Genomic DNA, 72,089 nt, shown 5'->3' on the forward strand with positions numbered 1-72,089 from the left:
GATGCCATGAAGTGCAGTCTTACCTCATTCATTTGAAGTACGCTGCAAGATGTATCAGAATTGGCTTTTGCTATAACCGTTGTCATGATCATGATCATCATCATATTCATTACACTTTGAGAATTATCAATATCGAGCTTAGCATCATACTTGGAGGAGCTAGCTCATTATTCTAAATATTACGTTTATCAGCACTGCATAAAAAGATGAGCTTTAATATCCAAAGTGCAATGTGCTCAGAATACCAGGGGAGTCTAACAAGAAAGATTCCCGGAAAGTGAAACTGTTTCTTTGCGTTATGGTCTGAAGGTTTAGAAAGTTTTCTGAAGTAAAACTAAGCAAATACATACATTGATGGACCATTCACTATTGTGGACGGCACTCTGATGAAAAATTATGATCTTACAGACAAGGAAAAAGGGAAATGCTGAAGAAGAAGAAGAAGAAATAGAAGTTGTAAAGTAGTAGTAAAGTAGTAGTAGTAGTAGTAGTAGTAGTAGAAGTAGCAGTATTAGTAGCAGTAATTGTAGTATAAGTAGTAGCGATAGTAGTAGTTGTAGAGAAATCTATTTAATTTGAACAGGTTTCTAGATTAACAAAGAAGTTATAGCAGTCAGAATCAGAATTACATTTTTAACATAAATTGAACTAGACATCACTAATGTTCAAAAAATGTTCAAAAAATAAGAAAAAAAATGTTCGTTGAAAAGTATTTCATTGATTATGATTACACATGATGACAACCTTAAAGCATATCACAAGGTCCGTTTTGTTCCGATATTAACGTTAGATACTTTGAAGCCCACGGTTTGTGCAGGATTGTACCCTATTCACCGATGTCATTAAAGTGCAAGCTTTTGCAGCACATGCAGCTGAGTAGCATTGCCTATATTTTACAGATCAAAAGACCCCCTCCCCCAACCTTCCCCCCCCCCCCCCCCCCTGCACGAGCGGTTATAGACGGTAAGAGTGTAAGGACGGAACCTTTGGAAATTAACGGGTATTGTGATTTTTCCCCGATTTTGTTCCTTTTTTTGCCGAGAAAAAAATAGTTGGGGCTGCTGCCCCCCCCCCCCCCCCCCAATCCGTTCCCGGCCTCTGGATTATCTGCGGGAGCCGTGATAGAAATATCAAATATCAAATGATATCATTATGTATGTAGGCTAGTCATAATCATTCACTGCTGGTTAGGACATTCAAATGAAGACGTGAGTAAGTCACGGTTTCATAATAATGAGGCGGTTATTTCTTAGTTTTTGTCACACAATCATTAACAAATAATAATTAAAACAGTGAATGGTGATAATGATGATGGCTTTCATTAATATTGCTTTACCACAGCGCCTCTGATTATAACTTTATCAATACAAAGTTATACCATAAATTCACAACGCAACGTATTAAGGCAACGCATTTTGATCGGCATGGTAAAACAAGGCGTACACGCGCGCCATCGACCACCAACGATACCACAGGGTTTTCATGTTAACCACCCACCATCAGTTCTCTTTGAAGTACCCATACCCGTAATAGTCAAGAATCTTTGAAAACTCATGGATGCAGAAGGAAACCCGGATCAAGACCAAAATCTTATCAACAGTTTCTTGGCCCATTTCAGAGCTACAATGTACCCTGAACACTCATCCACGTCTGTTCACAACTGAAGACCTGAATATAAGAACGACCCAAGTCCAATTTTTGGCCAAATTCAGTTTGACATGGGAAATTGTAGCGTATGCATGGACACATCTTGTGTATAAATGATAAATCCTAATTACCCCCGGAAGTGCCTGAAATAAATGAGTTAAATCTTATATGAATGTAAGAATGAAGGACTTGGGTCATTCTTACATTCATATTGTAGCGCCCTCTCTCGTCCTTCTCTCATCTCTATAGCAGAATATCATGTATATGAATCAAAGAACGACCCAAGTCCATCACACAAAATGGCCTCTCCACAATTAATGTAAATTTTAATTGTTATGATAATATATGTTCTAATTTGTATATACAATGTAGCCTTCCTATCACAGATAAATAGAATATTATTGGACAAATAAAAAAGATATGAAGTTTTTTAAAGTTCACTCGAAATGGTGTTCCATGGACTTGGGTCGTTCTTATATTCAGATACTCAACTCTTTGCACGAAGTTGATAAAAAACAAATTAACAGATAGACAGACAAGCCAAACATAATCTCCCTGGCGGGGTCGTACTAATGTGACTGTTAGTAGCTTTTCATCCAACATAATAATGCTGATAATCAGATATGCTCATCTGAAAATTTTCCATTTTTGTTCGTTCAGGGGACAGGGTGATAATGGTAATCGAGAAGATGTCAGATGTGCCCGCGCGATATCAGAGAGGAACTAGTAAGTGGAACGTCTTTGACGCACGACGTGACATCACAACCCCACGTCCTGCTGCCTTCCCTTCACCAGCTAGCTACATGGTCATGGCGACTAATCAGCTTTACGTTTACCAGAGCCTTGGTAGAGTGCAGACGACAGAACTCCTCGTCTCCATCCGCCAGATACTGTCCGTGTGGAACGTGGTCGATCTCCCCACATTCATCAATCTATGGCGCCTCAAATCAACTGGCTTCTCCGCAGACGAGAATTCTCTTCGAGGATTCGTCAATGATTGCCTAACTGGAGTTTACTGTGAGTTCTCTGGCGGGAAACTGAAATTATATCAGGGCTTCGATGAAGAGGAAATTAGAATCGAAATGAAGTGGAGATTTGCTACCTGTAGGGAGCAGCAGCCACGAAAGCGCGGGATAATCGACAGCATTGTGGGCGCGCTTGTGGTAGAATCTCCAGCAGTCACGAACGCCATTTTGGATTCTTTCCTGAAGAAAGCTGCATCCAATCAGAAGGTTGTTGTTGGAGTGGATTGCGAGGGAGTTTATCTCGGTAAGTTTTCAGCCTGTATTCAAATTAAGAAATGAAAACGATAAATCAATGACAACCCTTGAAATATTTGTTCAACGAGAAATTTCATGGAATTCCCTTTGTTTTCAACAGCTCTGCAAAAAATTTGTCAGGTTTGATTGTCAGATATTGCGGTATACCTTCTCAATTTTTCATCAGGTCGTAACGGTTCCCTCACACTTCTCCAGCTGGCAACCATGGATGGTCACGTGTACATCTTTGACATCCAAAAAAATCCCGATCTTCTCAGATCAGGACAACTGAGACAGCTGCTAGAAGATCCCAAGATCATCAAGGTACATCGTAGCGCTTTACATTGTGAATTCATACGAATTTCTGTTAAGAAGCAAAAGACAAATATGATGCCACCTTGTCTTAAAGTGAGCACAATACACTAATGTCCTAGCAACCAGTTTGAAATGCGACACAATCCCACTCACTCTCCTCAATCCTAATCTTCAGTAGTTCCCTCCAATCTTGATATTACATTATTGTAATATGTGCTAATAGTACATGTACTAGAATCCAACGGTATTTTTATGACACTGATCAAAGGATAATGGACTAACAGTCACGATGTGATCTCAGCGTTCAATCTCCGTAAGATTTGATTGTTGAGTCTTTGTTTTCGTATTTTGAATTAAATTTCTAATTTTCTGTTTGGGAATGAATGAATTAGTAAATCATTATACCGTGGTAATATATTGTAGTGCCAGGAGTGGATCGATATATTAAATGACTTATCTACTACCCCTTTGCCCTGAATTCACCTCGAAGGTTATTCACGACTGTCGCAACGACTCGGCTGCTCTCAAAGCTAAATTCAACATCCAGCTTGCCGGAGTTTTCGACACATCGGTAAGATAATACAGTAAGCGTTGTTGTTGTGTTTCAGGCGCGTCATTCACATATGAATATTATTTTGCGCCTTCATCTGCCAAAGCAATATTAGCCTTTTGTCAAGGCCGTCTTGCTAACATCCGGCTTGCCGGAGCTTTCGACACATCGGTATAATAATACAGTACGGACCTAATTCACGAAGGTGGTACAATAGAAACCATGGTTTAAACCATTGATAATTAATGGAGCGCCAAGTGTCGCATGGCCTATTTCGTAACGAAATAGGCCATGTGGCACTTGACGCTCCATACATTTCGTAACGAAGTAGGTAATGCGACACTTGGCGTTCCATACAAATTGTCATGGTTTAAGCCATGGTTTCAATAACTTACCACCTGCATGAATTCGGGCCTAAGCGTTTTGCCAAAGAAATATTAGCCTTTGTCAAGGCTCTCTTGCTGTATGGTGCAGAGAGCCCAGCGCTGTCGCGCTCGGCTGGGCTCGCTTCGCTCGCCCGTTATAGCCATTATATATTATGCATGGCCTATTTCGTGACGAAATGAACATTTCGTCGACGAAATCGACGAAGTGACTGATTTCGTAATAAAATAGGCCATGCGACACTTCACGCCCATACAAAACTACGGTCTTTGTCCATCGTTTAAACCATTGTTTCAACTGTACCACCTTCGTGAAGTCGGGCCTTGAGGTCTGTAAATATAATATGTTTTCCCAAGCGGTCGCCATGGGAGATGCAATGGCAACTTGTTATCGTTAGCATTTTATCACGACCTCTTCATTTTGTCCAACTATTCGAATATCAAAACAACCACGCAGTTCTTTCTTGCAGTAAAATTTGTGAAATTTAGAATTGAAAAGGCAGGATAGCATCTTGGCTGACACAGCCGTCATTTTATTTCTCTTGACCCGAACAGGTTGCCTACTCGACGATCATGGAGCAGTGTAATAAGATTGGGAAACCCTATCGTATTGGACAAAAGGCGTTGTGTAGTGCCCTCGGGGAGGACACAACCTTCAAAGATGATGCCATTTTTGAGAGGATGACGAGCGACAAACAGCTTTGGGCACGGCGCCCTCTGACGGTTGACATGAAAAATTATGCGGCCGCTGATCCAGTCAGTCTTGTACCTCACGTGTATCAGGCCCTGGATGGGTAAGTACTGAAGATAGTCTTAGCGTTGTTGGAATTCCCAGGCGATGGCAGAGGAGGGAGATGAAATTTTGAACATCTGGAAACAGTAATCATTAGTGACCGAATATGGGCTACGTCGTTATTGAATTCCTTCCTAACACACACTTTGATAACAATAAGTAATGTAAAAGTTAATGGGAGAGTACGTATGCATATTACACTGCACTCTCTCAGGCATGACCTGGCGAATTAATGATAGAGTGGGAGAAAGAGAGAGAGAGAAAAAAAAAACGGTCAGACTACTAATGTCAAATGTCGCACGATGAGGTAAACATTTCATGCACCTCGATATTGTTAATTTCAATACATGAAATTATTAAGTAATAATGATAATCTTTATGGTATTATATCAAATATTTCCAACAAGAAACTATGAAAAGGATAAGTTAAAGTATGTTGGAATGCAAGGTTATTTCATATTCCTGTCACATGATATCGGTTTCACTTGCAGAATGATCAGTCCGTTTTGGCGGGATTACTTCGATGCCAAGTGCAAGGACGCCCTCAAGGAGCTGTAACTTGTCGACAGATTTACTTTCGATCGGACACAATACCTTCTCTGCGGATTCGAAGTCTGACGAAAGATCAGTGATGGCATATGACTGATCTACTTTGCTACCCAACTGCATAATTATATGACTCATACTAGCTTACACCATCACTGTTTTTAATGACATCACATCCGATCTAACAAAGAAGTGTGTATCTGTAAGGATGGATGGATGATAGATTGATGGTTAAACATTTAATAGTTACCTGCGCTTTCCAAACGCAGAACTGGATAGACTTATGTATTACCTGTCATGTAATACTTGTGCAGTTGTATCAGTTTACTTGCAGAAAGATCTTTCGTTTTTGTTTTTTTGTTTTTTTGTTTAGCAACTACCTCGACGCCACGTCTATCCCTGTTAACAATCCTTTTCGACAGTTACTCTAGACGAATGACAACGTACGTATATCAATATACAGTATGAGATAAGGACAATGCAAATTAGTCATAATATGGTTATACACATCATGCAGCCATGAGGTGAAACAATTGAGGTTAATTCAATGATGTAAAATTCCATTTTTCGAGATTTATGGTCGCAGTGACGAATTATTCAGGTAGTGTCTCACGTAGAAATTCCGTGATTCAACTTTCACCGTTTTTACGATACAATTTGTAACCAATATTACCATTAAACACAAATCACAAAATTTTTGCATCTATACTTTGTTTCTTTGGCACATTCGTAACGGTATCCAGCAGTTTATTTGCTGGGGTTTCAACATTAGAATTGACAATAGTAACATACGGGATGGAACCAGGGCACTATAACCACAATACTATCCATCAAACATCGCAACACAAAAGTGTAGTTAACGGATAAATCATTCCTCCAATAATAGTGTACACACGTATAGTCATATTCGATGTGCACATATATGACAATATCATTTCGTGACAAGATATCAAATGACAACTCCCGCCCTTGTATTCTAATAGGTACATGTATTTACGATAGACCTCAATTAGCCATGAGACGGGGTGATAATAGAATGTCTCCCACTCTGAGTCTTATCAGCGTCTAAAGATAGATAAATTGTATAAAATCATTGTAATTGATTTCCTGTTTGTTTCCGACTTCAATTCTGCAGGAGCCTCAAAAATGTTTTATCTAAATTGTGTTTGAAAGGATCTTCACTCTTCTCAACTCAATCTTCGATGTTTTATGAAAATGCTCCACGTATAAATTGTACTTTATAATTATGATTCAATCGATGTAATTAATTCAAACATGTACTCCTGAGTAGCAAAACATGATTTGGACTAGGAGAAGGCCTTCCGACACACCTGTTTCCTTCTTCATTTCTCCAGTGTGCTCTGACTTGTATGTAGGATTGAAAGATACAGGCATCTTACACCTCATGCACATTTTACCATGATTTACTTCCGTGTTTTCATAAAGTGATGATGTGACGTATTCTAGTAATTGTAGAGGGGACGATTATAGCGGTGAAAATATGATTACCGGGATTAAGATTATTATCTTCGTGTGTATTGTAATCACTATGATAATGTTGATTTACAAGTCTAGTGGAAGGAAAACAATAACGCTAGACATGATAGAATATTGACGATAACAACAGTGATAATCATGTACAAGAAGAATCGAGTGTTTATTCAAACTTGTGCATTGCAAAACTCATGATCACAGTATAATACAAATGTAGTTTCAGCCTATAATGTAAATGGTATTAAAAAAACTTGATTAGACTTTTACACAGAGAAATTAGAGCTATCAACCCCAGACATGTTTGGATTCAGTAAATTTAGTAATGTTCTTTAGAAGAACACTTCAATGAAGTTGATGTTTTGGATGGCTCATATTGACAGCGTTTGTCATACAATATCATGTAACATCGGTGTTATTAACAAAGTTAAATCTAATTTTCCCACCCCCATCCTCTTAATGTTATATACAGCTTTAAGCTTATCTTATCTTTATTATGGTATCATATCTTTTGGGAACACTAATTCAACTTACATGGTATTTTGATTATAGACTGTCACGTCTCCAGAAAAAAAACAAACCCGCATAATTTGCAACGTATCTTTGAGATCTCACACCGATGTTTTATTCTCTGAAAACAAGATTCTTAAAGAGAGCTGGTCTTATTATTATTTCTTGGTGAAACTATGTACAAACTCAGCAATAATTCATTACCTCCCATTTTCACTTACATATTTGCGAGAAATCACATCTTCCATAAGTACCCAACTCAGCACTCTTATGTATTCCATTTGCCCCTAACTATAATAGGACTATTTTCACACAATGTACATTTATATTTGCTGGACCCAAATTTTGGAATACAAATTTGTAGTCTCTTTGATAATTAAAAGCGGCTCCAGGTTTAAATTCCTTAAAAATTGATTTGAAGAAAAACAAATTATTTACAAAACTTCCTCTGAGTCTCATCATCAAACTGCAAAAGAACCGGAACTAACTGTATGTTCTTTCCAAACTGACCAATTGCTCAGTGACTCCGACCATCCATTAAAGGAGACCTCCGGATGATTTTCAGACTTTTACATTTGAACAACTGTAAATCAGTTATACTGAGTACAGAGGTTCAGAATTTATTGTGATTGGGATTAGGAATAAGAATGTTTTCAAAATTTATAACAAATTACAATGAACAAGGAGGGTGACATGGCAACCTCACCATAAGAATGCACGAGTTGGGGCTCAAGGAAGCAGAACAAAAGAAGGCATGCATAGATTTTACACAGTTGAACTTGCTAAGCAAGCGCTAATGCACTGCTACATTTCTTAAATATAAGGCTCTTATGTCATCAACTCTGTTCAGTGTAATTTGCTTAAGATTTTGGAGCATTGGTTTCTCTGCTCAAGGACCACAATAAATTCCACAATTCTGTACACAGAGTTGTTGATTACGTACACTGTACTACATGATGTGAAATTATGAAAATCGTCTGAAATGCCCGTTTAATTCTTGTCTTCTTATAGTCCTATGCCTTCGAACCACGTAGGCCTAAATATACTTTCTCTCATTCTCTCTGTTTCTCCTCCTCTAAGTATAGTACAGCTGTGGTAGATTTGTCTAGGATTTTTTGTTGTTGTTAGGGTTAGTTAGGTTTCCAAGCCTTAGTTTGCTTTGTAATTCCGCTCCTTATGCATACCAGTATATCAATCATTTGCAGTTGCATTACATGAGGGAGAACTGCACCCTACAAGCATTGCTTTTTAGCATTCCACCCCATTTTCAGCATTTCCGTATACTTTGAATATTTTGCAAACTCAATCGTTTATTGTACATTGTAATGTAATTTGCGCATTCAACTTCTGTAAACAAATATATATGTTTCTGTTGAAAATATTTAAAAAATAATTAATGAAAATGAATGAATGAGAGTTTGGAGAAAATATGACAATCCGTTCAAAAGTAATGAATTTCCAAAGATTCCAATTTGCTTAAATCAATGTGCTGCCATGGCTGGACAGGGAAGGCTACAACAGTAGGTGGTGTCTTAATTGTGCAGTGTATGAGGAAATACAAAGAAAATTCCATAAGAATTATTTCTTTTTAAATTAAAATCACACATTCCCTTGACTTTTAACTGACATGTTATGCAGGGGTAACATCATTTGTCTCCTTGGAATAAATTGCAAGTCAAGAACTCTTTCATTATGCCAGAAAATTGGAAATGTGCAGAATTTTCTTTATAATTCTTTTCAGAACAGAAAGAGAGAACTTCAGGATAAGCAAGTTTCAGCCATAATCATTATGATAAGGAAGTAAACAAAAAAATGAGATGAGTCTTTTCCCATATACAGAATAGCCTCGTAAATATTTGGATGTCTTAGATTAATGTAACAAAGTGATGTCGATATTCATAAAGCTTTTGATCTCTACAAAATGACACAACTATACTTTATAATGCCAGACTAAGGTGTGTCAACGAAAATACTAAAATTACATCAATTATATTTGCTTTCAATTTCGTACCGCAGCATTGTTCTCATGAAAAGCAAGATACAAGACAATAAATGGAAAATACATACTCAATATGCATGATTTTGTGGTTTTAAACACATTGAATTCTATGATCTATGTTATCAATTTACGTTGGTGTATATGTGTGTGTGTTATCATTATGTATATCGTCAGAACCCCAAGCTATGCAAGTATTGCATTGCGCATGTGTAGTGTTGTAAGTCATGATAATTAGAGTCAGTTGCATTTTTTTTTTTTTTTTTGGTACTTGGGCGGGTATGTTGGTCATGGCATAAATGACGTAAATGTAGTTTGTCGTACGTTGTATATCAGACTGCGCAGACACATTATTATTTTCTACAATAGGTGCAGCTGGTTTTCCCCGGAGAATTCACTGTACAAAAAATGAATAAGTGCGATGCCTAGACGAGTATAGATACAATGATGATACACATGTACCAATACAATACAAAGATACAAAGAGAAATGATTTATGACTGATGTTGCATGATGACAGCAATTCGTATTGAACAAAATCTGGGTACCCCACAAGTAGATTTATTGTACTCTCTCTCTCTCTCTCTCTCCCTCTCTGTCACACATACAATGGTATGCTCATTTAGGCCTTCTCAATTCGAGGCATAACACTATAACATCATATAATACACAATGGATTCTTCTTTCTTTCTTTTTTTAATCTAAGGCAGTCCCAACACTGTTGCATTCGGATGTAGCTGACAGAGTGTATTTTTCTAATTGCAATTATTTGTCATTTTCTCCTTATCATTACTAGTATTCTAAACAATCAACCCACGCATCATTCTTTTGTAGTACACACAGCAAACGTGTTCCAAACTTTTTGTTTATCCATGATATAGTTTTATGATACCATGAAATCATTTTTGTAAACAAATTGCGCAACTTTTACATAATGCCTCTTGTTAAATTTCATCATTGCCACGATTGCTACCTGTAGAATGATTTTATCACAAACCTATAATTTCTGCAATATAAATTTCTTTTAAATATGGGAAATACACTTAAGATTTGTTGGTATGCCAGTGAGAAACTTATTAGGTGATGACATTATTCCTTAAATAAAGTTAATTATGTGATTATGTTGTTTTTTACGAGAATTGTGTTGCCATTTAATTCAATTGATTGCATGTGTAGCCTGTTCTTGATTTCATTGTCACAGTGACCGGGTATTATGATGCCTAATCGAGTGTGACACATGCAGTGGTTAAATATGGACACAAACAGACTTGTTTTGTACTGAAAAGCACTATGATTGAATTTGATGACTGTAATACACACTGTATAAAATGTGCGCAGCATACCAACTAGTGTGTTATACATTTGCAGACCCATAACACATTCAGTGAATTCTACCAAAATAGGCATCACCAATTCACAATAATAGCACTATTTTTTCCTCTTTTATCTTTAGGGAAAGCAGTCACATCGCTCATGTGTTTGGGAAATTTGGTTGTATATCATTACAAAAGCAATCATTTGCATTTTGTTTCTTATTCTAAAACCATGAATCTCAGTACATTTCATTCGCACTACACACAGAAAGAAAGGTGTCAAAATTCTTCTTATCAATCATACCGTAAGATTATTTCTTTTCTATAAGAGATCAGGTAACTGTAACAACCTCCCCTTGTTGGTGCTATCATTGCTGAACTATAACTACACTGTAGTATGATTTCATCCGAAACATTATTTTTCCTGTTCCACTCTGCATTTGATACTGCATTTAATCATGCCATCAGAGACTTGCAAGAGGCCGATGACACCTTACTGCACCTCGATAATATAATTTACACGTTTGTTTGTTATTCAGCTATACGCGAAGCTGGTCTTCCATGGGGTCCAGTTGGATGTTATTGTGAATGATACCGATATCATAAATATGTTGTTAATGTACCAAATTTGACAGTCCAGAACTCTTCCACAGTTGGCAGATGAGATAAAGATGATCAAAGTTGTGTTTCTTTGATTTTCATTCATTCATTCATTCATTCATTCATTCATTTGTTTTTCATTTCCAACAAAAACATATAAATATATTACAAAACTTGAATACAGTGCATAAATTTCATCATACAAAGTAAAGGATAAATTTACAGAAAACTTGTAGGTACTTTTACTCTAGTCATAACTGTCAAAATAAAACAAATTAGGGTTTTTCAATGCAGTCTGTCTTTGTAACTTTATAATCCTTCGATCACCTACAAAACAACCTACAAATTTACAAAGTTGATGATAACATTTAGATTCTGTTTTTTTTTTAATCGTAAAATTGAAAGCTTAATTCTCATCGAAGAATCTTAATTCTTTAAAAGCCAGTTTAAGAGTAGGTAGAGGTATTTGCTGTCCTCCCCCCAAATGTTTAACTTTGTTTTACTGAGAATAAGGGGTTACAGTTCTATAAGGGTCGTTAATCCAAAAATGAAATAAGGGTCGTTATTTCGAAAATGAAAATAGAAAAATAACGAACTTTATTTCATTTTTCAGTGGTCGTTGGCTCAACGTTGGGCCACTGTCGTACGCTTGTCACTGACGCACGGTGGATACAATTGGTTGGCTGTCTTACGTTGGGTCAACGTTGACAAAAGTCGAAACGTAGAAACGCTGGCTCAACGATGGGCTACTGTCAACGACTGTCTTGGACCCCGTTTACAGTGCGAGGCTCGGCCGCGGCTCGGCCGCGGCCGTGCCCAGCCCCGCTTCAGTGTAAACGCGCAAAAGGCCAAATGCGAGGCCAAAATTGGCCTCGCATTTGGCCTCGCTCTGGAGGTGGTCTCGGCCGCGGCCGAGCCGCGGCCGAGCCCGGCCTTTTCTTGGTGTAAACGCAAACTGGGCCAAATGCGCGGCCAATTGCGCGGCCAATTTTAGTCTGGCTTCCAAACCCTCTGCCTGTATCTTTCGCTATTCAGGATATTAACCCCCTCAACGTCGAAAACTAGTATAGTTTAAGGTGGTTTTGTCCTGCAAAGGATTCTTTCCTTCGGCAAAGGCCTTTGCCCGAACGGCGACTTCGTCGCCACGGAATTCATTTGGCAAAGAGTCTGAAAACCAGACAATACCAAATTGCATTTGTTTACAAGCAGAGCGCCACTACGACAAAATATTGAAAGGTTTGAATCAAAAGCGCGGCCGAGCCCGGCAGTGTAAACGGACAAAATTGCGGGGCCCAGCCTCGCAATTGAGGCTGGGCTCGGCCGCGGCTCGGCCCAGCCCCGCACTGTAAACGGGGTCTTACTGTCGATATTGGTTGGCTATCCTACTTTAGGCTAACGTAATCGGCGATGGTGGGTATATATAGGGTCAAAGTCGATGACCGGATTTTACAATATTGTGGAATATAGTAATTCATTTGTGTATAAGGTATGGTTAATGTTAGACCAATCTCGTTATGCTTGATATTTGAATAATTGTGAAAAATGTTTGTGTGATATGACATAATAAGAATCGAGTTAGTGTTGGTCCAACGAGGTGACGTTTGCACGGACTAGAATAAGATTAATAATGTAGAGAGTTGGGGTGGCATTATGATAGTAGTATGACGTTGGTCTAAAGTTGGGATAACGTGATAACAAGGTGGGGGAATGTTTGGTAGAACGTTGGTGTAACGTTATATATCGATCATGAATATTAGTATGAATTGAAAGAATTCTAAATCGAAAGTATTTATGCTGGGATTAAACTTTGAACTGTGTTAGAAAAATTCTAACATTATTGTTAAGTTCTTCACAATTTGAACTTGTGTTATGAAAAGCTATTTTCATATTTCAATCGGCCCAACAGTGTAATCTAGTTGTTAACAATTTCTTTCATGTAAAGCATTACAAATACGTGTCTCTTGATAATGGGCATGGTAAAATTTGCTATCAGCTAGAAAAAGGCTGTATATAGTTTTAATCGATATAGGATGTAGGCATTTAGGAATAGGGTAAGTTAAATATGTATTTGTCAAGATTCTACCAGTAGATCTCGATACCCATTGCTTCATTAATCGTGCAATTTTTGTTGGTTTAGGTGGCAACTGCCCAGATAGTATAATACTACATTTGCCAAACGTCAGAAACATGACGTTGGTCCTTCGTCTTTTTGGCTATCGGGCCAACGTTGGCTCAACACTGAAAGATCGACGGTGGGCCAACGTTGACCCAACGCTGAAAGATCGATGGCGGGCTAACGTTGGTACAATGTTTAGCCAACGTTCTCAACCGGGATAGGATTCTCATTATAGTATTTTCTTTTCTTTCCTGTACACTATCAATCAAAGTTTCACTGTTGTGCGAATATTGTAAGTTTTCTTTTTAGAATTAGGCCTATATTATCTGGTAAGGAATTGCCCTTTTAGTGACATTACCACGAACAATGTTTACACGAACGGTGAGGACAGGAACCGTAAGCACTGTTGCAAGCTGGTCAGCATCAAGGAAGAAGACATTTGAAAAGCCATGAGATAATTATTATACAGTTTATGTTGCTTGTCGTTTTGTATTTCTTAAACATGAAAAGTGTGCATGCCTGAGTTTGAGCTCGACCAGTGCGACGAAAATCATCAGGTTTTTTATCGAATTCAAAAGGCTATTTATCATAACTTCAGCATTACACACGACCAAATACAGGTATCATCTAACTAGCCGAAAGAAGAAACAGATGATGTATAATGTCATTTGTTTGTGTGTGTGTGTGTGCGCGTGTGTGTGCGTGCGTGCGTGCACTGTTGAAAAGCTCTTCACATTCAGGCAGTGAGGAAATGAAACCAAGCATGTTATTTCCATTCCGGTTCTTAAGTCACGTAAGTTCTGGGAATACCCGTGTACCGAGGATCCCTCGGTGTCATTAATTGATACATTACAGCTGACTGAAGGTCAATGGAATGGGTGTTCCGCGAGAAACGGGTATCATGATTGACAGCAGAATATTTTTCGTCAGTGAGGGGTTTCATTTTTAAATCCGTGTGCAGTACTATTAGATGTAGTGCAATGTCATATTTACGCTTTTTTTTTACTTGCGCAGGAGCAGTGTGTATCCCATAGCCCATAAAGATCCGTAGCACGAACTACGATTTTATCTTTATTTTAGCTTACTTCATTGACGGCAAACAAGAGACTAACACAAGCCCAGGTAGTTGAAAACTAAGCAGTGCATTTACAGGTACAGGTGAGAAACTGAACGTCCAGACATGGCCGGTATTGAGGGAGCACGACCCGCAAATCGACGACGAATGCATGGCGTCCGTGGGACTGTGAGACAGATGTGGAAGCATTGCGTGACAATTAATGTTGAGGCACACGACTATCGTGGAGACAGTGCTCGGATGGACCGCCGTAGCTCCAGGGCAGTAGGGAGGGTGATGAGTGCCGAAGATGACTTCAATGACTTCATCCGTAGAAGTAGGGATTCCATCCTATTACTCGTATCTATACTTTAAAGACGGCAGACTCGTAACTGATCACTCTGTTTACAGAAAATAGAATAGGATTAAAATAAGAAGCTTCTGTTGCATTTGGAGTTTTGGGCAAAAGTTATAATGTTGTTGTTGTTTGCTTGTGTCTTGTGTGTGTGTGTGTGTGGGGGGGGGGGGGGTCAGAGGGTTCGAATTAACACCTGTTGATGAGTATGGTTGTTTTGACTCGTATAGCAGTTCGTAAAGGCATTAGTGACCGAGCCATTAAATTTCCGCGTTTTTTTTTTCATTATATCATTTTGGCCGCTGAGGACAACACAAGGGGAATATGATACGACAGAAAACGGATTTCAGGGACAAAGAAGGGAATACCTGAATAGGGAAAAGTTGATAGAAGAGAAAAGATGTGGTTAGGGTTAGGGTATAGGAGTTCGGAGCTGTATGCAAGAAAAATAAACTAACTTTACCTATAATAAAATAATAATTCAAGAATATACCCATTATTATGATTTGTGGTATGAAATAGATCGGTGAGCAAAAACAATGGCTGGCCTGAGACTATACCCATCCAAAGGAGACCAAATTTAGTACTGCCTGTGTGTGTGTGCGTGCGTGCGTGTCTGTGTGTGTAACAGGGGTCCAAGTTGGCTTTGATATAAAATGTAAAATCAGACAAACAGAATACTAAGAAATTAGAAAGTTATGAAATCATGAATGTTAAATCTCTCTACAAGCGTTGAGAAGTATATGACGAAGTGCTACATAGCCAGTAGTGCAATATTGGTCAACGCATCACAAACACACGGGTGATGTTCGTGATTCCGAAGGTTCACAATTCCGAAACACAAATTCCCTGTACCTCCGTTGATCCGAAGGTTCGTTGATCCCAAAATGAAATTAGATTCTTCCTTCCGAAGGTTCGTTATCCGAAAATGAAATAGGGTTGGTTATTCGAAAGGTTCGTTCATTTGAAAAAGAGAAGCGTCGTTACTCCGAAAGGTTAATCTGAAAATGATGAAAGTTCTTAATTAGAACATTGTTATTGTATTTATCCACTTAAACGAAAAAGACAATGACAATTTTTCTTCTTTTCTTTTCTTAAAAAAAAAAGAAATTAGATTAAAGGAAGCGCGGGCCCCATCCCACCCCCATCAGCCACTGAATTTCTTTAAAACCCTTTATAAATTCTTCACTTTCAACTGTAATAACTTGAAAAGATGATGCTGCTGCTTTAAAAGTTATTACTAGTCTAGGATCAAATTTGCTTGCAGAATATGCACAATTTCAGCTTTATAATCTGATAATCCCTTATTGTATTTGCTATGGAGTTGTACACCTCGTGTTTTGTCCCATACATTGCACAGAGCACAGCTTGGTGATATTAAGCGTTTGAATAGGCCCTAAACTTCAAAGTTTCTTTTTTCGTAAAACACTTTTCCAATGTGTATTTGCGGTCTATCATTAAGATAGGTTATAGGGAAAGTCCATGTACTGAATTATACATCATTTTAAAGCTTATGATAGAGTCTGCGCTTTCAGAATTTGCCCTTAAGAAAGGTTCATGTCTGACGACTTATTGATGGTTTTGTGATGCAGAATGTAAACTTAATGGCCCGAATTCACGAAGGTGGTACAATCTTTGTCCATGGTTTAAACCATGGACAAACGTCGTATTGTGCGCCAAGTGTCGCATGGCCTATTTCGTTACGAAATCAGTCATTTCGAAAAGAAATAATCATTTCGTCAACGAAATGTTAACATTTCGTAAAGAAATGAACATTTCGTCGACGAAATAGGCCATGCGACACTTGGCGCATCATACGTTTGTCAATGGTTAAAACCATGGATTGTACCACCTTCGTGAATTCGGGCCTGGGACTTCAGTACCCAATCAAACTAGCTTATGTGTCAGAGAATGTCTTATTTGTACGTGATTGATGATGGTTGATTATTGTAAATCACTGTTTTCAACAGAGCATGTCACACCAAATCTATCACTAATAATCAATTCACTATACCGTAGTCACTAACCACTGATAATTGTGGTCAATAATCATACATATTGCACAAATTTTGCCATTGTTCTTGCAGGGGATCGGGTGATCATGGTTCTCGAGAAGATTTCAGATTTGCCGGAGCATAAGCAGAAAGGAAACTGTAAGTGGAGTGTGTTTGACGTGCAACGTGACATCACAACAACCCCACGTCCTGATGCCTTCTCTTCACCAGCTGCCTATATGGACATGACGGCTGACCAGCTGCAGGTTCCCGAGGGCCGAAATCGGCTGCAAACAGCTAAACTCCTCGCATTCATCCGACAGATACTGTCCGTGTGGATCGAGGTCGATCTCGACGCATTTATCGAACACTGGCGCCGCAGAGCTACTGGCTTCTCGGAAGACGTAAATGCAATGCGTCGCTTTGTCGATGACTACCTCGCTGGAGTTTACGGTGAATTCTCCGACGGGAAATTGAAGCTGTTCCAAGGCTTCGACGAAGAGGAAATTAAAGACGAAATGAAGCGAAGATTTTCTGCCTGTAGGGGGCAGCAGCCTCGAAATCGACAGATAATCGACATCATCGAGGGCGTATATGTGGTAGAAACTTCAGAAGACATGGAGTCCATCTTGGATCGTATAGCGGCATCCAGAGAAGACATTGTTGCTGTTGATTGCGAGGGACTAAATTTCGGTAAGTTTTGCGGATCGATGTTGACTAGTCATTCCACCCTCGAAATAAAGCAAAGGTAGTTCCTCAACAGTTGTACATGGTATAAGGGGCTTATCTGACAATGTATAATGTTCCCGCAGAGCAGATGTAATGACACGAATATTTGTATGAAACACTGTTAAAATCAAGCTGTCGAATACATACTGACCAAACTTACAAAATGTTATTCTTTTCAAGGTGATCCAGATCGAACCATAACTCTTCTTCAGCTTGCAACCATGGATGGTCGTGTATTCATTTTCGACATTAAGAAGAACCCAGACCTTTTACAGTCTGGGAAACTAAAACAGCTCCTAGAGGATCCTAACACCATCAAGGTAGGTGGAGTGCTTTACACTGTGGTTCTATGTCAGTTTTCGTTGAGAGACAAAATACGTCACGTTGTTATCAGCAGTAAAGTGAATCAGTTGCTGTAATTTATCAGTTGATAAGAGCAATCTCATTAATTTAATAAGACGGTAGCGTATGTGCCTTCCAATCGAATGGCTCGGGTTCGGGCGCGGGTTCGAATCCAAATGAGTTTTAACCAGCAATTTTGTGTGCCTGTATAAAGGCTGAACACTCTGTCCATCGGGTAGGACATAAAATGGAGGTCCCGTGTATGAGAGAGTCACAACTCATGCACCTAAAAGATCCCGCTTCATTCATCCACCTCAAAGACCAAGGTGCATAACGCGATAAAATGGTCCACCCAAAGTACTCACAACTAGACCCTATACCAGTTAGTGCAGCTGATTAAAGAATACCCAGCCATCTTGTCAGATGAAAAATATAACAACAACAATGAACTATGAATTACGAGATCCCCGCTTCGAATCTGCTGGCTGCAATGGTTGTGTCCCACTCAAGGCACTTCATCGTTATTGACTAATTCTTTGCTTTAAAGTATTCATTGACTGATTTGCATCCACGTCAGAAAAAAACAATATTATTCAGTCATTTTCAATTCATCGTGAAATAATGATGACAACTTCCTGTCATAGAGGAAAACAATGAGGACCCTGTCGGCCCATTTAGTCATTATGATTAGACGATACTTGCAGCCATCTTATTTTGGCCTCATGTTGATTGTTCAATTTTAAGGATGTAAGTGTTTGTTTTTTTCTCAAGCCTGTGCTGTTGATTGTTAGAAAGCCATCGAAACTCAGTATTTTTTTTTTTTGGAGAAAACTCGCAAGTGTCGGGCTTTTATATTCATGATTAATTTTGTCCGCCACTTTCTACACCACCTTGAAAATAATATTTAGGAGGAAAACAGTTCGCAATTTTTTCTCCAATCTTAACAATAGCATAATCGTGCTGGGTAGGCCTACTGGTTTCAAGCGGTGTTGTGTTAATGAGCTAAATGTAATCGGATATATTTTTATTCACTGTCGTTTGAATGATGTTTATCTTTTCTTAATTTACTTTCGGGTTTGAGCTGTTTTCAGTTGTTTTGTTTTTTATGTTTTTTTTTGCAGTTTTTTTTATAGTTTACTTATGAAAAATAATGTGAAATGTAACTGTCGTTTTGGTGGTGCCAAATGTTGCAGACTTGTAGATTGACTACCCTTCATCCCTTCATTCTCCCTATCGAAGGTCATTCATGACTGCCGCAACGACTCGGCAGCTCTCCGAGCTAACTTCGGCATTAAGCTGGCTGGTGTTTTTGACACATCGGTAAGATAGACCATCGGACATTTTGGTATAGCCATACAAAGAGTTGACGTCTGTACACATGTGTTTGTTCTGTGGTTGTCACCATGGGAGGTACAAATGTACAGCAGCAATTTGCATTTGCTTGGATTAATTACGGCACCTAATTACATGTGATACATTGTAGTTCAAAATATCAAAACAACCACAGGAATCTCCCCAATTTAGGCCAGATTGTGAAATCTTCTTAATGAAAAGTTGTTTTTGTTATGCAATAATTATATGTACATCCACACTTCATTTATCTCTGTCTGACCAGGTTGCCTACTCGACGATCATGGAGCAGTGCAATAAGATTGGAGGACCCTATCGCATCGGACAAAAGGCGATGTGTAGCGTTCTTGGGGAAGACACAACCTTCAAAGATGATGCCATCTTTGAGAGGATGACGAGCGATAAGCAGTTTTGGGCACGGCGCCCTCTGACGGCTGACATGAAAAATTACGCTGCCGCTGATCCAGCTTGTCTCGTCCCTCATGTGTATCAGACCCTGGATGGGTAAGGACACTGCACTTAAAGGAGAATTAACGCAAATATACATGTGATTGAGTGAATGCATGCAATATCAAGCCCCGTCTTTACAACAGACCTTCCAGGGCGTTCTCTGGCGAAGAATCACCCCGTGTTTACATTACTCAGATTCCATAAACACGGGTTGGACGCCGAGTGCAGCTCAAAAACCTTCTCCGGGGAGAATACCCTCTTCTTGGCCAATAACATTACACATAATACTCTAAAAATGGAAGCATTTGACATTGTGCACGGACATTTATACTGATACAGGCATGTGGGCCCTAATCTACCTAGGCGTTTGAATTAGGCTTACTGGGTTTTTTTTCTTCTTAAAATACATGTAATTATGTTTACCGAGCAAACGCCTTTTATTTCTCTATAAAGTATGTCATGAAAAAAGTCACATGTTTTACAATCAGAGCACGCCTACACTACGATACCGTTCAATCTACAGCACTCGATGAGTGTGAAGACCATAAGGTAACCATGGAGCTACTAACAAAGACGCGCTTTGCAGAAGTCGCTGTGTTTCGCATGGCGTCCAACACATAATAACAGTGAAAGTTCTAGGGTTTGTGTGGCGCAGCGCTGGTCACATCACAACTCCGAGTAAGATTTATCCCGCGAGCGTCTTAACAGACACCTTCTCCGGCGATTTTCCGACGGTTCTCCGGAGGCTATCCCGCGTCTACCCTGGTCGACCGCGGGGTAAAGATTTCTCCGGAGGGTCTCCGCGGAGACTGTCCACAGTGTATAGGCCTAATTGCGTCGTAACAGACACAATCTTCTCCGGAGAACAATTTTCGCCGGAGGCTACCCCGAGGCTACCTGCGTTTTCTTGGCCTGTTAAGACGGGGGTTGTACATCGGTGAAAGTTCGAGGAAAATCGGACAATCCGTTCAAAGTTTTGAATTTTGAAATTTTGTGACGAGACCGCTGGATCAGAAGACTACTACAGATCATGACATCAAATAATCTACTGCGATAATAAAGAAAATATACAGAAAATTCTAAAAAATTCAATTTCTTGTTAAAAGTACACATTTCTTAGACTTGTTACTGACATAATATGACAAGGATAATGATTGTGTTTCTGCTCTTTTATTATGATAGGAAAGTGAAAATGATTATGTTGAATTGTCTTTACGCTTGATTCTTATTCTTGTAATTGACCCCCCCCCCCCCCATGTACACACACACACACACACAATGGGAGGGGGATCAAGGGCAATGGTACAGCACCCCCCTCCCCAGCACGCTTTGATGGGATTCGTTGGGGAGTGTTTTAAGAGCCAAAAGTGTATGTGTGCGCGCGGGCGGGGGGGGGGGGGGGGGATGTTGAAGTCAGTTGGAATACAGGTTATTTCATATTACCTGTCAGTAATTGTGATTTAATGTCGGTTTTACTTGCAGAATGATTAGTCCACTTTGGCGGGTCTACTTCGATGCCGAGTGCGAGGACGCCGTCATGAAAGTGAAAGTGCAAGCAGCCGATCAGGAAGAATTCTAGACCTATTCTCCCTAGAAGTCAGTGACGGCTCATGACCGTAGAGATAGGCCTACTAAGGACACATCTCTATCATGCCCCGGACTGATTTGCGAGCAGAAAACTTTCCGACTGCGTGATGGGATTTATTTATTAAGTAGCTGTTGTTTTTAATGCAGTCACATCCGATCTAACAAAGAGTGTGTATTTGTAAAGACGAATGGATGGGAAATTAACGGTTTAGCACAAATATCTGTAAATTCTAAATACATAAACCAGACACATGTATGCATTATCTGTTATGTTTCTTGTATCGTTTAGCTTACAGGACGATAAGTCCGTTTTGATGGGACTGTATACTTAATTAAAGGGGCATTCCAGACGATTTTCATATTTTAACATCGTGTAGTACATGAATCGACAGCTCCACATATACATTTGTGGAATTCATTGCGGTTCTTGAGGAGAAAAACCAATACTCTGAAAAATCTTACACAGATTACGCTGAACAGTGCTGATAGAAATAGGAGCCTCACATATTTCAGAAACCTAGCCGCGTAATTCCATTATATGTTCATTGTAATTTGTCTTAAATTTTGAAAACATTCTTATTCCTCATGCCAATCGCTATAAATTTTGAAACTCTGTACTCAGTGTACCTAATTTATAAGTGTTTAAATGTAAAAGTCTGAAAATCATCCGGAGGTCTCCTTTAAGGTGCCACGTTCCATCGGTTCACAAGCGGCTTCTTCGACTTGATGAATAACGTGGCTTATTATCATTCCTATAAATCAGACAGTCAAAATTATGCAAATTTGGCAGGGTAGGTAATATAATCATTCAAGCCATAGAAGTTTACTTATACAGATCGATCTTATCAAAGTACAAATTTCCGTGGTTGTTATCTTTCACGCATTTATACTTAGTTTGGTGTTTTATTGATTCTGTAGATTTTTTCGGTGTCACATGACGTTGCTTGTGATACATTCCCATTCAAAGTATACACACTCCTGTCTACATACAGTTATAGATGCTCTTGATTTTTAATGTCTAAGTCAGCATTCTAAGCAAGCTGTAGAAATTAAACAATGCAAGTTGATAGGGCAAAATTGCAGATTTTGACTGTCGTTATGTGTAAGTGATTTAAGATTGGTCACTCGCCTTTAGATTTTTGGTTAGTCACGTGGCGTTGCTTGTGATACATAATTCCATTTAGAATAGAACTGGAAGAGTAATTTTTAACATAAATCCATATTCTCACACGTCTACCCATCAAGTGCACCAAACTCTCCAATGGGATTATCTTGTCTCTCGACGTAAACAGCATCTACTGCAATTAGTTTACAAGGCGTTACATGACATGACACCGTCTTATTTGACCGATAAATTTGAACCCAAGGACGAAATTCGTATTCATTGCGGTCTAATTTCAATTTACACCTTAATATTCCAAGAACAAATTATTGTAAGAGAATGGTTTCATACAGAGGTAGTAGGGAGTTCAATTCACTCCCTTTGTCAATAAAAAAGGCAACCAGTATAGATATTTTCAAGCGATCACTGCAAGAGCACAACTCTTCTTATGTTTGATATAACTCAGTACATGACAGATTACTAATACATAAATTAATGGGAAATGTATATTTTTCAATTTCTTGCTTTCTCCTTTTCTTTTCTTTTCTTGTGTTTTTTTTCTTCTCATTGTTTATAATTTGATTTGTTGTTTAATTGAAGAAAATGTATTACTTTAATTGATACTGGACCCTCCTGTAAAACAGCGGGACCATAATGGTCCTCTTCGCTGAGTGAGGCTATCCAGCCGTATTATTTATGAGTTTTTGTATCACATGATTTGTAATGTTGATTTTTATATTTACGGAAATAAATTTCCATACCATACCATACCATTTCCAAATTCATAAATATCATTAAGATTTTTTTCTTTTTATGTATATGACACCTGTTGTGTTTGAATATAAGTAATTTGATAAGGTTTTTTGGGTCATCTCCGTTTCAATTTGAATGAGCAAAGTATGATGATGATTTACAACTCTATAATTAAACCTTCGTTTGATTATGCAGATGTACTTTATGATTCTGCCCATAAGAAGTATACTGATCGATTGCAGAAATTACAGAACAGAGCGTGGAGAATGATCCCGAGAGTCAGTCCGTATAATGCATATTTCGAATGAGGTTATTCATCAGACACTAAATTGGGAATCCTTAAAGGGACTGTACAGTACTGGTTGAGGTGGGGATTCATGTTTTGAACATTCCTAAGTGAAATATGAAAGAGCATTTTTAAGAAAGATTCAATGTTTATTTGATGAAAATTGGTTTTCAAATGGCTGAGATGTCCAAAAAAGTGATGATAATAATAAAAGGCGACAGGCCACGCCTTTTATTAGGATCTCTTTGTTTCACCTTGATTTTGGATATCTCAGCCATTTCAAAACCGATTTTCATCAAATAAACTTTTGATACCCCTTAGAATTGCATGCTCTTTGACATCTCATAGAGTGGTTTCTGAATATCTTGAAAAACGTTAAAAGCTAAATCCTCACCTCGACCAGAACTGTACACACCCTTTAAAGCATATTTGCTAATGGTATTTAAAACTCTTAATAATTTCAGCGCTCCTTATTTATTGGACCGATTTGACTTTGAATCTCATTATTTTTTACGATCTTATGGAAGATTAACACTGTCAAAGCCTAGAACAGAATGTTGTAGACGCATGTTCATCATACCGTGGGGCATCCATGTATAATACTGTTCCCTTGGATAAAATATCTTCTTCATCATGTAATTCCTTTAAGAAAGCAATAAATAATTATGTTTTACACTGGATGTCATGACTATGATGACGTATTTCTGTATGATTATGTTAACGATAATGTTATATGGGGATTCCTGTGGGTGGAGGAGGGTATATTGGCAGTCGGTATGGGGGAGGGGGGGGGGAGGTACCATTTTCACAAGGTTTTTTTTAAATGTAATGTTGTTTTAGTTGATTTTGTACTGATGTATAGATATTTTGTTACATTATTATGTGAAAGTAAGTTTGTGTATAATCAGTTTCATTGTATGGAGTTTCGATTATTGTAATTTTTCATGTGAAGTCGGACCTCTCGGAAGACCAGCACGACCATGAAGGCCGAGCTGAGCAGGGCAATGATAATTATAATGGGTGTATCAAGTAAGTTCTCTATGTACGTATAACCGAAACTATTAATATTGTCTGAGCTTACATAATAACATTTTGAAACTAAATCAATTATTTAACCTTTAGATTTGATCTCTTATACACTCTTGCTTTTCTCTTTAAAATTCAAAATAAATCTTGTAAAAGAATCTGAATCCTTATTCAGCTGAAGCACATGCGGGGCCCCTTCATGTATGATTAAGCAAGGAGGTACTAGTACCTCCTTGGTGAAAGTAGCAACCAACTGTATAGGCCCTACACACACACACACACACACACACACACACACACACACACACATACACAAACACGCAAGCACGCTTACAATCGCACACACACACACACGCACAGACACTCACATAAAAAAGGCAGGGCTAGCCGTACAAAAACCCATCATGCTCCTTCTCTGTGCCCACGCACGTGAAACCCAAGTGACAAGCATGATATGAGAAACCCATACTTATAGGCCTATCAACTTTTCACATCTCTGCCCTTGGCTGCCTACAAGGGACCCTTGAAGGATGACCCTCGAGTAGCCCTTGCCCAACTCCAACCCAGTTTGCCCACCTTTTACCCATGTTTACCCACGTGGGCCCCATATGGGGTTGTTGGCTGGGTGTGTCCACACGGAGCGAAACTACGAGTGAGGACCTCCCCCACCCCCCCCCCCCCACCCCCCGTGGCTGGTTTCATAAACCCGAAAGATGTCTTGTGGTTCTAATCATCGACTAAACTTTGAGATTGCTAACTTTCGAGACTAATCGAAGCTAATCATCGAGAGTTAAGTTTTAGCGTGTGAACGTATCTTATAATCAAGCGTGTTCTTGTCTGGTTCTGGGAATACCCATGTACACTTGAGAATCCCAACGTTGATTTGATATCTTACGTGTCTACAGTGGCCCAATGAAAACATTGAATGAGTTGTTCCCATGACTGCGAAATGGGCGTTCCCTGAGTATTGAGTTCAATGTGCCATATGGTGAACATCACATAATTTTTCGTCCGTGATCATTTTATCGTCGTGCAGTGCTCTTGGAAGGAGTGCAATACCGTACTGTACCCCTAGTTTGCCGATGTACTGTTTTTCCAGGTGATCCGCAGCAGCACGAACACTCCTCATTTTCTTGATTTTGGCTCTCTTCTTGCATTGATACGGCGAAGAAAGAGACAATCATGGCCAGTTTTACTGGGCAGGTACCACCCGCGGACCGCCAACGAACGCACGGCGTCTGTGGCACTGTCGTACAGGTGATGAGGCAACACGCCACAATTGGTGTTGAGGGACAGGGCTTTCGTGGGGACAGTGCCCGGCTGCAAAAAAAACATGACAATGCATGAAAGAAAACATGACACACAGCATAATAGAGAAAATTATAATCATTACCGTGATTACAGATTAAAAAAGTACACCATACGTGAAATCAAGAACAAGAGCTGGTTTTCGAATGTTTATAGCAATCAGGATCATGTCTATGCCTATGTTAAAGTGCTTCTACTGTTACTAAAAGCATTGAAACCCAACATTTCACTCCCATCCAAAATTTCATTGCATTCTTTAAAGGACAAGTTCACCTTCATAAACATAAGGATTGAGAAAATGCAACAATATTAGTAGAACACATCAGTGAAAGTTTGAAGAAAATTGGATAATCGGTGCAAAAGTTATGAATTTTTTAAATTTTTGAGTTGGAACCGCTGGATGAGGAGACTACTACAGCTTGTGAGTCATATGCGTACAACAGTATAAAGAAAATATAAAAGAAAATTCAACATATTTTCACTTTTTTCGCATAATAAAAGAGCAATTGACTTGCATCTTTCTAAAGGCAGGGGGAATAGTATTACCCATAACATTTATCGGTAACGAGTCAAGGGAATGTGCATGTACATTTTTCAAACGATGGAATTTTGTGAAATTCTCTTTATATTTTCCTTATATTGTTGTACGCATGTGACATCTAAGTTATTCATACACTGCAGTAGTCTTCTCATCCAGCGGGTACTGCACAAAAACTTCAAAAATTCATAACCTTTGAACGGATTGTCTGATTTTCCTCAAACTTTCAATGATGTGTTCTACTAATATTGCTACATTCTCTCAATCCTTATGTTTATGAGGGTGAACTTGTCCTTTAACACCTCTGTGATGTGAGGTCACGGCTCAGATTTCGTTAAAGGCCCACTAACAGCCAATTTACTTTCGTGTGAAAATTCATGATTTGATGACTTTTCTGTTGATGTGAATGGGTGTTCACAGCGCAAATGCTGAAATTGTTAGATCAAAATACATGTATGTTTAAAGTGTGTTTAATCATTTAATTTTAGTTTTTTTCTGCCCTCACTAAGCCCCACTCAAAAAAAAAAAAAATCTGCAATCGTGATGTCCACAGTCTGCGAAAATAAGCATCACAATGTCTAATGGTATACATCTTGCCATAACCAAGTGCACCCCAGCTCACAACAGCAAGACAGCTTTTATGGAATACAGTTCCAAAACTTTTCTTGACAGAAATTCAACATCAGAATATTTTCACAAAGCCAATACTATATTATGATTAAAAGATTATGAGCTTTTATTCCATGAGACTTGTCCAGCTACTGTGTGAATTTCTGCATCAGTCATTGAAAGGTATATGATGACGTGACATTAGACAACTGTGACACGTATTTTAACTGACTTTATAGTTGAAGCAGCAGAAAAGAAAAGAAAGTTGTTGTTTTTTCGGGGGGGGGGGGGCGGAAGTGGGGGTTAGGGCTTTATGGGTGCGCGCAAACTGAAAAAAAAAATAAATGATCAGATATTCGCAAAACAGGTTTTGATCAAACAGTTCCCGAATTTGTGATATGCTGCATCAGCAGAAATCAACATTCTTGGAAGTCAGAAGATATTTAATCTATGTCTAAGTATTAACTTTTTATTAATACAATATATATATTATTTTATACAACTTTTTTATATGTACAATGATAAAATCTGCTTTGCATAGCACTTTTATGACAACTTAGAAAAGTTTGTTAAGTTGTATGCATGGTCCTATTCATTTTGCGATATCCATCAATTTTGACATCAAGATGCAATGTGCTACTTGTTCGTGAATACTTTATTTGATAGGACCTGTGTACATTTGTATCATCAATATTTTGAAGTCGGTTTTGGGGGTGTCATTTAACTGACCGTAATTTAGTGGCTCATGGCTATCATTTTGTAAATTATTGTTAGATATTCCATGGAGCTACGTAGCTCCATGGATATTCCAATCACACTCGATTTAACACTGATGACAACCAACCTGGGTAAGATATTGGCGAGACTTCAGCGAAATGAATTGCGCAATCGATTGCCTCACCGAAATGTATTGCGCAACCGATTGCCTCATGGAGATGTAATGCGCAATCAATTGCTTCAGTGAGATGTAATGCGCAATCGATTACCTCATCGAGGTGTATTGCACAACCAATCACATCATCGACATATTGTTTCAAACAATATTTCATTTCGATTCAATCATCCATCCTTGATTATAATTGAACACTCAGTTATTGTTACTAGCTGCGTGACATTTCAAACATATTACAAAATTTTACAAAGTAATTCTTAGGACTGTCATTGTGTCAATTTCTAATTATTCTACTATACACAAATAATACACTGTAGCTGTTTCACAAATGTACTCCGCAATGATTATTAAAGAATAAAATCAATTCTTGATAATGGGTCAACAAAACCAATATATGTGTAAAATAAACAATACAAAATACACCCATTAACTGCATTCATATACTTGTCTCAGCAGTAAGTAGTAAATAATAGTCAATTATTTTCAAGGGGTCAACAAGAAACCTACATACCAATATACACACATACATACAAAAGCTATACAAAATGTATACATGATCAATGTCTTTATAATCCATACCTATAAATCAACATTACTCCTCCATCGCCCGAATCACCTCATCAACACTTCCCACTCTATAGGCATAAAATCATACTCCAAGTATACCTCACTCCAGCAGATACAAGCGCATAAGCACACACACACACACACACACACACACCACGAACATAGAACCTGTTTACCAACAATCGACCAAACAACAAACATGCACACACACACAATCACACACAAACACACACAAAGAAATTGTAGCTATAGATGTGGAGTTAAGATCACCGTGTTATTGAGTGATTCCATTTCCTGCTGTTCATAGTCTCGCTTCCAGACCCTCTGCTCATACTATTTCGCTATTCAGGATATTGACGCCCTCAACGTCGAAAACTAGTATAGTTTAAGTTGGTCAAAGTCCAGTTGGCAAAGGGTCTGGAAACCAGACTATGCTGTTCAAGGCCAGCGTACCTCGTATCATTGCTTATTTCCTTTCTTCTTCTCGACTTTCTAACATTCTTTCTGTAATTTCTCTTATCAATGGGGGAGTGTTCTGTTCCTACTAATCGATAATTGACAAATAATTTCACCCGAGATCCCGTATTTCTTATCTAAAGCCAAAAAGATTCCCTAAAATCAGACAGGAAATTGGCAACATATCACGAATCATTTAGTGATATGTTGCCAGTTTACGGCTTGGCTGCAAAAATGCACACTGCGCTGTACTATGTACAAGTACTACGGAAGAGACAGCGCTGAACCCGGGCAGCAGCTGAGCACATGATGTCATGGCAAGTCAAGCGATTTCTTCCAAATACAAATTAAGGAGTTCGTCGGTACTCTCGGGTTAAAGCTCTTCGCTGGTACGTAGGCGAAAATTGCAGTCTCCATGTCTATTCACGCTATCAACAACAACAAAAAATCACTTTTATTGCCGCACATGCCCTGTATGAAAACTGTTCTGTTCTGACTATTTCACTCTATCATAATGAAATACAAAATCGGACATACTTAAAGCCAAATAAATTATGATTTCAAATTGTTAATTTTCCATTTTCCAACACCGATTCGGCAGAGATTAACCCTAACCCAAAGAGCAACGTAAATTGAGTGAAAGCGGCAACATTGGAAAAATACATCAGTGAAAATTTGAGGAAAATCGGACAATCAATGCAAAAGTTATGAATTCAAAGTTTTTGGTGTCGGAACCACTGGATGAGGACACTACTAGCGGTTTATGACGTATGTGTGGACAACATGAAAAATAAAGAAAATTCCACAACAATTAATTTTTCATGAAAAAATACACATTCCATCAACTTGATACTGACATAAGGGTGGCAATTCCCCCCCCCCCGCTTTCTGAAATCGGTTAGACAAGTCCTCTTTCATTATGCTAGAAATTTGAATTTTATGTGGAATGTTCTTTATATTTACATTATATTGATGTTCACACATACGTCATTACCTCTAGTAGTCTCCTCATCCAGTGGTTCTGTCTTTATGAGACTACATCTGAAATTGTAAGAAAGCTTAGCAATTTACATATTTTTGATATAAAGAGTAAATCCGCATTTATTCAACAAGACGAGGGAATGGAGATCATAGAATTAAAGGCTTGAGGCGTTACGCACTGAAACTTGTTCATAAAACATGACCAAAAATAGCCAACACAATGACTTCAGTACCCAAGCAAACTAGACTTATGTGTTATTGATTGATGATTGTTGATTGTTGTAAATTACAGCTTTCAACAGACCCTGTGGCATAAAAAAAAAGAAATTACCATAATAATTATTATAGTATGAGGAGGCGATAGTGATATAATATATATTGTACAAATTTTCCATTATTCTTGCAGGGGACCGGGTGATCATGGTTCTCGAGAAGATGTCTGATTTGCCCGTACAACATCAGAGAGGAAATAGTAAGTGGAACGTGTTTACCGTGCAACGTGACGTCACAACAGCCCCACGTCCTGCTGCCTTCTCTTCTCCAGCTGGCTACATGGACATGACCACTGATCAGCTTCAAGCTCCGCAGGGCCGCAGTCGGTTGCAGTCGGCCAAACTCCTCATCTCCATCCGACAGATACTGTCCGTCTGGAACGTGGTCGATCTCCCCACATTCATCAATCTATGGCGCCTCAAAGCAACTGGCTTCTCAGAAGACGCAAATTCCCTGCGTCGCTTCGTTGATGACTGCCTCGCTGGAGTGTACTGTGAGTTCTCCGGCGGGAAATTGAAGCTGTACCGGGGCTTCGATGAAGAGGAAATCGGAAGAGAAATGAAGCGAAAATTTACTGCTTGTAGGAAGCATCAGCCACGAATGCGCGAGATTATCGACATCGTTGAGGACGCACGTGTGGTAGAAACTCCAGAAGACATGGACGCCATCTTGGATCCTATCCTGAAGAAAGCGGCACCCAGAGAAAAGGTTGTTGCTGTCGACTGCGAGGGAGTATATTTCGGTAAGTTTTACGGGTCGATGTTGACTAGTAGGCCTAATTCAACACTCGAAATCCTTAAGCAACGGAGGTACCTCAACAATTAGGGGCTTTTACAAGAGTGTATAAATTTAAAGTATACATTCAGCGCAGATGACATTGTAGTGTCACAATTTTTAGATACAAACACTAATTAAGATCAAGCTGTCGAATACATGATGACCAAACTTACAAATGTTTTTTTTTTTTCCAAGATCGTCCAGATCGAACCGTAACTCTCATTCAGCTGGCAACCATGGATGGTCACGTGTACATTTTCGATATAAAAAAGAACCACAACCTTCTGAAATCGGGGAAACTAAAACAGCTGCTAGAGGATCCTTACATCATCTAGGTGGGTAGAGTGCTTTACACTGTGTTTCCACATCAGTTTTCGTTGAGAGACAAAATACGTCTCGTTGTTATCACCGGTAAAGTGAATTAGTTGTTGTTGCTCGTGGGTAACATTGACCTAAGTTACCCTCTACTGCCCCTCTCGGTCTAGCCTTGGCAGATACTATCTGATGCTGGGTAGTGCAGGCTATCTAATCGGGGGGGGGGGGGGGGGACCGTAGGTTATTCTCTCAGAACAATAATAATAATAATAATAATAATGATAAAGTCTTATTTACCCAGGGTAGCCTCTTCAGTGTTGCCACTGCTCTACCAGAGGGTTCTGCCATTATTATTACCCTAGCGTTGCCAGGTACCCATTTATACACCTGGGTCGAGAGGGATATATTAGTGGGTAAAAACATCTTGTCCAAGGACGTAGCACTGGGCGGGATTCGAACTCGCGTCATCCGGTCGGGAGTCGGGAGTCTTATACACCATGCCACAGCGCCCCCAATCCATCCGAGCACTTGATACAAGAGGTATCGCTGACTCCTGGACACTTTTCCAAGGAGTGGAATTGGAAGAAATTCCAGTACTTTCACATCCTTCTACCTTAAAGATGTCATTACTCGAGGCACAATATTTTCACGGGGAGTCCTTGCTTGTCGCCATATTGCCCTTAACTAAATTACTTGGCATCAGAAGCCGCTGTCATGTGTCATGCAATATATGTTGCTTCTGAGGCATCGCTCAAGTTACTTGTATACTGTAAGCAGGTATCTTGAACCTCAATGATTAAGAGTTCGCATGTTATGAGTTCTTGTGACATTCCTGGGATTAATCAACCGCGAATAAAATGTCCTTGCTCATAGAGTAGCCTATAAAATCATAATGTTCATATACTGAATTGTGTGTTATTCGCCGCTCAGCACTCATGTTGTAATCTGGGTGGTGTTTCATCAACGTTTGTCGGCGCTGACACCTTGAATCACCATAGTAACAGTCAGTGACCAGAGCATCTCAGCCAATCAAAACCAAGGATTTTGCTGAAATTGGTCAGCGCCGACTGACAAGCGTTGATGAAACACCCCCTGAAGCAGTGATACACACTGACAGGTGTGTATGCTGCAGTTAAATGAATCAAGATACTCAGCAGTGAGTATCTAACAAAGCATACTAGCTCACCCACCCTGCCTCCCCGGCGAATCTGCTATACACAGCTAGTACGTTAGCCATAGAAGAAGCGTAGCGGGAATGCAGGCCCTTATATACGGCTCTGTCGGGGATGCACACTTAGGGTGCCAGAGGCGTACTCACAAATTATGTGGAAGAACCAAGCGGTGATATTTAGGGTGGGGTAGGGAAGAGCAGTGTTACACACTGACAGGTGAATATGCTTTGTTCATTAATAAGATACTTATACTGTTGAGTATCTTGTTCGGGAGGAAAAACAGAAGGATATGCTGAATACAATCTAGCGGTGTGATTGTTTCCATGTAAGCTGATTAAAATCCCTCGTATTTTCAGTCTATGTGATTTTAATATCATTACATTGTATCTTCCATCAAATGTAGTGCTTGTTTAAGAGTTGTTTTTGAATTGTTTATTATGTTTTCTGTTTTTCAGTTTACTAATTAAAATGATGTGAAATATAAATGTTGTTTCGGTAGTGCCTAGTGTGGAAGACATGAATCATCTAATTACTATCGTCCTTCAATCCTCCCAATCAAAGGTCATTCACGACTGTCGCAGAGACTCGGCAGCTCTCAGAGCTAACTTCGGCATCAAGATGGCTGGAGTTTTTGACACAGCGGTAAGACAGACCATCGGACATTTTGCTATATAGCCATACAAAGAGTTGATTTCTGTAGATGAATGTTCTACAGGAGGAGGTCACTGCTGAAATAAGAATAAATCTGATATGGAGGTTTTTACAAGAGGTAGGGCTTAACAGGGTGCAAAAAGAATTAGAAAAAATATTTAAAAAAATTATGATGTATATTTTCATGAAGTAATTTGTGATTCAGTTATGTACAGACCACAATAATCGTGTCAATAGAGGTCAACATACATTACAGGGAGCCTTTAACGGAAAATATTTTTGGCTTAATACATGCATAGGCCTACATCCACACTTCATTTATCTCGATCTCAACAGATTGCCTTCGCGACGATCATGGAGCAGTGTAATAAGACTGGGAAACCCTTTCGGGTTGGTCTGAAGGCGCTGTGTAGCTTTCTCGGGGAGGACACACCCTTCAAAGATGATGCCATCATTGAGGGGATGGCGATCGACAGGCAGTTTTGGGCACAGCGCCCTCTGACGGCTGACATGAAGAATTACGCTGCTGCGGATCCACCTAGTCTCATACCTCACGTGTATCAGGCCCTGGGTGGGTTAGTTCTAAAGTATATTCTCAATTCTCAAGTTCTCTCAATAATTATCTGTAGGAATTCTCAAGCAATGGAAAGAATGGGGGAGAGAACTTTTGAACATGTGGAAACAATATCAGTGACCGAAGGGGCAATGTCATTGTATTCTTTCCAAATGCGCAAACACACACACACTTTATTAAAATGTAAAATGTAATGGGAGAGTACAGATGCATCCGGCACTGCACTCTCTTTCAGGCAGTAGAAGGCGAATGAACGATAGAGAAGAAAACGGTCAGACTACTGGCGTCAAAATAAAATGATGCACGATTTTTCATCATGTCACTCGATTCGTTAATTTTAAATTTGTGAAATTAAGTAATAATGATAATTTTTATGGTCCTATATCAAATATTTCCGACAAAGAACTTTGAAAAGGATAAGTTAAAGTCTGTTGGAATACTGGGTTACTCCATTTTACCTATCTTACCTGTTATCGGTTTTACTTGTTTTACTTGCAGAATGATCAGTCCGTTTTGGCGGGACTATTTCGATGCCAAGTGCAAGGACGCCCTCATGGAGCTGTAACCTGTCGATGGATTTGCTTTCGATCGGGCGCAGTACAGTTTAACTCTCTGCGGATTCGAAGTCAGACGAGAGAAAAAAAAAAGACGGGTTGATGAGAAATAAATGGTTAAACACAGAGTTATATGTGCTTTCTAGATACAAAAAATAGGCACACGTCTGTTACACCTGTTATGTAATACTTGTATAGGGGAATCCCGTTATAACGAGATCGTCGTTTCCGGGTGATTTTTCTCGTTATATCCGGATTCTCGTTGTATCCGATCACCTGTGGAAAGTAGGCCTACACCTTACATAAACATGCTCTGTTAAAATTAGGTTACATGCATTGAATAATAATTATGAGACGTCATGTTGATAAACAGAAAAACAGGAAGTGCGACTGGAAAAATGCGAGAGCATTCTCGCATTTTCGATGATTACAATCATAATATGCTAGTATAACATTATATACATTTTTTTTTTCTAGACACTGGCAATCGAGTGTTTTAGATTTGACAAATTATATAATCATGTCGTAGATGTTACCTTCCTTTTGTTATCCGCATGCTAATTAATCTGATTAATTCGAATTGTAGTGTATATGATAACATTTAGGCCTATTTTAGCACAGCCATGATATAGCTTCCATAGCTTCTAAATATTCCGATGCTGTTTCATCACAGCCCTCGGAAAGAGACTTCATGAACTTGCGGCGCGTGCTCCTTGATTGCGTTCTGTTTGGCACTGGATGACAGATGTTAGTCTCTGCAAGGAGTTTCTAGAGAATGGAGTCACAACCTCCTTGGTCTTTGTATGCACGCAATGATATAATTCAGACAATTACACGAAGAATGGACCTTTTCTGGTTTTAAAATAGTGCGCGATTTTGTCCGTTTTTTTAGTTTATTTATTTTTTTTTGTTTAGTTCGGTTTAAGAATAATTGTCGTTATACCCGCACAAAATCGTCTTTGTTCTTCTTTGTTTTTAGGCCCGAAAATTATCTCGCAATAACCGGAACTTCGAATCTCCAGAGGCCAACACGAAAACTTATTTGGGACCAGACGATTTCTCTCGTTATAAGCGGAATCTCGTTGTATCCGATCTCGTTATAATGGGATTCCCTGTCAGTTTACTTGCAGAACGATCAGCTAGTCTGCTGGACAACTTTGATGCCACGTTACCCTTACGACTGTTAACAATCTGGTTCTTTTTTTCTTAATCATACAATGTTGCTTGTTATACACTCCTTTCGAAATTCATGTAATCACCTACATTTGTTTCATTTTTGTATCTTTTTTCATGTATAAGTCACTTTAAGTGCACCTGCATTCGATGGAATTTAAAGGTACACGGAGTCACGAACCCGGTTCATTCTACTACAAAGGTTTCGGGAACGCGGCAACTTAAAGCTGGCGTTGTTTTGTTCGCCTTATTGCAAATGACTGATAGATCACGCTTGAATCGTTGGTTTCAATTTCTAGTTTTTTCCCCTGCACCTTCTTAGGACCCTAATGTATAGTTTTATGAATGTATCAACTGAAATATAACACTACTTTCAATATTGCTATCATAATAACCATTCATTTTTCAGCACTTTGTGGTTTTTTCCTCTATGATATCTAAAATTGTATTTGAGAAGTATTTGCTACATAACCCGGAGTGTTATTTGTCATTTTTATCTCAAGTTTGGTCTAAAGTTGCATTCGTGCTCCGTACCTTTTTGTTCACACTCTATTTCTGCTGGGGCCTACGTTTGACAAGCTTGCTTTAAAGTTGGTCCAATCATATTCCTCTGACATTTTCACTTCGATTCAAATTTTGATAAATTGACAGCCATGTTCTATGTCAGTTATATTTTGTTGAACATCCAAGTTCTATTTTGTTATACTTGATGCAATTTTCCATTGAGAAATATGAAAATAAATTGAATTGAATTGAATTGAATGTACCTGGAGAACGGAAACATCTACAATGTCACGTGTTCGGGGTATAAGGTTCCTTAATGCAATAAAGTGTACATTGATGTGGTTATGTAATATTGATGTAGTACGTAATTACATCTTGAAAAAAAAACTTTTTGCAAGCAGTGGCTTTGACATTTGCGAACTACTGCGATGCAGCATTAACACGGCGGAGACAAAATGACGACGACGACGACGATGATGATGATGGGGTTGATGGGGTTGACGATCAAAAGAGTGCTCTTGAATATGTTTATCTTAACTGTAAATGAAATCACCAATGGTAATGATGGAAGCATAACATTAAATATGTGATCAGAGTGAGGAAATGGACCAATTTCTAAATATCATTAATGATGTTTATAATAATAATAATAATTATAGTAATAACAATAATAATAATAATATGAGAGTGATAATAGTGATATTAATAATATCATTATAATTATTTTTATCATCAACATCATCATTATCATACTATCAGTATACGTATATATTACTTTTTATCTTTTCACACTTATTATGAATATTGTTATAAAAGTTTCGCTGAAAGTAAATATTCCATTCGTATACGAGCAAGGCACTCTCATTCTTCACTATAACAATGCAAAAACACATAAAGTCATACCGAGGAAAAATAAAGGTGGATTAAGTTTTCCCTTCAGATAGGTTACCACCTGTAAATTCAATGAAAGCGGAAAAGTAAGTGAAGCACTGATAGAATGTGCACATGTTCTATCGACGTTCTACTGGCGAGTACTGCGACAAATTTATCTCTTGTTTGTACCCTCTTCATCTGAAAGAGCCACAAGTCCACCACTGTTTCCAAGCCAAGAAAAGAAGAAGAAAAAAACTCTACCATTTTCCGTACAGCATTCTACTATACAATAACATTAGAAATTGTTGAGTACTCATACATCTCAAGACAGCGTAATCATGTCCAATTTCACCAATCTATTACCACTTCCTGAAGCCTCGTGTTTGTGTGGGGGAAACTAATCCACAAACAAAAAAAAAATGTTAAAAGGGCAATCCAGTCCAAACATAAGTTATTCTGATAAAAAGAGTAAACTCTTACGAGTATAACAGTACAAATTTGACTGAAATCGGACGAAAAATAAGGAAGTTGTGACATTCTGAAGCTTTTCTAACAGTTCTTGTACAGTGGATATGGATATGCAAATGAGTGAGCTTACCCATGTCATAACCTCACAACTTTCCATTGACCGTGTGCAGAAAAATAACGAAAATTCAATGTTTCTGTCATTGGAGTCTGAAGCATGATGGTATTCCTGGTTGAATGACTTCAGAAAAGTGATCTGTTAGATATACCAGGATTTTAGCCTCGGGCACAATTGCGTTTGAATGAAATTAAACTTGAAATACCTTGTATCAAACTTTTATTCGCAAAATATATGGTAAGATGTGAAGGGGCATGACATGCTCACTTTGCCATTTGCATATTCATATCGACCGTTCAAGAACTGTTCCCTGAAAAATTAGTGAAACTTCAAAATGTCTCAACTTTCATACTTTTCAACCGATTTCAATTGGGATTTTACCGTTGGACTCGTAATATTTTACTCTCTCTTATCAGATAACATATTTGGACGGGATTTCCCCTTAAAGTGCAATATTCAGCACAATGTATACTGACAAAATGAAACTGAGCTTCTAGTCTTGGCAAGTGGATGACCAATAGACCAGTTCGTAATTCGTCTTTGCGCATGAGCAGAAAAAAGTAATTTGCTCCAACAGGCATGCTGGTTTGTAAATTCACTGAGATAAGCATCAGTGGTGTGATGATTATTCATGTGATCCTTATCAATAGTGCTTTCCAGCACATTCACCAAAGAGTATACGATATTCCTCGTATTTGGAATGTATTGATGAAAAAAAAATCGAAATATATTTAGGGGAAAACACTATTATGTTTCTATAAGTTGTTACACACCCTGTTGACAGCTCATTCAGATCATCTGCTCTGCACAAATCTATTCTTTGTTGAACATCAATTGCATACTATTAAACTGTCACGTCGGGCAAGCTCATGCATTAAATGCTGCCTTCAGAACACGTGAAGCGCCTAACCAACTGATAAAAAAACGTCATTGGTACCAATATACACAATATGAGCTAATTACGAACTGTCTTATACCCGGTGGTGATCACATGACGTCACAGTGACCACTCCATACCACACCCGTCACAGCTTTGACAAGTTTGTCATACACTATAATGAGGTCACAAAATCTAGCCTAATAACTGTGTCGTGGCCCATATAGGAAAGTAGAAAACCCGACAATCACATCCCTTGAAAAGGTTCGAGGCATTGCGCATTCACAGAACATGAGGGCGGGAAATTAGACAAAAACGGCGTCACATTCACCTGCGGATGAAATCCGCGGTAAATTCGAGCCACTTACATGCAGAAGCCTGAATCCATTCTTTCCGAGAAGAGGAGGAATTCCACGAAGGTGCAACAACAATTTTAGGAGAAATTCCTTTGCTAACGCTATGCAGGCGTGCAATGACCGCGCGAGTGGAGGGCAGAGCGTCTGACACGTAAATGTGCGACGGGGTATGAAGGTTACATCCCTCAAATTGGAGATGAGAAACCAAGAGGCGGACAGCAAACTCTAAGCTCCGTGTTTGATGTCAGACTTTTCCAGTCGTGCACTATGGCCTCACAGCAAGTGAACAAGAAAATGCAGCCGACGGAAACTAAGGTTCGTGGTCGTATGTTCCGAATCAAGAAGACTTGCGCTCGAGTTCGCCTCTTGGGTCTCGACAACGACGAGGCTCGCCTAGACATCGCCATAATTCGGCGGATACTTGGCGTAGGGGTCTACGACATGCGAGACGTCTTTCGCCGGGGTGCGAGCGTGCATGTGGATCTGACTCCGATGAGGCAATCTCCCCGGCGATTCCAACGCAGCAGCTCGCCTTGGAACGTGGTTAACATCATGCTGGCTAACGGAGAGCCCGCGGAAAATGCAACCACGTTCTCCAATCCAGCGGCGTACTTCGCGGGAAAGAAGAACATGCAGATTCCCTTCACCCGATCGAAGCCACTAGTCAAGCCGGAGATGACTGGTAGAGTTGTGGAGGTAATCTGGAAGATTTTCGCGGAAGCGAAGGAAACTCGGCAAGATGTAGAGGAGCTCCTTGGCAAACTAAAGAAGGTGTTTAGTAAAGACGAGCTGCGGGTACTTCACAGCGAGAGCAAGACCCTGCTACAGAGATTCCGACGTTTCTTCATGACAATCCCACTCTTCTTTACCATGAGATGGGGAAAGGTAGGAAACACATGACATAATTCTCCCCTAATTACTCTCAGCCCTTTATTAACAGACTAGATTATATCACTTTTTGTTCGGGAGCAGGCCATCAAACGCTTTTGATTTGTCTGCAAATTTATACCGACAATTGTTTTTTTTTGTCCCCCCCCCCCCGGAAAAGGAAAATGTGCCATGTAAGTACATGTATCTTCTTCGTGAAAATATTGATCTATGTTTCATCTCTGAATGTACCATGGAAAGAGGTCAACCGAGTCATAACTTTCTTCGCTATTAGGCGAAGAACGACGTCCTTGTTTCAGTTCACAAGAAGAAAATCGTCACGCGCAGTCACAGATTTCTTGGATTTTTATTAGCCACTTTCACAATATTCTATTCAGTGTTAAGCTCTGCTTTCACACACAGTAAACAACAGTACACAATGTCTTCACAAGCCAGATCGTTTCATTCGCGTAATTTTTGTGGTATGTGGTTTTGTGTGTGTGTGTGTGTGTGTGTGTGTGTGTGTGTGTGTGTGTCGGGGGGGGGGGGGGGAGCGCACCGGGCGCGCCCCCCTCTATTTTTGGTTACAACAAAAGAAATAAAAAGAAAAAATGGGGAGGGGTGCTTACCCCCCCCCCTCCCTTAATTTTGTAAAGGCGCCCCCTCTTTACGGAATTCCTGGATCCGCCCCTTGGGATGGGTGTCGCCTTTGTTACAGCAGTGCTATACCTATTTACCTGGTTGATTACCAATTTTCTGCATACTGCCAATACGTGTTAGTTGTTCCTCTCAAGATTTGCCAGAGGCAAGCTTGCCCGACATGGCAACAGGTGCATGCAAACTTGATTCCTAGTAATAAAATATGTGTAATAGGGATGCAGGAGAGAGTTCCGTCATTATGTACCCCTTCTATTCATACATACATTGTATGAGCTTCTGAAGTCAGCATTACTGTAGACACCGAGATCATCGTTACCCAACTCTATCCCTAACCTATAAAAAAAACCCTAATGCCAAACTGGGTAAACTCTAATCCTAATCCTGAAACCACCTGAATGTAATAATGTTACTTATACATACCGCATAGCAGCCAGGGGTACATGGAACTCTTGCCGGGATGCACTTTATGTCATCGCTGAAAAACAAACAACAACACAGAACAAGACATACGCTATCCAAAATGTTTTTCATTTTAGTCAATGATCAGGTCCTCTTTATTCAGGGTAGCCTCTTCGTTGTTGCTCTACCAAAGAGCCCTGCTATTACTATTGTCCTCGGGTTGCCAGGTACCCATTTACAGTGGCGGATAGGGGGGGGGGGGGGGTGGGGGGGGCGCACCGGGCGCGCGCCTCCATTTTTTGTTAAAACAAAAGAAATTCAAAAGAATGGGGGAGGGGCGCGTGCGCCTCCCCCCTTTAATTTTGTAAAGGCGCCCCCTCGTTACGGAATTCCTGGATCCGCCCCTGCATTTATACCCCTAAGTCGAGATAGACGTGGTGGTTAAAAGCATTTTGTCCAAGGACGTAAGCACTGGGCGGGAATCGAACTCGGGGTCTTCCGATTGGGAGTCGGGAGTCTTATATCCACAGCGCCCCACCGACTGTCAGCTGACGGACCTGTCGGGGGAAAAAAAACAACCAAGGAAAACGTTCCTCTAACACTGGAGAGTCCCAGTTTCACCACTAAGCTCCAAACCACACTTCTGTGTAGCAAATCCAAAGAATGCTGGCTTGTTTCAGTCTTAACTTGAGGATATCACTTTTTACGTATTTTATTTATTTATTTATTCAGTTTTATTTAAAAAAAAGAACAGGGTAGTCACGTTCAGGGCCCAAGGGCCTGCTTTTCAAGTGAGCCCTGTTACAAATAGTACATATTGCGAGTAAAAATCACATAATACAACAGCAACAAAAAAGAAAGCAAACGAACACATAGAAACAAGCAAGATGTGATGTCTACATAAGTTAAAAAGATACAAAATTAACAAACTAAAAGTAAAAACAGCAGGAGATTACCATATGCAAAAACAAAATAAATTATGTTACCAGAATGTACAAAAATAATGGCCAAAAAGTGATATGGCAACGGGTAAAAAGTACACTTTCACACTTGGTTCAGTATATTGAAATATTGCAGGTAGGTTTACACAGTGTAACGCAAACAAAAAGAAAAGAGAAGAAAAAAGTAGGCGAAACAAACATATGAAAGGTAAAAGAAAAATGTGAGAAGATAGAGATGCGTTATCATACACAGATATAGATTCAAGGATAAAAAAATGTAGCGCATATAAAAATAGTACCAAAGGCAAGATCAAAAATCATAATCTCATAATGTACTAAAAACAATGAGCATTGAGAAACATAATGATACAGAAACAAATGCATACTAATATGTATAAACTCTTATTGCTCATCATTTTAACATATCAAAAAGCTGAGTTTATATTAATTTGCTGATCGAATTTGTCTTTTAAACCTTTCGAGGCAGTTTGACGATTGAATAAAACTGGGAAGATTGTTGAAAAGAGAGCAGACGAAGAAGGAAAATGTACGTTTTTTGTATTCTGTTTTAGGCATGGGGATGAACAATGGGCAAGATAAGGCATATATCGAGTTTCGTACGTTACTTGACGCCTTGTAGCCATAGGACATAAGTATGATGGGGCTAATCCGTTCAAGACTTTATATACAGCTACGCAGTACTGATACTCAATGCGTTCTTGTACACTTTGCCACCTCAATCTGTTCAACAAGTTGTGAACGGGGGAATAATAGTCTGCCTGCATTACGAGTCGGGCAGCTTTGTTTTGTACCCTTTGTAATTTGACCAACAAAGTTAGTCTTGGTGCATGTGCCCCAAACAGTACAACAGTAGTCGATGTTTGGCAATACCAGTGAGAAGTATAGTTGCGCAGCCATTTTCATGGTAATACAAGACCGAATGCGCCGAATACAAGCTAATGTGCAGGCCGTCTTTTTTATGATACGTTCATTGTGAAGTGACCAATCTAGACTGTCTGTGATAATTACTCCAAGATATTTGATATCATTGACAATATCCAGATACTGACCATCAAATTTTAAAGTCATATCTAAACCATTTCTTTTCCTTTTCGAAGCAAATATCATAACTTTTGTTTTTTCACCATTAACCCTCATTCCGTTGTTCTGAAACCAGGAAGAAAGGGTGTTTAAATCTTTTTGCAGCGAGGCCTGAATTGTACGAACATCCTTTAGAAGAGTTGAAAATGGCTATGTCATCGGCATACAGAGAAATTCACGTCTTATCATGAAATTGCAATCTACATATGTCGTTGATATATACACAAAAAAAGAAGCGGCCCAAGGATAGAGCCTTGAGGTACACCGGATAACATTGGAAGGAGCCCACTCATTACACCTCTGAATGACACACATTGTTGTTGTTTTTTTTTACATATGAGGCAAACCACGTAAGTTCGTTGCCCTGAACACCATAATACGGTAGTTTTTCTAGCAGACCTTCATGCGGTATTATATCGAATGCTTTTTTAAGATCTAGAAATACAGCGCCGGTGATTAACCCTTTGTCTAAACAGTCCAAAATGGAGTCGCAAATTTCTGTCAGACAGGTAGTTGTAGAATGTCCTGGACGAAATCCAGCTTGTCTCTCAGATAACAGGTGTTGCCTGTGTAAATAATCATATAAGTATTGCTTATGAACAGCTTTTTCAAGGATTTTTGAAACGATGGGCAGAATTGATATAGGTCTGAAATTTGACATCTCAGTTGAGTTTTTGGACTTTGGAATAGGAATGATTTTCGCACGTTTAAAATCATTGGGTACGTCACTAGTTTGTAATGAACAGTTAAACAAAAGAGCCAAAGGTTTTGCTAGAAAATGAGATCCACATTTGAGAAGTCTTGGGTGAATATCATCAAGTCCTATACTCTTCTTACAATTGATTTTATCCAGTTCTTTCTGTACAAAATTTGTTGTTATCTCATCAAAAGTGAACCTTGAATCTACGGCTGCTAGTGTACACATCTTATTCACATCAATTGGGGGCAAGTTGTTATTCATGCTCCCTATACGACAAAAGAGAGCATTAAAGTCGTTTGCCAGCTTTACACGGTCAGTGACAATTTCTCCATCGTATGGATTATTCGCTAATGAATAAATCCTGTCCAAACACATATAAATTTGTAGAGAAAAGTATGACCATTAATGTATTACATAACACAAAACTGTAGACATGAGCTCGGGCTTGGAATTGAATAGTCCTGAAACTCGGACATATTACCGCTAGATACTATAACAAATGTGATTATACCGACTCAAGAAATTAGCTGCAAGTGTCTGAAACTACCTTAATTTTCATCTCAAAATAACTCTACCAACGCTTAAGAGTCAGACTGGGCCTTTCCAATCCTAACCCCAAGCGCCGTCCTTACCCTGATCCTAACCACGATTTCTAGACAGAACTGATCCTAGATTGATATGCATTATTCTGTTCAGTCTTAGTTGGAGTACATCTAAACTCTTGCCAATGAAGATGAATATCATTATAAAAGCTGAAAACGAAAGTTACTTAGACAGTAATTATGTCTTTGTGGCTAGAAATAAATTATTATAATTTATGATTTGTAACAAATCATATCTTATAAGTTGTTCTCAAGATTGCGTGGAGTGCTCATCTTGTTATTTTGTGATACAGAATGATTATTTACATGCTAAGCAAAATATATCCTTTTAATGATATAATTCCTGGAATTGACTGTGGATATTCATTACCTCATAATAATGACCCTGGATGATTGTATTTCGCATCAAAGGAAGAATGGTCGACCAACATCTTCCTACATCCCGGCTTCACCGAGCTCGCCATCCAGAAGGAGATCCGTCGTCGGGCCCTAGTCATCTACAAACGACGCGGTGGTGGACGGAAGAGCGACAGTAGGAGCGAGGCGAGTGACCTCGACGACTCCCTCGTCGAGTTGGATGTCACCCTGACGCCGGGCAAGGCGACGACCACGACCCGCATCCCCGTGGTGAGCGAGGCGGCCAAATGTGCGGTGGTAGTGGACACATTGCTGAAAGACGCGGCCAAGACCGGCATGATGGTTATCAGTCTGGACTGCAAAGGTTCTCCGAAAGGTACACCAACAATCCGCCATGTGATCCGAAGTTTCGTGTTTTATTCAGCCACTGACACGTTGATTGATTGATTGGTTGATTGATTGATTGATTGATTGATTGACTGACTGATTGATCGATTGGTTGCTTGATTGATTGAGTGAGTGAGTGAGTGAGTGAATGAGTGAGTGAGTGAGTGATTGGTTGATCGATTGATTGATTGATTGGTTGGTTGGTTGATTTATTTATGTATTTATTTATTTATTTATTTATTCATTCATTCATTCATTCATTCATTCATTCATTCATTCATTCATTCATTCATTCATTCGTTCATTCACTCACCTATCAATTCAGCCAAAAGACGGACAGGCACAAGAAAGATTATCGATGATCCACACAATTAAAAAAGCCCGAATTAATATTATCAAAAATATCAGATGTTATCCAAGCCCATGTTATGCTGTGAGATTAAGTACAATTCTATTCCGGATAAAGTTAATACTGGGATGTAAGTGCAATGCTATACCGGGTTAACTTCAAGACTTTTTTTAACCTTCTCATGCTTACAAGATTTTGCCCCAAAATAATGTCTCCAAGAACCAAGTGCAAGTCCCTCTTATTTCAACCGCCATCCGTCACTTCATTTCTTTTTCTTCTCGGAAAAACAGGCTTTGGCAGCATCAGAATTATGGAACACTCTCCTGTTAATATCAATGGCAAAAGCAGTTATCTTTCCAGTGAAATACACCTAGATACCTCTCTATATCTTAGTGTATCAACTGTTTGTTTTTTTCATCACATGCTCCTTTTCTCTTTCTTAGCTGTAACGTTGTACTTTCATTCTTGAAGGGCCTAGAGACTTCCTTCAGAGTGTGATATAGGCTGTAATAAGAATATTTCATTGTCCTTGTGAAGTTCATAGTCGATGGTGACTTGGACTCGTGGAAAGCAAAGATCATAACATGCCACGCTGTTCACCATGTTTTATATTAATTGTATTATTGTTTCCATGTTGGCAACAAAGAAATTGTTATGTCACATGTCAGTCCTTTAACAACATACCCGTGAGATTTGTAGCCGCACATGCATGCACGCACCACCCGTATGTGAGTTGTATTTGTGACGTTGCACGTCCGCTGCTGAATAATGATAATTATCGTTGACTCTTCAGACGGACAGACATCGGTGACACTGGTCCAACTCTCGACGCTAGAGGGCGAGATTTGGCTGTTTGACGTCAGTGAGTGTCCGGGCAAGTCGTCACTGATGAAAGAAGGGCGTCTTAAAGAGCTGCTCGAGGCGGATATCGTCATGAAGGTGGGTCTTTCGCCTCACCATCTATCTCACAATCTATCATTTCTACAGAAGCTTGTTAGTAGAGGACACAGGAGTTCGCTTGTCAGCTGAAGTAACTTGCTACGCAACTTTACGTTTGGTTTTGGTCATGTCGTTGAAGAAAAGTGATTCTTGCTGTTTCCTAAAAAAAAAAAAATAAATTCAAAGATAACATATGTTGAACATAACATACGTTGAACATAACTATACGGACATTAACGCTAGAAGTCCTTTAATACACTCAACACGCATGCGCAATAGTCCAAATAGAAGTGACACACCGCTCGCGGATGTACGTGGATTGCAACCACACCCCCTTCGCGCATGAACGGGTATATCAGGTTGTCGTGGAAACCTACCCGGGGAGGGTTTTCGGTGTGTGTCTATTTTAAAACGGTACCCCTCGCTCTCTTCTGCGGTCTTATTGTCCGAGGCGAGGAATTTTGTTATCCGGACGTTGTCCCGACATTGTCTGGGTGAGATCTGTTAAACAGGGCTCTATTCATGCGATTCATTTATGTCTCTGGTGAGATGCTGGCGGTAAAGTACGTTTTCAATTCATTTTAAAATCATGAAGCCCCATCCGCTGCAGTGCTCATTTTGCGCTAGCCGCTTTCCAACCGAATTGAGCCTTTTGATATCTCACTGATAAGATGATTGATTCTACCAGAACAGTCCTTCATTCCGATTCATCTCCTCTTGATGTCTTTCATATCCACAGGTGATGCATGACTGCCGAATTCCCGCCGCTAACCTGCATCGCCAGTTCGGAGTCAAGCTACGTAACGTCTTCGATACATCGGTGAGAAAGGGGTCTTCATTATCATGTATCTTCCCCTGACTTCCTGGGGTCAATTACAGAAGACGCCATTGATATCTTATGCAGTGTAGTTTTGTCTGGTAGTTGACCTAGAATCCGACTTGAACACATATTTACGTATCTGAAAGTTTGCAGATGTATGCGTTAATATGTGTTCAAGTGTAATTGGGGATTTTTCTCTGAAGACTGCGTAAGCCTTATTTACGTCCTTTGCCATGCTTTATCTCCACTTGTATTGACTAACAAATACTGATTTCAAAGATGCGTAAGTCATGTGTATAAATCACGTCATAATATTTCCAGAACAACAATGGCCAAGTTCAAATTTTACTGAAGTAATTTCACTGAAGCAATATTAAGGATTTCACGTTGTCCTCACTTGGGATACTTGGGATAGGACATGGATGTCAAGCGACAGATCAGAGCCGTCAAGTTTTCCTGATGCTGCAGGAGACTTCCTAAAAAAATCAAATATTTCTTTACATCCTGACCAGACGGTATCAAAGCGTCATTGACTTTATAAGGAGCTATATTTTACTGCAAGCAACACGCAAGCGTCTGTCTTGTGTCTGCCTGATTTTGATTTGTGAATGTCGGCAGCCCTGAATGTTTCGTTTGTCTCCAAATCATGAAAGCAGAGACATCATTACATTTTCTTCTTTGCGTACAGAAGAACTACGCATTGGGCTCTCAGGAAGAGCAATAGAAAGGCCAGTACATTATTGTACCATGTTAAGACTCCACATAAAGAAGGTAATTTGATTTGTATGCTGAAAATAAGTCATGCCGTTGTTTAAAGGGTAAATCCATAGAGCGGAAATAGCAAGGCCTGAAGTTGCGTTTACACCATGTTCCCGGCAGCCACGGCAGCCCCATTTGCCTGAAACGTAGTGCGCCGTGGGTAGATGAGACATTCTCCTGTTTTCCCCCCTTCGCATTCTAGTTTTGTTCATTCCAGTTCTCGCCCCCTTGAACATATAGCTATCAGACGCTATTCTCACGGCGTCTGGTCAGGCTAGACTATCAATGTTTTCAGTCGCGTCCGGCTACGCACAGCCCCCAAGTTTTGTTACGGCCTATTACGTGCCGCCCGTTTCGTTGCGTTCACCCCGTTTTATCACTGCATATGAAATTCCCCATTAGCTCCGGGACTGCCGTGGCAATTTTTTTTGACAGTCTAAATATCTGACTCGGCATCCAAGGCAATCACGGCATGTCGCGTTTGCCTATCCCGTCTCACCGCGTTGTTTAAACGGGGCTGCCGTGGTTGCCGGAAACATGGTTTAAACGCAGATTTACTGAATGAAGATGGCCACTGTACGTTCAACATTTTGATGCTTGATGTTTGCCTATTAATGATTGTGACTCTGCATACTCTGTTTCTTTCCTGTCATGACGCTCATAGCTGGCTTACGATACTTTGCTGTACCAGTGTAACCTACTCCCCAGCGAGCAGACAGAGGAGAGGCCCCGGATTGAGATGGCCGCTCTATGTGAGCTCCTCGGAGAGAAGGCCCAGTCCGACGTCGGGAAAGGACTGACAGAGACCCTGGAGAACAACCCACACATGTGGGCTGACAGACCGTTGTCGGAAGAGCTGATTCAGTACGCGGCGGGAACCGTGCGCTCCCTGGTACCCAGAGTCTTCAACAAACTTGATCGGTAAGACTTAATGCGCACCTATACCGAATTCGCCATAATAGGTAGCTCAGATCTTTATCTGTGTGTCGGTGTGTGTATCGTTTTCTGAAGGGCTGCAGTATGTTCGGTCTGAATGGTGTAATACCAGCCTGTCAAGCAATAAACTTTACTTCAATTGTAAAATTCAGTTCATTCTGTTTAAATATTCGCATGTGTAAGTTTTCAAATAAAAAAATATGCTGTGCATGATGAGAAAAACATAGTAAGACCTGCCATGTTTATTGTCTTTCCTTTGATATTCTATTTTACAATGTCCTAGAGTGGATTCAACAATTGCTTACCATAGAGCCATGACGCATACCCGAGTTGACCAATTTAAGCACTCGCCACATAGGCCAAACATAGCCAAAGTGAAGTAAACCGAATGTAAATTAAACAATTTATAGAAACGGGAACATCCTTTAATCGATGCATATCGGACAACGGGAATTTACAGACAGATGAATAGAGTGACAAATACAATCGTGTATGAAGTAAAAAATGGGGGAAAAAACACCTGAAACCAAGGATTTTATCACCGTCATCTTAGAAAGTTGTTGCTTCACAAAGCTGAGAATCTACATTTATTTTTGTATGTATACAAAGTCAAATTCGATATGACTCGATCCCCCTTCATCCGTAACACCATCCCCCAAATCAGTGACATTACAGTACCGATATCCTCTTCACATTTTGACACAGACTCATTCACCCAGCCTGGCAGCAGTACTTTGACTGGAGGTGCGAGCACACACTCCTCCACACCCAGACCGCCGAGGAGTAGCGGGGAAGGCATCCGACGTGCGGGTGGTGTCACTTTCGCTGTCTTTGTATTCAAAATACATTGCAAACTTCGTGCTTCGTTTGATTAGTCTATTCATTTTGATACTTTATGAAAAAGAGACAAGTTGTTACGTGTTAATGTGAGTCATTGTGTTGTCGATAATATGATCGTAAAATTTCTCGATATAATCGTAACAAGCTTTTCGATGTCTAAAGAAAGCGAGTAAGATGAGATTTATGCGGTTACTTATCTTGTATTCTGTTCTTTCACAATTTCATATCATGTTAAACATGATGTTTCTACACACCGTAAGTTAGGTATGTGATTTTCGTTCTCTGTCGAGTACTAGAATTCAGCAGTAGCAAAAGATGCTGTGTTTAACGTAGATTATTGTAGCAGGGTAAACTCTTTAAAGGACAAGTTCACCTTCATAAACACAAGGATTGAGAGAATGTAGCAATATTAGTAGAACACATCATTGAAAGTTTGAGGAAAATCAGACAATCCGTTCAAAAGTTATGAATTTTTGAAGTTTTTGTGCAGTAACCGCTGGATGAGAAGACTACTGCAGTGTGTAATGTCACATGCGTACAACAATATAAGGACAATATAAAGAGAATTTCACAAAAAATCATCTTTTGAAAAAAGTACACATTCCCTTGACTCGCTACCGACATATGTTATGGGTAATATTATTCCCCCTGCCTTTAGAAAGCGGCAAGTCAAGTGCTCTTTTATTATGCGAAAAAAGTGAAAATATGTTGAATTTTCTTTACATTTTCTTTATACGGTTGTACGCATATGACATTACAAGCTGTAGTAGTCTCCTCACCCAGCGGCTCCAACACAAAAATTTAAAAAATTCATAACTTTTGCATCGATTGTCCAATTTTCGTCAAACTTTCACTGATGTGCTCTACTAATATTGCTGCATTCTCTCAATCCTTATGTTTATGAAGGTGAACTTGTCCTTTAAAGACGAACGAGAACTCCGAGTTTGGCATGTAACTGCTGATGATGGCAGTTTTGTATTATGTTTACCAGTTCCTTAGTTCTTTGTCGTATAGTTGCAGATGTGATGTAGAAAGTATTATCTGTCATAAGTTTCACTCACTTTTTGCACGATTATTGCTCTTTTATTTCCTTTACCAGTGCCAAGTTCATTCATTCAATAGGTGACCTAAGTTGTATGATTACCTACTACGTTTGATTTTTGTATTTGTATCGTAAACTTTGTTATGTATAGATATCGCTTTGCCGAAGTGTATGCATGTATTCATTTCAAGTTGTAAGCCTACCTCAAAATTTGAGAAGCTTGAAGAATAGCTCTGCGTGACTGTATTGATAGTAAGTTCTTGTCTATCGTCAAGTTTCTGTGCTTAAGGCATCAATAATAAAATATTGTGCCCGATGTATGCGAATCCTATAGTGTCAATGAATATACAGTAGGGTCTGTCTATCTCTTACAACTGCTATGGAGGATGTGAAAGCTGTTTGAACGTATGTCTCGAAAGGACTAGATATACCAGATTGTACGTCTTCAGTTGAAATTGACACAAACACGAGTATAGAGTGTGACATGTTCTAATGTTGTCTTTTTCATATCATTACTTCGAGCACCAAAGCGTAATTATGACGAGTTTTGGGGTAAGTCTATATGCTTGCATCATGTTCTAACTTCTAAAAAATCCACAACTTCGGAAGTTAGTAAATCCTCGCACTCCAAAATGAAGCAAACATGTTTTGCCTGAGCACAGACCTCCCTCTATTGTTTGAAAAAACAAAACAGTAGATAGCCGGCAAAATAATTACAACTCCACGATGTTTACCAGGGTTTTATACTATAGCTCTGTACATGCACAGAATGACCACCACACATGTCAGTGATTTTGTCACAAAATGGATCTGTAAGTTTGTATGAATTTCACATAAGTTTGGGTAAAATTCTGTTGAAATCAAAGCAAAATGCGTGCTAGTTGCAAGTCTTTATTCCCTGTCTACTAATTGCATCATACTATTCAAGCCCGCATACAGGTCTGTGATTACTGCATATATGACAAGTAACATGGCGTATGATAATGAGTTGGTAAAAAAACACGCATTTTGGATATTATGCATTCATGACCACCATGGATACGTCACGAAGTGCATGCTGCTTTAATCAGGGAGGTGAGAGGAGCACCTCCCTGCTTGAATGTAATCTCCGTTTGAATACACATTGATGTGTCATGAAAACCTCTCTTTAAGTTCGAATAAAATCACTTTTCAAGAGCAAATTCTGATAGTTGTTCATGTGTTTCATTGTTTCGTGATCATGAATCAGGGTAAGAACGCAATGATCCAGGCCAATTTCTGCAGAGAGGTATAAAAGTATAACAAGGGTCGTTTGTACTTTCTCAGGTTTAGGAAATAACCAGTGCAATACAGTACATACAGATGTACTATGTTTATGCATGAATGTCTAAAGAACGTCATCCTATCTCTCTCCAGTAAACGTCATGTAAAGTATGCAAATCAGATATGACAGACCCAGAGAGAGAGAGAGAGAGAGAGAGAGGGGGGGGGAGGGGAGGGAGGGGGGGGGGGCTCATGGGACAAGATAATGGATAAAATGATGTTGTTAACGGAAATAAGAGTAGAATCCTATCTACCAAATAAAAATGTGCACTGTTAGTTATGGCAGTAAGGTTTATTTGAACTACGGTAATACCAAAGTGCCTTTAAAAGTGTCATACGTGGTATTTTGCGCAAGAGGCCGGCGTACTCAATGCATGCAATCTTGTGGGTCTTTTTTTTTTTTTTTTTTCCCCGAGGACCTAGCAATATAATGGGTTTTTTTAGCCGCACATATACATTTAAATGCATTTCAGTACTTGGAATCTAGTTTGCATGCATTTGTTGGTTTGTTTGGCAAGCTTGGTCAAGCATTCTGGTTGTAAGGAACGACGTCTGTTGAAGCGGGGCACAAAATTTGAGCATTTGAGTAAACAGGTGTATTAGCTCCAGTATCTTCCTTCCATAAATTGCGTGTTCGCAGTCTTGTGTTGTACCTTAGTCCAATTCCATTTTTCTTTGGTGTATATGGTATGGCAGGAGGTAAATGACTAAAAATGCCTGTGTGTGTGTGTCATTCATCAGAGTCTTTCCTCTTCCCGAGTGTTAAAGGCATGCCCACTAAAAGTCGGTCATGCGATCAGAATGCGCAACTACAAGATGAAAATAGGTGCTTCCTTGGGAGGTCACTTTTAAATACGTTGAATTAATAAAAATTTCTCAAATTTTTCGTTATCGTCAATCATTATTTTTTTTATCATAATATCCATCCGTCATTTTTTTTTCTTCAATTCTAAAGTATCTGTTCATCTGTCAGAGTTTTATATGTTTCGGTACTCATTCCCATCTGTTTGGCTTGTTTGTTTGTTTTCATTTTCCATCTCACAAAATGACATGTCTAGACAGCCCATACTCAGCTGCCCTAGCCTGGTCTTCCATAATTTGGGTTATGGGGTCCAGTGTGAATACCTCAACGGGTAAGCTAGCACCCTGTATTTTGAATTAATAAACTGGGATCTTACAAATGGAACCTTCGTCATTCATATGTCCTATCCGCCGGACAGAGTGTTTTGTTTTTACTGGAGGAGGGGGGGGGGCACGATACGTTACTTATTAAGCTATAATACCTCCACCCGCTTATATTAAATCTACACTATTTTTTCTCCCCGTCTTTCCGCGCAAGTAAAATCTACAGGTTTTATCATACCATTATATATGGAGCCTACCGTATTTCACCGTCAATTTCAGTTCTCCTTGAAACAAATCGTCCTCACCTCGAGTCGTATTCCTTGTGTCATCACTTCAATATTCCAAGGAGAACACTTTTTTTGGAGGAAGCGATATGATAGGGCCTACCACATGCGAAGATTGGCAGGATCAACTGCTCGTCGGACATTCCCCTGAATAGTGTGACTCGCACACTGACTTCTAGTTGTCGTCAACATCAGTGTTTATGATCGGGTCAAGGTGGGAAGTTTTATGGGAAAGTTGTAATTCATTTCTGTAAATTTGTGTTATGACAGTTTGATACAAATGTGTATATAGACGTCGTCCACACAAGACATTTTCATTCAAAGTGGGTATATACATATTTTACAGAACATTACAAATGCAAAGTTAAGAGAAGATTAACCACATTGCTGTCATGATGCGAAGTGATGCGAGGTGATGGGAGGTGCTCTCAGTAGAAACATGCTCATGGGGATCAATCCACTGCTTCACAACTTGTAACCAAAAAGAGCCACACCAAAGGTAACATTAGACAGTGAAGAACGATTATTGACTACAAGGACAGCTGTACAATGTACATCAGTGATCGCTACAAAATCTCACGTCTGAGGGAATTAACTTCTTTTCATGGATTCGAGTCAACATCTTATTTAAGGGAGAATAATCGCAATACCCCCTATCAGAACTCACATTTATGGAGTGGTATAGGCCTATATCCAACTGTCCATATTGCAGATGATTATACGAATTCGTCCTAGTCTTTTCTGAGATCCGCAGTAAGCATGCAATCGCAAAAATAACAGACAATTAAAGAAGAAATCATTCCCCTCGTTTATTTTCCTCTGGTACTGGTAGAGTGCACTCGCCATCTCGGTCACGCCCTTTCACTATTGCCAGAATCCATCAACTGGTGAAATACTATACATGTGTATTTCATTCCAGTCATGCATAGGCCCTACGTCTTGCTGGGAGGATCTCGTTTAGCGGTCTCCAATCGTTTGGATGAACTATAGAATCTAGTGAGCACATTTCCTTGTAGTAAAATCGAAGTGTCTTATGAAACGATAGTGAGCGATATAGAAACAATGGTGATATGATTCGTGATTATGAATAAAATGAAGTGTCCGTTATATTAATTGTTGTAGGCCTATAAGGGGTCGGGTGGATAAAGGTTCAATGGTACCCCCCCCCCCCCCAACACACACACACACACACACACACACACACACACACACACACACACATACAGCGGAAGAATCTAGGGACACAAACTTTGGAAAGTCATGGGTGTTATTTCTTCTGTTTCCTGGTTTTTCAAACATCCCCCTCCCCTTCCCCCCCCCCCCCCCCCCCCCAGCAAACGAACTACAACATCAACAACAAACGGTTTCGGGGACACTGAATAATTAGGTATTATGTTTAGCGAATAGAACCACTGATTGGCCGCTAAATTACATTGTTCGGATTACCTATTGTGTAATATTCCAGTTGAGATGGCGTATACACACAAAAAGTGTAAAACTTTTTACACCACTGAGGCATGACGGGTGAACCAGCCTGTGACCACAGACACTGGGTCTAATCAGGGAGGTGGCTCTTCCCACCTCCCTGGTCTAATCATGGACCCTACCACACAGGGTCCATAGTCTAATCGACCCTCTCAGGACCACTATGGTTCATAAACTATTGAAACTGTATATTATGAACGTGGAATATTAGTCATAGTTACCTTTGTTAAAAAGACAGTGTTTGAATGTGTATAACCACTGATCGCTCCTCGGTAGCCTCGCGACCTCGACGAAGAGCTGTGTGGTTGTTATTTGTCCTCTTTTCGTTGAAGCCGAGGCGTTGTTAAAACTCGAGAAGTGAACTACCGTATGCTATGCCCTATCGCCCTTGCCCCATTCGAAATTCCAGACGCATTACAAAGAGACAAAGAGAGAAAGAGAGAGAGAAAAAAAGAAGTGAAGGTGATGGGAGTCCAACCACAGTATGCCTCCCAGTAAATCTATTTGCGTCAAATAAGAGAAGTACATGTATGTGCGTGGAATGGGACAATGACCCCAAATATACGACATGCAGTCTAATCTGTGCATGTATATGCATACAGCATTTTCATCTCAGCTGACGAGCACCTGTATCATAGAGAATGGTGATGTATACTAGAGAATACGCCCAAAAGTCAGGCGAGCTCTTCATACCTTAAGTTGTTCATTGTGTTCTCTGGAAAATTCTCTTTCGAAAAAGTCACTGCTTGTTTCTTTTCATTTTCAACTGAAGAAGTGAAAAAATTAATCACCTCAAAAAAGATGCAGATTTTCTATAGTTTTGCAAACATCAGTAAGGTGTGAAAATAAATGATTAAAGAAAGATATGCAAATATTGACTCATCATTGAAGACTTGTATGAGTTGACGTTTTCTTCCATTTGGGATTTCTGTTTTCTATTTCCTTTTTCTTTCTTTTCTTCTCTCTCTCTTTCTTTTCATCAAGATGGTCATGACAGCAATATCTATATATTCACAAATTTATATAGTGATGCAATGTTATGCACAAAATTTGAGTTCATTCGTTGGTTGCCCTGTCAGTCGTGAGCAGAATATTTTCATTCATATGGATGCCAAGAGCATCCAAGTGCTAAACTTGGAAGAAATGGATCCACGACATATTCATTTCCGAGATCCACATTTCTCCGTGACCACTGAATCAAATTGAATCCGCTTTTCTGTGAGATGTTGGTATCAAGTTATAGTTTCATACCCTGAAAAAACACTTAGCTCGTTTAATCATTTCGAAAGTTAGCAATGCGAAAAGTCCGATTGTAATCATTTTTTCCCCCGGGCATACTGTAATACAAAACACCATTACCGTAATTTGAAAACAGTCGATTCAGTTATAATTATAGGGGTCAACGCTCTTTCAAGACCTAACTCACGATATCTACTTAGAAAAATATGACCACTGATTTCTATGTAACTATATACATGGCGATCAATGATTATGCAACCCCTTCAAGGGGCAGCCATATTGTTCAGTGTCAAGAGAGACAAGGGCTAAACATGAGGTTAGAGTGTTCCCAGAAACGAAACCAGCAAACCACCTGACAAACAAAAGAGAGGGGGTAGAAATCTGTTTTCGTTTGTGCGTCTATCTTTGCGGCCGAAAATACTGAAGCCCCAAGGTAACCAATCACTCGTATTTTCTGCGATACAGTCGTTTATTTTAACCTTCAGCGAAGCTTGCTGATCATTGTATTTGTGATGTCCAACATCGAAACAAGAGTTTTGTGACAAAATTATACAGGGAGGGATCTTGTATGACGTCATGACATATTAATCATTAATGAAATGATCATTTTGAATACTCAGATACCTGCGATCACTGTTAGGTAAAATAGGCATTTTGAGAGTAACTTATTTACCAGCTAAGCTTGTCCCCTTCCGACAAGTATTTGAATATGTCAATTTTTAAAACCTATCCCATTCATATTATATCCTGTGCTGCCAAAGTTTGTGATATGCAATAATGCACACTCTCAGTGAAATGGGAAAAAAATATTTTGCTCTTGATTTATAAATTTCTACAGTTGGGGATTTCATGTTTTCTAATGGTAAGCCATTTCACAGTTTGTGGAGCTACACAGGCACATTGCTGGTATCTTAATTTTAGTTTTGTTTTACATATGGAATTCGTACAAAAGTCGGCCCTATATGATATGAAGGGTTATGTAACGCTTCCTCACGTATTCACGTTTTACGTAATTTCTGGTTTAATATATTAGAAATACAATACATGACCCAATATTTTTCTTTGAAATACCACTGTAAAGAATGGTACATGAGACAAACGTTAGTGTAAAACACACTCTAATGGGAGACAAATACAAACCTGGCCCTATCCTATATTGTCAGAGTTGGGTTATGGGTGAGGCATTTATACGCATCATTACTGATAGCTTCATGAGAAGAGTAACACACATAAGAATGACCGCCACCTCGAGTAAATTATATGTTTAATCCGGACAAGGGATGAAATTATGGAGTATAATGCCGTCAGCTCATTAGTGCTTATAAATTATCTGCTCTAATTCAAACATATCTCTCTTTTTTAATTCAAAAACCTGTATATAGTATTATGAGCTCTCGATGTGCTATATCCACTGCGTCTATGTCTATGATGCTGTGAAAATAGACAAAGTGCAACGTTGAGCAACAAGAATAGTGCATCCCATTCGACATCTGCAATACGCATCACGACTTGAACACCTAAAGCTACATTCACTGGCCTGCAGACATTACAATAGGTCAGACATGATACAAATCTACAAAATTGTACAGGGAATAGACGCCAGCTTTCCCAGTCAACTGACTTCTTTGACTTTTCATCTGGCAGCCGAACAAGAGAACATCGATTTAAGATTTTGAAGAAGCGTGTCAAGACAAAATTGATGCAATTCTCTACTTCTCAGAGTGATATCAGAATGGAACAGTCTGCCTTCGTCTAACTAGTATGGAGCACTTCAATCAATACATTCAAAACGAATCCAAAGAAATTTTGGGCGAGTTCCGGTAAGATAGATGATTTTAACCCTGATGAAGTTTTCAACTGTCCAGCTGGACAGAGCTTATCACACAGAAATCAATTATCTTCATTGGTGCAGAGGGGCAAATAAGTTTGGTATAACTTCAAGTCCATTTCCGATGTATGCTTTCCAAGGTATGATGCATGGTGAATGTATCGAATGAATGTACATGGGATAGACATGTGTGAAATATGTGTGGTGAAACAGCGAGGGAAATGTGGTGAGTGAGTAATCTTCATCTTATGCTGAGTAATGGTTCTTTATGCCCTTCAAATGGTACTCAAACAACTGATTTTCATTGCTACGTGTGTTTAAAAGAATAATGATGAAATTAACAATGATGATTGTTATAGATTTTAATGCTTATTGTTGTTATATTATAATCATTGATATCACTGTGACGTTAATGCTATCATGATATATACGCTGCTCAAGTCGAGTCAAGTCCAACAATGTAAAACATTTTTATGCACAAAATAACACAATATCAATAGAATACAACAGTTGTGTAGAATAATCAATACAATAGTTGTGTAGAAGCGGATACAAAAACGCTGCTGGTAAGTTTTCAAGGTACCAAATCTCTGTTATGTTAATCTACAGTTTCTCCAGTAATAAACGTCTCTCGGCAAAAAAATAAATGAATAAAAAATAGAAAAATAAAAATGAATAAATAAACAAATAAATAAATAAATAAAAGGAAGATTTTTTTTTCTCTTTGTGTAGCACACATTCATTAGACAAATGCCTACTGCAGTGTTTTAATCACCGCATATTCTTTTCTTTAAAACAATATAGTTGCATTGAAGATCACTTTTGTATTTGGCTTGTAATCTTTTCACTTATTTTTTTTTCCGAAAAAAAGAAAACACCCCCAAATTGTTCACAAGTTACAAAGAATAGGGTAAATCATCAACGTGCAAAATCATCTCTTGACTCGTTATTGCCTTGTTACATACAATGAGAAGCAAGATTTCCACTGACAATGGCAAGGAGTGTGTTGGCAGTTCACGATTACAGTCCTTACTCCGAAAAGTTGACCTCGAATCAACTGATTGCGCAAGTAAAAAGGTGTAACCCATGCGTTATCACACTTCCCAACGGTTTGCGTACACAAAGGTGCTTACTTTATGCAAATGAGGCTTTATCGCCGCGTCTGTTATGACGTGTTCGTGCGCGCCGAGGCCATGATGGTGGGGATTCCCCTGTATGGTTTTCCCCACGCACACACGCCCAATTGTGTACAGGGTGCCAAAAAAGAAAGAAAAAAAAAAAGAAGCCCAAAACGAGAACCCCAAATCGGCATCAATTCAATGACTACGTATATCATATCAGAATACAGCGTCCAAGATACGTTATGTGCACCAAAATCTTATCCAAATGTATTACAAGATAAGATATTGTGAATCCAGGTACATTTATCACGTTGCACTGTACAGCCATTAAAGAAATGGAATTTTACCCTATATTGCCTAGTTACGGCAGCTAATTGTGGAAACTCTTGTACCGAGCCTACCGCCTTTAGAAGACTGGAGACATTCATGAACTAACAAAACGTCCATCACAAGTTACGACAACACTGAAGATTTCTGACTTGCTGCACTGAATAGGCCTTCAGCGGGACATTTCATGAGGCATTTTGTCAGATATTTTTTTCTGACAAAATGTTATATGAAGCTACTGAAATCCTTGCATCTGATTGGCTGAGATCAAATTCGTCTGAAAAAGTTGTCGGACAACTCGCCATCTCTGTTTACAGATATGAAGACCTTGGCCTCTATCCTGGCACGATCCCAGTGACGTCCACTCGGACATTGCTAGAGAAGTCTATAGATTTCCGTGACCTCGGTCAGTCTCGTCTTCGAAAATCGACATGCAGTGGGAGCTATCCATCGACCACCAGCTATAATTATACACACAAAACAAAACAAAAAAAAATATGAGAAAGTTCTTCTGCAAAAAAGACAAATCTGTGGTTAGGGTTTTCATAATCCAAAGATTTCTGACTACCCTGTATAGACATCCCATTTTTCTTTTCATCTCTCTGTATGAAAACGCAGAACGCAGTCCAAAGCAAAGAGCGTACGGTCCAAAGGTTCATTAAGGACTGTGCGCGCACGGCGCACTTGTGGACGAGGATACCGGATCCGAGGAAACACCGCAAATCAAACCGTCCGTGTATGACGTGCGTGTGCCGAACTGTAGATGGGCGACATGTCATCAGTCTTTGTTCTGATATTATTAAATCTCTATACATGTACTGGTACATTTACAAAGCGACGGTCGAGATCTACTTCTGTTTTTCGGTGTCGGCTCAGGTGTTCATGCGGGCGATAAAAGTTAATCAGTTGTTTTATACTTAATCGCCAATACTGACGCTTAATTTCCCTTATTGGACAGTGTGAAGATACAGCCTATTTTCTCAAAGTTATGTCTGGATCTCACAGAGCAGCTGCAGAAACTGCAGCGAACAACTCGGCGAACAAAACGAAGACCGCCACCGCCACCCACCTCCGCGGAGAAGTGAGCAGCGTTGATATAAATCTCGCCGAGATCACCGTCACGCATCCTGCGGAGGGAAAATTGCGGGTAAGGCTAACGCTGTTTCCTCTTCGAAAGTCGTGTGGCTTCGGGAAAATCGTCGAACAGGTGGACGACCTTCTTTCTATCCGGGATCAAGTCGTGGTGAATATAAAAGAGAAAAGAAAGGGAAAGTGGACAGTAACCCGCATCTGGCACTGCTTCGACGAGCGGCCGCAGTGTTACGATGATATTGAGGACTATACGAGCAAGAAGCTCCCAGCCGCCTGGCCCAAACCATCCTCGTGTCACGTACCCCACCACCGGACCGGAGACATTGTCACCGTCCTGTTTGACGTCCTTCGCAAATGGAATAAGTGCCCTGTCGATGTTCTTCTCGATGTCGTCTGTAGAGATGCAGTTGATCCCGATGGACTATTTGATAAGTACATAAAAACTAGCAAAGCACTTTGCAGCTTTCTGCGCACTGTACCTCAGTATTTTTACTTGGATCACGCCAGTCGAGTATGCATGTACGAGGGTTTCCACCCGGAAGATTTCAAAGCCGACCTAGCATACATTTGTCAAGTAAGTTGCTGTTTCATTCGTGATTTGACCATGATATCCATTAGAAGCCATGATAATCTCGTACATGTATTTATATTCAGAAGGTATTTATAACGAACATTATTTATTTCTGTTTTTGTTTGAGAGACGGCATGCCAGTCCGCTTTCATATTATGTTAATATTGAGTGAATGCAGCAATTTATTAGTAGAGCACACCAGTGAAAATTTAGGGAAAATCTGACAATCCGTTTAAAGTTATTTTTTTAAAGTATATCTGCGCAGTCACTGCTTGATGAGAGAACTACTACAGTGTGTGATGTCACATGCGTAGAACAATATAACAGAAATATAAAGAGATTTTTTTTTTAATGCACATTTCCTCGACTTGTCACTGGCGTTTGTTACGGTTTATATTTTTCTCCTTGTCTTCTGAAAGAGGCAAGCCAAGCGTTCTTTTATTATGCGAGGAAAGTGAAAATTATGTGGCATTTTCTTTATATTTTCTTTATATCGTTCTACGCATGTGACATCACAAGCTGTAGTAGTCTTCTCATCCAGGATTGACTGAGCAGAAAATTAAAAAATTCTTAACTTTTGAACAGGTTGTCCGATTTTTCTCAGACTCTCACTGATGTGTTCTATCTGCATCACACAATCCACATTTCTAGTCGAGGTGAACTTGTTTAGGTCTAAAAAGCTTGAACGTCACTATTGCCCTTTAAAAAGTTCTATTTGCAACAGATCGCTTCTGCGTATTCATAGCGGCCTATACTCCTTTTAGAGGACTCCTGCACAGACTTTAAGACTTCAGAATACGTTACAGAACTTCGCTTTTGTTGTTTTTCGTAATCCGCAACCATGTGATGTGAAAATAAACGCATTTTTCTTTTTATCAGAGAAATGATGACACAGCAAGTTAAGAGAGAGGGACACAGAAAAAAAAAACACGTTTGTAGGCCTATATGTGTGCGTTGTGTGTGTGCATCGTGTTACTAATACTCTATTTTCTTTTTTTTTTCTAAGTAGGCCTACTTATAGGGCCTACACTGGATGAAAGAAATGGAATTTTATTTATTTATATTTTTTTAAGAAATAGAAGCCCAGCCGTTAGGTCAGTCTGACTGGTACATGAAGTTTACCCGGGGTACTCTCCATTACTAAAATGACGCGAAACTGATGAACCCTTTCCCATGTTTCATGATTATGACAATTGTATCATTGATAATTATGAAACCAACATTTTGCGTAAAGAAAGTCGCAAGGAACTGTTCATTGTCCAGGATCACCCATAACGTTTAGAAAGCAGTAGTGCTTGTATCTCATTATTACAATATTGGTGCAATCGAACATCTGTCCGTCATTTACGTCACACTCATCACAACTGCTCCCGGGGATCCCTTTACATTAAAACATTTGTGATAAAATGTCAACTTTAAGTACGTATTAAAAAGCTTTTGAAGGTTTTAATTCTGTCCAAATTTCCGTGTCACAAACACCTACCCATGAGAATCAATGACTAGACCTATACTTGACGGTATAATAAGGGCAGTATAGAGCCATAGGCCCCCTAAATGTATAAATTGTTGCAATTATGCATACAAAAGATACATAATCTGTAATTGGGGCATGTAGTGGTGCACGATTAAACAGAAATAAAACGATCATCGAACATAGGCACTACCATTTTAAAGCCGAAATGGCAACTTGGGCTTGTGACTGCTAAACTCGCACGACATATTGATTTATGGTTTCATTTTTTTTTTTATTTTTTAGGAAGGGAGGCCCTATAACTTGCATTCAAAGTTGCGTATTTGCAAGCGTATAATGATCTTCATGCAAATTACATTTGGAGCTGCGAGCTATTATACGAAAACGTTTTGATTCAGAAAAAAAAAACCACTGTAGACACATCCTGACATAGCCATGCTAGCCCTTTCACCCCAAATTCTTCTACACTCAATGTTCACAGAACAGTGTCTGACACATGGCCGTGGCGCCACGTTTTCAAAAGTGGGGGGGGGGGCACTTCCGGGTTTCATGAGCTAACAAGCAAAAACAAAAGTTTCGCGAATCTTTCTCTAGCGATATTCGCGAAATGAAAATGCGTGGGAAAATTTCTGGTTTTATATTTCACAATGTACAACAGCTGAGGTGATAGATCCCTAACACCATTTTTCATCGTAGAGCATTGCGAACGCTTATAAATTTCGTCAACTCAGCACCCAATTTCCCCTCCTAGCTCTTCAGTAAACCAAACTTCCGATGATATCAAGATTGGTATAGGCTCTCAAATAATTTGATTAAAAGGTGTAGGCCTACATCTGTTTTGTGGAAAATAGAAAAGTTCAGTGACAATTTGCTTGACGTCAGTGATCGACTTGTTCAGTGTTGGCATCATCTCCTTGGAATTCATGTGTTGTAAGTCAACGCGAAACTTAAAATTCCAATAATTGTCATAATGTCTTTCCGTCAAAATCAATAAAGGCAGCTTCAAGTACCTGTTTTTTTTCCTAGAGTTTGCGCTTTTCTTATGAAATATCAGATCAAGTGTGCAGAGAACAAGAAAATACAGATGTACACATGTATTGCATTTAAAATGTATGGGCGCAAAATGGAGGGAACAGCGACAGATGTAGACCATGCACGGACCACGAGGCAGATATCCTGACTTGTAGAGCCTATACTAATCTAAATTCAAGTTTTATTCCGTTTCTCGACAGTAAAAAAATAACATAACATACATCACTCTTTCTTCAGTGATAAGAATCGTACCAAAAAAAAAAAAACAAACAAACAATCAAAGTGAGTTTAACAGAGTAAAACAGCACTTGTATACTTGCAGTAAAGATACATTACAATGCCTGAAGTAAATTAAAGTAAAGTTGAATATCAACGTACAGAAGGCGAAAAACGGAGGGACCCACTGAAAAGACGAAGCTTGTAGAGTGTGGGCCCCTCAGGAGAGAAAGAATCAGTGAAAATATTGGTAATAATTATCGGCATCAGGACAGCAACGAAAATGTCTGAAGCAACAACAGCGAAAATAGTTGTAACAGCAGAGAAAAAAAAAAGTAGAGAGGAAAAAATGTTTAAAAACATTGACAAAATAGAATTAGAAATGGAAGCCCATAAAGAGTCAGACAGAAAAGGAAGAAAAACACAAAATGACAAGATTAACATATAAACGGACATAAAACGACACTGGGACATCGACGAGGCTATAGTTAAACGCAAAAGACAGACTACGACAGGAAGTAAGACTAGAACAACGGAGATAACGATACACGAGGGCTGGACGATGGAAAACAAAAACAAGACAGAGACAAGACCGGACGGAAAACAAAAACAAGACAGAGACAAGACCGGACGGAAAAAAAAAAAAAAAAAAAAAAAAAAAAGTCCCTCATTATATAAGCGTATAGAGTGCAGATCCCGAAGAAAGATCCATCAACTGCATGACTAACTTAACCCAAAACTTTATTCACGAACTTGGCGGTGGTCAGCTAGTACGAGCGACAATGTGTAAACAACTATGCGGATTTTATGAAAGGGGTATCAAAATGAATAACGTGTAAAACTAATCCGATTCATGACAAATGTTATTGTAAAATCGCAAAAGATAGGCTTTTAATTTCCGTTTAAATGAATACAAAGAGGGAGCTGTTTTTATATCGTGGTTCAGAGAATTCCAATAGTTTGGACCAGTGTAGATAAATGAATTTTTCCCTAAAATTGTTCGGAAAAAAGGTAAATGAAATTCATTTGAACGTCGGGTGGGATAGGAGTGAAATGATTGGTTTTTAAGGAACATTGAATCAAAAATAGATGGAAGTGAACTGTTATTAAACATGTACATAAATTGACCTAAGTTGAGTAAAAACAACTCATTTATTTTTAGTAACTTATTAGAAGCAAACAGTAAATTTGTATGTGAACGTGTAGGAGAATGACAAATAATACGGAGGGCTTTTTTCTGCAGTAACAACACTCTATTCAAGAGGGTCTGATGAGTATTACCCCAAGCCAAAATTCCATAATTCAAATAAGGCAGTATCAAAGTGGAGTATAACATGAGTAATGACTTTTGAGGAATATAAAATTTCAATCTGTTCAAAACACCTATATTACGTGAAATAATTTTACAGATATGATCAATATGTGTTTTCCAAGACAGTTTATTGTCAACAATTATACCAAGAAATTTAAAATCTAATACACGTTCTAAATTAATATCATCTAAAACTATGTTAGAATTTAATACTTCGACAGTATTACTGAAAAGCATATATTTTGTTTTTTGAAGATTCAATGATAATTTATTAGCCCTGACCCAATTAGTAACTTTTAACAGTTCTGTGTTAACTTTTTGGACTAAAATATCAACATCGTTGTGAGCAAAAATAACAGTGGTATCATCTGCAAAATGAATAAAAGAAAGAATTTCAGAAACAGAAGAAAAGTCATTGATATATACTATGAATAACAACGGTCCTAAAAGACTTCCCTGAGGAACACCACACTTGACATCTCTTATAACTGAATTATTATCTTTAATAGTAACAAACTGTTTCCTATTACCTAAGTAACTCTTAAACCACTCCAAGGCCTTCCCACGTATTCCATAATGCGATAACTTATAAAGTAAAATGTTATGATTGATTGTATCGAAGGCCTTGGAGAAGTCCAAAAAAATACTAATTAAATGAGCGTGGTTGTCAATTGCGTTAACCACGTTATCAACGAAATGAAGAATTGCATGAATAGTGCTATGTTTTTCTCGAAATCCAAACTGAGACTTTGTAAAAATTTTATGCAAATTAAAAAAATTGATAATTCTAGTATAAATTATTTTTTCTAATACTTTAGACAATGAAGATAATAAAGAAATTGGGCGATAATTACTGATATCCAGTTTGTCACCCTTCTTATATATTGGTATTACTTTCGCCAATTTCATTTTATCAGGAAATATACCATGAGAAATTGATAAATTAAAGATATGAGTCAAAGGGTCTGCAATTGCAGATATGACTCCTTTAAGAATACAATTATCAATACCATCATAACCGGAACTGCGCTTATTTTTAACAGAAGAAACAATATCAATAATTTCATACCTATTCGTTGGAATAAAAAAAACAGAATTTGGGTTACATTGACCTAAAAATTCAGTAAAATTTTGTTTTGTGGCCGGGATATCTTGAGCAAGCGATTCACCTATCTGAGAAAAATAGGAGTTAAAAACATTGGCAATATCAACAGAATTGTTAATCAAATTATCATCCGATTTAATTTGATCAATCTCTACTTTTTTGCTCTGTATATTCATCGCCCGGTTTAAAACTTTCCAGGTATTTTTAATATCAAACTGAAATTTTGACAACTGTCGTGAGTAATAATTTTTCTTCTCAAAACGTAAAATTCTGATTAGTGTATTTTTATAAGATGTGTATTTCCTTTTCGATTGATCAGTATTTTCCATTTTGTATTTATAATATAAACGATTTTTTCTGTTAATTGAGCGAAGAATTGATTTAGTTATCCACGGTAACCTAGGAGTCTTCTTATAATCCATTCTTTTCTTTTGTTTAGGAATTATATCATCCAAAAAACAATTCAAAATATTCATAAAATTGTCAAAAGACAAATTAACATCGTCACTGTCATATACTGGTGACCAATCTGCATTATCAAGAGCGGCATCAAGACTGGCCAACTTTTCAGGGGACACTCTACGTTTAAATAAAGGAAATGAAGATTTGGAGTCATTAACAAGCGTTCTCAAAGTAAAGGAAGTCATTATTGGAAAATGATCCGTTATATCTGAAAGAATTATAAAAGAGTCAGGGAGGGGCAAAACATTACAAAACATATTATCAATGAGAGTAGCCGAATGATCTGTAACCCGAGTCGGTTTGGAAATGAGGGGCAGAAAGGAAGAAGACAAAAGCGTTTCGAGAAACTCACTTGAAGAATTATCATTTCCTGATTTCAACAAATCAATGTTATAATCGCCAAGTAAAAAACAGTCCTTGTTTCGAATTATTGGATTTTTTGCCAAATCTGCAATATAAGTAAAAAAATCTACAATATTTGAATTGGGAGGTCTATATATAATTCCAACTACCACATTCTTACATCCTGGAATACTAAGTTCAATGAAAAGAGATTCAACGGTACTATCCATTCTGCAGATATCGCTGTGAATAACACATTTAAAAGAACTTGAGACATAAAATGCAACGCCACCTCCACTCCTGTCAGATCTGTTATTAACATACATATTATATCCGTCGATATCAAAAGAGTTTTCAGACGACGCGGTTAGCCAAGTTTCACTCAGACCAATGACAGAGCATGATTGAGTGTGATCAGATTCTAATAAAAACTGTAACTCATCAAAATGCTTATTTAAACTCCTTATGTTTAGATGCAGCAAAGAAAACGTGTCTTTAGAAAAACTATGATACATATCTTTACATTCATTAACAGTTATATAATTACATAGCGGGTTCTGAATTGAATCATCAAAATCATAAGTAAATTCAGGAGCTGATGAATTCAAATTATCGGCTGCGAAATTATCATAGGGAGTTGCATGTGTAACTGGTACTCCATCAACTAAATCAGATTCGGATGTTGTGTGTCTAAATAATTCAAAAAAATCATCATTCGACATAGAATGAAAGGGTGCATTTACGAAATCAGCCATAGTAAATAATGATATGGTCTGAAATAGAGTTCTGAGTTACCAGCAAAAGTGTGAAGAGGAAGCGTGCGATAGAAAAGGAAAGCGGCCAACAGGCAACGTGTGACAAAGCACGTGAACAATTCGATACACGTAGCAATGTGCAATGCTGGCGTAAGAGTCTTGATGTAGGGATGATCGCTTCGAGGAAGGTGGAGTGGGAGTAAGAAAAAGCAGAATGGGTTGAACGAGAGAGACCAATAATGGTGAGGGAGACAAACACAGAACAAATAGAACAAGTAAACGAAGATGCATGTACAACTATATCTATCTATATTAGATGTCATCTATATTAGATGTCATCTATATTAGATGTCATAAATATTAAACAATAATTTTTGTACACACACTGGTCTTAATTATCTGGGTGTCAGAATTCTGACAATTGACACACATGCAAATGAAAACAAAGTTTCTATTATCTGATAACACTCAAACAATAAAAACTTTGTTACTTTGTTACTGAATGTTTTGCGAATACTGTCCTACCAACGGCAATTCTATCGTAACACCATATTATTTGCGTTATTAAATGTGGTTTACTAGCTCATTTTCGGAATTACGCAACTCATTGTTTTATTATTCCGGATTAACAAACTTTCGTAGTAACAAAACCTTGTTCCATTTTCGGATTAACGAACCTTCGGAATAGCAAATCTTGTTTCATTTTCGGATTGACGAACCTTCGGAACAGCGAACCTTGTTTCATTTTCCAATGAACGTAACCTTCCGAATAGTGAACCTTAGGCCTATTTCGTTTCCAGATTAACGTACTTTCGGAATAACGAACCATTTCACTTTCGCATTAACCAACCTTTCGGAATAATTACGAAGCTTAATTTTTCCGGATTTAACGAACCTTCGTAGTAAAGGACATTCAGAAAACGAAATTTAGGATGAACGAACTTTATTCAATTTTCGGATTAACGAACCGTAACCTTAATGATCTACATATATTTATGTAGGCCTCTATGATCACACACTGGTCTTGTTGTAATGGATTGACAATCGATAAACATTTAAAACAAAACAAAGTTACAGGAACAGTAATACTCAAATAATAAAAACTGTTGAACTGTTTTCTGAAAGCTACTCTGTCTATACCGCGGGGATTCGTTGTTGAAGTAGCTTTATCTGATTCACACCTTGAGGTGAGTCTGACTTTCACTACCATAACTTCCAGACGTTCCCGAGAGGCAGGCGTGAGTACTCCCTGGAGTACGCCCAGATCATCCAAAATGTGCGCCAGTCCTACTCGGTTCTTCAGCCAATGCTCGAACACGCCGAAAGAAAGGAAAGGAAGGGCCAACACCCAGGACTAGTCGTGGCGTTAGACTGCGAAGGTGTTGATCTTGGTAGGAAATCACATTTTTTAATAGTTTTCTATTGATTGTTCTTGTTCTATGTTTTGCTTTGTTCTGTGTTTGATTGTTTTGTATTTGAGGGGGAGGAGAGGAAGTTTTAATATCGTGCCTTAATTTCATAACGCGAGATATTACTATAAACGATACCCCTTGTCCGGTTTGAATCCCGGTCAATAGAGAAGGAAGTCCCAATCCCTTATTCAATAAATATACATATTAGCAGTGAAATTTAGTTGCTATAATATGGTTGTGAGTAGCATAGTAACTTCACAAGTTTTAACATTCAGCATATTTATGCCCTCAATTAGGCCTATGTTGTGATAATTTCAACTCTGTGGCCGTAAGTTATTATTTAATTTTTCAATGTTTTACACTGACCAGCAATGTGCAAGATATTCATCTGGTTCCTTCTTTCAATATTCTCAACGACGAAAACATGCCGGTCGTGTGAAATGACGGGAATCCTCTGCCATTCATATTGATTGAGTTTCCACAAGCATTAGCATTTCAGCTGGCTACAGTAAAGAATGATGTGAACTCCAGTTATAACGAAGTCCTCGGGACCGGCAGATTCTTTCGTTAAATCGAAATCTTATCATAGCTGAACAAAACAAAACAAAACAAAACAAAACAAAACAAAACAAAACAAAACAAAACAAAACAAAAAACAATGAAAATATATAAAGTGGATAATGTTGCGGTTTGATTTTTTACTTCGTTGTAACTGGAATTTCGTTATAACTGCGTTCGTTTTAACGGGAGTGCATTGTATTTACATCTCTCTGAAATGTACGGTAGCTTAAAGGTACAATGTATGTGTACATCAAAGTTTCGGTTGAGATGGGGTTTCAGGTTTCCAACGTCTTTTGATGATAATCTTTTGAGATAATGAGAATCCTTTTATGAAATATGAAAGAGGCTATTATTCTAAGAGGAATTCAGAATTCATTTGATCTACATTGGTTTTAAAATGGCTGAGGTATCCGAAAGAGATTGATTCTAATAGAAGATGGGACACACCTTTTATAGGATTGCTTTGTTTTACCTTGTCTTTTGGATATCTTTATAAGCCATTTCAAGACCGATTTTCATCAAGTAAACTTTGAAGTCTACATGGAATTATCATGTTCTTTCAACATTTCATAAAGTGGTTTCTAAGTATTTTTCAAAAAGTTAAATGCTGAATCTTCACCTCAACCAATATACACCATCCCTTTATAAGTTTTTAGCGTTTTTCTGTTTCGGCGCAGGTCGTACCGGTGATCTGACTCTGGTGCAAATCGCCAAAATGAATGGTCTCGTTTACATCTTCGATGTCCAGAAGTGTCCGTCCATCTTTACTGATGGCCTCCTGGCTGACTTTCTCGAGAGTTCATCAGTATTGAAGGTCATTCTCTCTTTCCTTCTTACTGCCTATTTAGCTGCTTAACTTCTTAAATATGAACAAGTGAAGGTGGCCACTTTCCTGGAAAAAAAAGGAAACAAATTACGAAAATATTCAATTATTTGGTATGTGGCAGAATTATTATTATTTTGCTCATCTTTAAAGTTGTAGAGAACCTTCAAAGTGTGACGCAAAGAAGTGTGAAGCAAAGAATTTTTTTATCATACATTCAATAAGAGAAAATATATTTTAGATGTGAGAGATTATAAGGTTTTGATAACTTAGGAGTAGGTTACTTACTGCATCGATATTTTGTTAATGAAATTACATCAGCAAGGAATCAGGGTACTTTGTAATCACAAAGAGGAACATTGAAAGGCCGCCTGTATTATTTCTTCCTTTCCCATGTATACCCAATCAATGTAGTATTCTTCATCTAGGTTCTACACAGCAACTTGTAATTTTGTAAACGTTTAGCCAATCCATACAATCACAAATTAAGACATATTCTTTCAATTTTCAATTGAAGTAAATGACTATCAGAGAAGCTGTTTGTGGCCAGGAGACAAAACACGAACTCAATATTAATAGTTCCTAGTTTTGGGTCCGTTGGTATATTAGTTTCCTCAGACGACGCAGTGATGAACTCATTGCCTAGCCCTTCGAGGGAGACGTAATGTTCACTTGTATGACATTGCGGTCATTTTGATAGTAGAAGAAAGCCCGAACAAAGCTTATCATTCAGACTTGTTTTTTCCCTCAGTTATTGTTAGAATTACACGTTTTTGTCTGTGTTTTTTTTAAACCAAAAGTCAGCTGCCCTTGTGGTTGCGTGGAGCAGACAACCCACAATGTCACCATTGTCATCACCCGACAACATGATCTCACAAACTCAAAACCCCGACACGATGGACGAGCATAAGGGAGAAGCCTATTATACACTGTATATATGTGTTAAAAAAAAGGAATTCAGCGATATTTGTAGAACATGCACATTAGCGAAATTTGAGCAAAATCGGACAATCCGTTCACACGTTTTGATTTCTTTTTGTTTAAGTTTTGGTGCAGCGATCACTTGATGAGAAGATTACATCACTTTGTGCCGTCATGTATGGAAAACAGTATCAAGAATATCTAAAGAAAATTTAATATAAGCTCTATTTTCACTTTTCTATAGCACACTGAAAGAGCACTTGACTTTCAGAAAGCTAGGGGGGGGGGGGGGAGATATGCATTATACCCTTAATGTTGGCCTGTGTCCGTAACAAGTCGATGGAATGTATAATTTTGATGTAAATTTTAATTTTGTGGGATTCTCCTTAGACTTTCCCTATACAATTGTTGTTCATACATGACGTCATGAACTGTAGTAGTCTTCCCATCCAACAATGGCTGGACTGAGATTTTAAAAATCCTAAATTTTGAACGGATTGTCCGATTTTCCTCAAACTGCTGACGTGTTTTGATACATGACATTCTGCATCCATTCAACCCACGTGAATATTTTGCTTTCATTTCCCTTTAACGCCTCTTCATTATAGGCTCTACTCATGTCAATTTTATATCAGGAACTGCTGCATCATAGCACTTTTCGCCCCTTCATCTATTCACTGTTCATGCGGTTTCTTGTCATGACATGTTGTCATTTGAAAAAAAAAATGATGCTAGTTTCATCACCGTAAATGCGGTTCGTCCATTCTTTTTCGTTTTCTTTTTTGTTCAATTTCTGATCAAGGTGAGAAACAAACGTACAATTTTATTAGTATTATGCCCCATTGACTACATCATAGACATACACACTGGCTGCAAGTCTTCAAATGTTATTCGAGCTGTTCCACAACACGTGAGATCGTGATTGTCTCGGAAATGCAACTTTCACGAACGAGTGCATTGTACTTTTATTTCATTTTATTTTATTTTATTTTAAATCTACGTATTTTTCAAACAGGTGATTCAT

General features: G+C 38.8%; 3 protein-coding genes across 3 annotated transcripts in view; all 3 read left to right on the forward strand.

The window, feature by feature from the left end:
• Positions 1-14,591: 14,591 nt before the first annotated feature.
• LOC139724037 (uncharacterized) lies at positions 14,592-21,372 on the forward strand. Its single transcript, XM_071635235.1, has 6 exons — positions 14,592-14,910; positions 17,016-17,615; positions 17,832-17,971; positions 19,233-19,313; positions 19,609-19,847; positions 21,276-21,372. Exons 1-6 carry the CDS (start codon positions 14,700-14,702, stop codon positions 21,370-21,372), a joined length of 1,368 nt encoding a protein of 455 aa, XP_071491336.1. The 5' UTR covers positions 14,592-14,699.
• Positions 21,373-38,847: 17,475 nt separating this feature from the next.
• Positions 38,848-49,184, forward strand: LOC139724038 (uncharacterized). The gene is made up of 6 exons (XM_071635236.1): positions 38,848-39,465; positions 44,262-44,583; positions 45,737-45,882; positions 46,622-46,702; positions 48,126-48,382; positions 49,103-49,184. Exons 1-6 carry the CDS (start codon positions 38,848-38,850, stop codon positions 49,182-49,184), a joined length of 1,506 nt encoding a protein of 501 aa, XP_071491337.1.
• A 10,659-nt stretch (positions 49,185-59,843) lies between these two features.
• The window catches only part of LOC139724040 (uncharacterized), a 14,234-nt gene continuing 1,988 nt past the window's right edge, over positions 59,844-72,089 (forward strand). Inside the window, exons 1-4 of the mRNA XM_071635237.1 lie at positions 59,844-60,656; positions 68,568-68,739; positions 69,999-70,135; positions 72,081-72,089. The exon at positions 72,081-72,089 is cut by the window's right edge and continues 72 nt beyond it. Of these exons, the coding sequence (XP_071491338.1) occupies positions 59,979-60,656; positions 68,568-68,739; positions 69,999-70,135; positions 72,081-72,089 (996 nt within the window). The 5' untranslated portion in view covers positions 59,844-59,978. The remainder of the gene's footprint in view (positions 60,657-68,567; positions 68,740-69,998; positions 70,136-72,080) is intronic.

This window comes from Diadema antillarum, unplaced genomic scaffold (genome assembly GCF_040938485.1).
Source record: "Diadema antillarum isolate AM-2024a unplaced genomic scaffold, OU_Dant_1.0 scf00000205, whole genome shotgun sequence".
NCBI classification, from domain to species: domain Eukaryota; kingdom Metazoa; phylum Echinodermata; class Echinoidea; order Diadematoida; family Diadematidae; genus Diadema; species Diadema antillarum.

Coding starts and splice junctions, on each gene's coding strand:
- LOC139724037 (XM_071635235.1), top strand. CDS start 14,700: ATGGCCGGTATTGAGGGAGCACGACCCGCAAATCGACGACGAATGCAT. Junction 17,972..19,232: donor AGGATCCTAACACCATCAAG/GTAGGTGGAGTG, acceptor TCCCTATCGAAG/GTCATTCATGACTGCCGCAA. Junction 19,848..21,275: donor GTGTATCAGACCCTGGATGG/GTAAGGACACTG, acceptor TTTTACTTGCAG/AATGATTAGTCCACTTTGGC.
- LOC139724038 (XM_071635236.1), top strand. CDS start 38,848: ATGGCCTCACAGCAAGTGAACAAGAAAATGCAGCCGACGGAAACTAAG. Junction 44,584..45,736: donor CTGCAAAGGTTCTCCGAAAG/GTACACCAACAA, acceptor TTGACTCTTCAG/ACGGACAGACATCGGTGACA. Junction 46,703..48,125: donor GTAACGTCTTCGATACATCG/GTGAGAAAGGGG, acceptor TGACGCTCATAG/CTGGCTTACGATACTTTGCT.